At 36.4% G+C, this 72,089-nt stretch overlaps 1 protein-coding gene across 1 annotated transcript; it reads right to left on the bottom strand.

Moving 5' to 3' along the window:
• Positions 1 to 25,202: 25,202 nt before the first annotated feature.
• On the bottom strand, positions 25,203 to 55,680 carry LOC140136456 (adhesion G-protein coupled receptor G6-like). Its single transcript, XM_072158179.1, has 15 exons — positions 55,668 to 55,680; positions 47,033 to 47,284; positions 46,623 to 46,877; positions 43,028 to 43,279; positions 42,489 to 42,737; positions 39,416 to 39,673; positions 36,971 to 37,035; positions 35,999 to 36,145; positions 34,437 to 34,791; positions 34,105 to 34,277; positions 33,165 to 33,323; positions 30,480 to 30,589; positions 29,812 to 30,089; positions 28,809 to 28,893; positions 25,203 to 25,851 (listed from the first exon to the last, which is right to left on the bottom strand). The coding sequence occupies exons 1-15, from the start codon at positions 55,678 to 55,680 to the stop codon at positions 25,386 to 25,388; spliced, it is 3,117 nt and encodes a 1,038-aa protein (XP_072014280.1). The 3' UTR covers positions 25,203 to 25,385.
• Positions 55,681 to 72,089: the final 16,409 nt, after the last annotated feature.

The following is a 72,089-nucleotide window of genomic DNA, read 5'->3' as shown; positions in this document are numbered from 1 at the left end:
AGATAACAGCTAATTGTGAATGCAGGAATGATAACGCAGGAGTGATATGTAGTATGAACTAAGAAAACGTATACATAGGCTTAAGGCTACATGCTCTTTTTGGTTGAAATTTTTGGCGGGAAATAATCCCGCACAAACATTAAAGTAATCTTTTCCAACAACTAAATATCATAGCCAGGAAATGAATGATGCATCTGGTAGCTTAGATCATAACTTTCATATACTTTAGTTGCAATTATCCCAGAAAATTCTTGATTTGTTTTTACAGAGTCTTGAATTGACGAGGTTTATGATCAAAAAACGTCACTCGGTGTATTTTGAAATTCGAGGCCATAACTCTTCTCAAATTAGCCCCAAATCATAATTTATTATATACACGTGTAGCAAACATCAATGGGAATAATTGGATGTTGTTTGCGGAGCCTAAATTTGATTTGATTTTATTTCACAATATTTCTGATTTTGACCTGTCAATCTCTTTTCGGATTTCGCATCCGAATTCATTAAAATGTGATATTTTGAATTAATAATGAGTACGCTTACCTTTCTGCAACACTTCCCGGTACCATTGCGCATCTGGTGACAGCCAATATTTTGGCTGAAAACAGTCCTTCCTATCATTTTTGAACAAAATATGCCTCGAAATTACGTACATGACACGTATATCTTGGCACAGCGAGGAAATGAAGAGAGCCATTTACGGTGGGGTAGGCTATTGGAAGCTATTATGGTACCAGGCATGTCAAGCAGATGCATACATAAGTGCGGTATATTCAAATGCTATTGTCTGGATCATTGAGTATCGATCGCGCAAGTAGGCTTATACACGTAGAGGTGTGTTGTCGCTCCCCTGGTTTTGACATAAATTACAAGGACGTCTTGAATGACCCAGCGTTTTTATTATATTTATTAGAAAATTAATCGTCGTTTATTACGAGTCCTAAGAGTCATACCAGTTCAATTCATCAAGATTAATTGTATTAAATGAAAACAAACAGACAAGTAGAGTCCAATGTCTTCCTATGACTGTATTACTACCAAAATCTGCTTTTCAATACACTAGAAACGTGTTGATATGTATATCTTTGAAAATCGTCAGACATTAACCACAGGTACCGCCGTGGCACAGTGACATCGTTCACTGTTCAGCATAGTGTATCGGCAGTGGTTCGAACCCTGGTGTATATTTTAGTATTTTTTATTCTTTTTACTAATACGCTGTGCCGTTTTTCAAACACGCCTCTGAATGAAATTCATGGGCAAGTACCCTTAAAGCATCAACATCGATGCATCATCCTAGCCATCCCAAAAAGAAAGTACACAGTTTAATTTTGGTCCATAAGTCAAAGAAGGGTGTTAAATCAAGACTTAAAAAAAGTATGTTACAGATCAATTTGTTCCACACAGTTTGATACCCATTTGTTCAAATGGATGTAAAATTAATAACACAATAACCCGCACTGCACAGAGCTTAATTAGTATTTCTGATCAAGCTTGAAACGTTTGTGCGTACAACATGCGACACAGTGTCGACAACCTGTAAATAAATATTTTTTCCCTGAAATGAATCACGTCTATACTCCGTTGGTGAGCGACGGGCGATTGGTATTTCACCGAACGCAAGAAAAGGAGCCCTATCTGATTGGCTAGAAACCGATCGCTCAGTGATGAAGTACAAACTCAGGTGTAGAGATGTATTCAATTCCATTTAAATCAATATTCTATTATTGACGCAGATAAAGAAAGTTGTATAGTGTTTCATTGTGCTTTACAACGCCGTGGTCTGAGCTGAATAGGATATGCTTGTTCTTTTATAATTATTAGATTCTCAAACAGTTGAATATATCACTTAATTATCGTACGATTTAAAAACATTTCGGTGAAAATGCAGTTAAATATGTTGAAAGAACACGTTAATTGTATCTTAGTTAATTGAAATTCCAGTGAGTTAATTGAAAACAAAACCTGGGTTTTGTTTTACCTGACTACAAATCGAATTTTCTTGTAATGGCAACATCATATGGGGTACTGAGCATACGCAGATCGTAAAAACAAATCGTTTAAGTGATATGCTTAGCCTGAGTCGGTGGCCCTATCTCGAACAAAATTGCTATGCGTAGCTGTTGAAACGAGTGGATTCGACGTACTATCACGGCAATTTTTGACACGAAGATACAGGATGATGACGCTATGTGCGGTCCTACTTACATACAAAGAAAAGGCAATGAAACACTTTCTTGCACGTAATTTATTCTTCCCTCGATGAGACCAAAGAAGTACAAATTTCACCCTAGATTTGAACCTGAGACCCCTGGATAGCTAGACTTGCGATCTTGGAAACTGAGCTATCAAGGAAGCTAATGGCATCTCTCAGTCTGGCGACACTAATAGAAATAATTTTGCATAAATTCTAGCGAATTCAGCCAATTTACAATACGATGCATACTGCAGTTACTGTCCGTTTTCCTATACACAATACACAGTGCTCTCACCATTGACGCGTGACCTCTACAAATGATGTATGTTGTAAGAATGGGCACTTGCCTAGTTAACATCACTGTGTGAAAAATAACCAGCCAATATTTAACTTATTCTCCAAACTTCTAGCAAATATATTTCTCTAACATGACCTAAAATTACAGCTAGGTTAGATGTTCAGAAATAGTCGCACTTTTGTAAAATATGAGTGAGGGCAAGGCATAGCTAGCCAACTCCCGTGTTAATTGAATGGAGATTTGACCGAAAATATTGGTATCGGACCGCTCACTTCTGAAGGATGCCACAAAAAAACGGTACAAGCTACATTTAAACTATTCTCTGGCAATCATCATGATGAGTTTCTTATATAGTATGCCGAAATTGGGTACTGTAGGTGATTGACAAAGGGTCGCACTTTTGTGTTTTAGGAAGGATATGTAAACGACAAAAAAAAAAAAAAATATGAAGAAATTATTTCCAAACCGTGTTAAGTCAACACTCATTATGTTGCTCATTTTCAAGAATGCTGGTTAACAAAAAGCAGGCCATTGTCTCATTTCGTGAACAAAGCTCTACATACCATTGTTTCCTTGCGTTTCCTTTATAATCGGTTACCCAACTGAAGCTGTATTATAGCAGCTCATTGCTATATCGCACATATAAAACAGACACTTGTGCACAGCCAGAGAAGATCAGATTTAATCAGTTGAGCTGTTTCAATGAGTGTTATTTTGGTTTAATAGCTTTTAATGGGGTTTAAGTCCTGCAAAGGTCGAGGTGAATTCTACTGTAGACATGACTGCATCATGGCGCTTCCAGTGGTAGCTGGGGAAAGGCCAAAATACGCAGTGTATCATGGGAAAATCTCGACATCCAAAGCCCACGTAATACCAGAACATATATGTGTTTTAAATGCCAATTTTATGTTACAGCGAATATACACTAAACAGCCGTTTACAATGATTGTAGCCGGGGATTGTAGTAGATCCATTTTCGATCTGTTGATCACACGGAATCCTTCGTGGAGCTGTTTTCAGCCTTATTATTATTACACTCACGTAAAAATCCAATAGTGGCTAGGAAGGCGATACCGACCCTGGAGGTCAAAAATTGTACTGGGAAGAGCAACCGTTGGCGGCGCATTGTATTGCTAATCACAAGCAGACGATGGTGGACTACATTATTCACTGTGGCAACAGCCAATATCGTAAACAAAACAGACAATATGACGGCAACACTGCCTGGACATTGGATGCCCCGTGCTGAGTTGTGTTTTTAGCTCTATTGGCCCCGTTACAGAAAAAAAATGCACAAAATATATTTCTCAGTGAATGTATTTTCACATAAAAATAAATATTTTTGGATTCAAAATAAATGTGAAGAAAAAAAAAAATTATAGCCGGGAGTGAGCGAGACTCGATCTCGGGACCCTATGCACCGCAGGCGAGACCCGTTACCATTAGACCAAGCGAACCGTGATACACAATGGAGGAAATTTTAGGTATATATCATAAACATACCGTGCGTTATTCATACAAAACATTCAAAAACAGTACTTACAATGAGGTTCACTGGCGAACCTCAACGGATTTAGACTGATAAAATAGTGCTTAATAACATACGTACAGTTTTGGAATAATTTGAGACATTTTTGTGTTTACGTGTAAAACCAATGACAACGTCAAAATTCAGCCAATCTTGGCCGGCCCCCCCTGATCACAAGAAATAATTACAAAGAAAATGGCGACTTAGAGTAATGGTATTCACATAACTTATTCTGTCCCCCGGAGACGCCTTAATACTTTCCAAATTTAAATTTGTACCCGATTGTAATATACTTTAATAAATGAACATACCCGGCAAAAATCAAGGCTTTAGGGTGCTGTATTTGTGACAAATATAAAAGAGAGATTTTTAATTTTATAACATGTCCCGTCGTTTTATGCACACGATCGAACTATAATAGGTCGAACACGTTTGCGATGTTCATAACACTGTACGTACATTGGGGTACGGTCGTACACATCAAAGGATCGACCTCGGTCACGATCAACGGAATGACATTGGTGACATAGACGCTGGAATTAAGCAGCATTTTTTTGCCTCATTTGTTCGGCTCAAAATTAAAGGGAATATATAGTTAGGGAAAAAAGTTCACTTTGGTGACCACTCTCTGGCTAGTAAGGTTTGACGATTGATTCGTCTTCTATGGACCATTTAGAAAAAAATTAGCCACCATGTCCCTCGCGAAAATCCCGGCATTTTTTGCTAGAGGCCAAAATCCAAAATGGCCGCCGCCACCATTTTGAAAATTTAAGTTTTGAACCAGAGCACCTATAATCATGCACAAAGACACTTTTCGGATATGTCGAGTACAAGATTCCGATTCTGACATTAGTTTGCCATTACGGCATCATTTTCCCCCAGATATCCAAGATGGTGGCCGGCATCATCTTGAAAATTTAGTTTTGAACAAGAGGACCTAAAATCGTGTACAAAGACACTTTTTTGGACAAGTCGACCACAAGGATTTCAAATTTGACATTACTTTGACATTACGAACTCATATTTACCCAGAAATCCAAGATGGTGGCCGCCGGCGCTATCTTGAAAAAAATAAGTTTTGAACACAGATTACCTAAAATCGTGTACAAAGACATTTTTTCCGGTAATTCGACCCCAAGAAATCCGAATCTGACATTAATTTGACGTTACAACATAATTTTGGCCCAGAAATCCAAGATGGCCCCCATTTGGTAGAGCGTAAATGTGATTTTTGAATGAGAGCAGAAGCACAAGTGTGTCATTTCCTCCTTATCTGGGGTTCATGTCTCTTATATGGGGTTTAAACTGCCTTATCTTGGGTTTACATCCCTTATCTCTAGATAAGGCGCCTTATCTGTGGTTTAGACGGCCTTATCCTGGGTTTACGTTTATACCTGTGGCTAAGATGCCTTAACCTTAGCATATCGCAGTCGGCCAGGATAAGGCCGTCTAGCGAATAAATGCCGCATTTTCGCGAGGGATGTAAATGATGGCATTTTTTTCTAAATGGTCCATAGAAGACGAATCAATCGTCAAACCTTACTAGCCAGAGAGTGGTCACCAAAGTGAACTTTTTCCCCTAACTAATAATTATCTTATAGTGAACACTAACATCTTGTGGAAAAGAAATGAAATTGCTTAATAATGCTTGTCGCTAGAGAAGCGGGAAAGATAGTACGCTATCACACTTCGATGTCACCGACTACTTTGATAGCTCACAGTTGGTAGAGCACCGGTTTCGATACCCAGGGGTCACAGGCTCAAATCCTGGTCAAAGATGAACTTTTGTCTTCCTTGACATCCTGGAAGGAAAATTATGTGCACAACATTAACCTGAATACTAAGTAACTGTTAACACGCTTTCTTGTCAACATGGGGGACGCGCGCAATACCTGCGTAAGCTCGTATAATCTACCATTTTTAATTCGCCAGCGAAGTGTTACGTGTAATCCGATTATCACCATATCAACTGGATCACGCTTTTGAGTTCTACAACGTGATCGAAATGATCGCAACACAAAGTCTATGGCATGTGCTATCAATTTTAAAAGGTGCATGATCCAGTTACCAGGGAGTTACGTAAGCACTTCGCTGGCGAATACCGTCGCTGTCTTCCTCCTCCTCCGTAATCACTTTCACGTTTAAACTAATTTCAGACGCAAATACCGTACCAGTAACAGCATGGAATGCACGTCTCGTACCAGTGGACGAATTCACCACAAATCTATTTACGATTGATGTCCGTCCACCAAACATCACTGAATGGTACAGGTTATGTTCCAAAGATCTCATCAATCGCGCCATTGTACTCGGTTTTCATCAAATTAATTGTGAGCCAACGAGAAACTATACTTTTCAATATTCATCGAATTCGACTCAAGTTGCAATTTTATTGGTTGATGAGGATCAATATTGGAACCCGAAAATCGGTTTTGTAAGCGGCAGCTGCGCCACTTATGGATTGTTTCATAGCCTCATTTCAAATATATAGTTTTAGTTTTGGTTTTGGTCACGTGGTTTCCTATTGTCCTGCCTAACCACTTGAATCACAAGATATCGAACTCATTGTTTCTACCTTTTGTTTAAAACTAAACATTTGTGGCAGGTAGTTTCGGTTTTGGTTTCAGTTTCTTATAAGTGGTGTGACAAATAAAATTACAGGATTTTCGAGTTACCTGATCTAAGTATACAAAAGAAATGTTTAAATTTCGCAGTGCAATATTCACGAGCAGAGAAGTCGAACAAAGCAGTCTACATTTGAAAGCATTGATTTAGTTTGAAAGCATTGACAAGAGACTACGAAATAAGCCTAAGCTGATTTCACTGTGAAAATATATAGACCATCGAAATATTTCCACAGACATGACAATAGACACTTGACAGATTATGACTTCAGTGATATAAACACTATTATACATAACTCTATTTATGTGCATGTCGCATGACGGAAGATCAATATCATAGAAAGCTGGTTTAAACTGACTTTTATTCAATTAATTTATTGGAGAAGGGAGAGAGAGAGAGAAAAGATATAGCCAGGGAAAGAGTTTGTGTGTGTGTGTGTGTGTGGGGGGGGTAAGGGTAAGGAGAAAGAGAAACAGAGGGGGGAGAGCATTGGAAGTGGGAGGGGAGAGGGAGCTCAAGAGTGGAGTGGAATAATAGGGAAGAGTCGATATCGAGTGTGGGGAGGGGGGAGGGTTATATATAGGTGGCGGAGTGAACATAGGTAAGAGGTATGGGTTGTGCTTTCCGGGGAATAATCTAATTCATAATCAAATCATCTACATCATCATGCATCGTTTATATTTCAGACAAATAAACAAAACACCCCCCCTCCCCCACCCCTCAATATATGCACATGATTTCTACATGTAGGCCAAGGAATCGTATATATCCATCCTTTATGCACTTCAACACACGTGCTCAGTTAGACAAAAGAAGTATCTAAACTTTACGACTCAAAATTCGCGCGGCTTTGCACGGATATACATCCCCCAAAGACATAAAATATTCAGGTCTTTTTTTGGGGGGGGGGGGGGAATGTATAATATCTTCAATACGAAAGGTCAAAATTTTCAAATGATGGACGGCTTTTCCTCCCAGCTACATACACTTTAAGTACATATCATTATGTTTATCAAATTTACTTCGAGGACTGTTAAGTGTTGTCAAAAATGTCAATATTTAACATTTTGCCATCAAATTTGTATTATATCGCGAATTTCACCAAAATTGCTAAAAAAGTTTCTAAACAATAGACTCCCAAAAACTGAAAAAACCCCTTCGTAAATTCTGAGGTAAATTTATATTAACAAGCTGTAATACCGTAAAGATTCGCCTGATGGCGCACTTTGGCTCCTGTGCCTTGAGGTAAATTTCATGTGCAAATAGAGAGCGCCCTCTTCTGAAATCCAATCAAGAATTAAGGTTCCGTGTTCTTAGGGACCGATCGTTATTTACGGCAGGGGGGGGGAATGGGTGTTTTGGCAAAAATATCGACAAAAAATTTCACGTTCCCCCCTCGCGTCCGCTCAAAATTTTCGCGTTCCCCCTTGTTTTCCCAATTTTCTCCATTCAAAATTTAACAATCCCCCTCCTGGTTCAGCTAAAAATGTCAGGTTCCCCCCTCAAGATCACAAAAAATTTCGTGTTCCCCTAAATTTACCCATCCCCCCCCTGCCATAAATAACGATCGCTCCCTTATTTGCTAGTGGGAATTTTTATGGGAGGGCACCTTTAGGTTGTGCCTAAAATTCAACTTATGATTTACTATGATTTATTTTTCAGCCTTACAACTTGCAGGCTTAGAGATGACCACATCTATTTTCCACGAGGAGACTTGTGAAGGGCGATGCAATCATAACGATCATACCACGTGTCGATGTGACGTAGAATGCCTACAGTTCGGAGACTGTTGCATAGATTACAAATCTTATTGTGACTTTACGATAACTGACAATATTACATGGCGGTATTGGGTAGATCCAAAGTCACATGCGTGTCATACGATGCGGGAATTTGTGCAAGTCCATCTGGTAGCTTCATGTCCATATTCATGGAAAGAAAACTTGATCAAATCGGAATGCGGTTTAAACAATGGAATGCCTGTTTTTGACGATTTTGGCTACAACTTTCGTAATATATTCTGCGCCATTTGCCATTATCGTGAGCTTAGGAGAGTTCACCCTTGGAATACATTACCTCTAAGCTCTGCTGAGTGCATCAAATCAGCTCTCGATACCGGAGGGACTTTATTTAGGAGTACACGAGTGTATACGTACTCACAGAATGAGTTCAAAGTCGGAAAACGCATTCGTGTGTGTTTCAACGATGACTGTCCAACATTTTCAAATTTATCACTGTCCGCAGTATGTAAATCATATGTACTCAAACGATGTGATCCGAGCACACTGTTGCTGTTTAAAAATCCGCATTGTGCAATATGCAATGGTTATGAACCTCACATGCCTCTTGTGTCAAACATTGTTATTATAAATCCGCGTCCGTGTATCGAAATATGTGGAAGTTCTCCAGAGCAGATGCAACTGCACCAACCATGCCAACTGAAGTTCAATGCTCATCTGGAGAAATTCTTGATCCAGTTACAAAATTATGCCGTGCGATTACGTGTAGACCTGGATATTCCGTTTCATTGTCTGGCCATTGTGTTATAAGTAACCATTCACATTTACATATTATTAACAATTGGAATTGTACTCAGCAAAAAAGCATGTTTTTCTTTGAAAGTAGGTCGTCGCAGCTTGAAACAATTCAATGTTTGAAAGAAAAACTAGGCACACCTTGGAACAGAAAAGTAGATAAAAATGATTACAGTCATATGATGATGATGAACGATAATCAAAAGGGGTGGACAGCTTTTGAATTTGGTCCGGATTACGGGTTTGAACTATTTCAGATGATCGAACATAAAACACAGTTGGACAGACATAATCAGTATCTCTGTGGTGTAACAAACGTGGACGCCTTCATGTCATGCGAACAAAGATCACGTGACGAATCATTGAATACCGCGTGCAAGGAAACCTGGTACTCTGGCAGCCCATTCGATTTTTTGTATGTTCCGACTCACCTCCAGGAAAATATGGTATTATACGTAACCGATAATATCTATATAAACACGAAATATATGATATACTATGAAAAGCGCATTTATGTTCTTCACGATGTATCCATTCAACGTGTAGTACTAGTGTGTGGTCATGAAGTTGATAACCCGATTCTTGAATGCGCATTCGTAACTTTAAACGCCAACGAGTATACTACCAATGAAAATGGTACGATCCTAATCTACAAACATCAGGAAATTAAGGACAATGACTTCGTACTTTTATTTGACGGCAAGGCGCAGGTTTGCATTAATTCCTTATTCGGGAAAAACATACAAGAAAGATTGAACTCTGGTTTCCTCAACCCAAGTGATATTGTCAGTATTATAACGTCCTCTTTCTCCCTTATTGGATCGCTTGGAACACTTACTACGTACATAAAATTTAAAAAGCTTCGTAATATCTATGGCAATGGAATCATATCACTTTCAATTTCGCTCTTTTCCGCTCAACTATTTACAATTTTGTCCAACATGGCACCACTTTCAGATACATCATGTATCATATTTGCCATTATATCTCATTATTGTTGGCTGGTTATGTTCTCGTGGACAGCTATATTGGCGGGAATTCTCCTCTACAGATTTGCATTGCATGAGATGGTGCCATTTAATGATGGTTTTAAGACTCACTCGTTGCTACAACTTACGGGTTGGGGTTTACCATTGCCTATTGTTCTCACAACGGTGTCCCTGCATTTATGCGATTGTCTTCATTCAAGTGTGTATGATACCTCGTCATGTTGGCTTCGCTCTGGACCTGCGACTCTGCTTGCCTTTGGGATACCCGTAGCGATTTCTCTTGTTATCAACATCATCCTTGTCACTGTGACGCTTATTAAGCTACGAAAGGCAAGGCATCGATCAAACACACTGCAGCAAAAATCACGCAATGAAAATGGATGGAAAGAATGTATTCTTTTTGCCAAGGTAAGTAAGCTAACGTCTGCCATGCAAAGGGAGAGGGAGATTCACCACGTGTTTCTAAAGACTTTTTTGACAATTTTATTTTAGGGAAATGGGGCTAGGCGAATGTATGGCGCAGGGAGGAGTGGGTTGTTGCTGTTCTTGTCTTTCTTTGTGTCTTGCTAATTGATTGAAAAATGAATCCACTTTTGTGTAAATGGAATCATAAGTTTTACGCTCATTTGATTTGAGCATAGAAGTACTTGTCTTATGTGGTGGTGACGATTGTGATGTGCCCTGAGTAATTTAATTTAATTATTTAACGTTGTTTACAATCTGAAGGAATGTCATGAGAAATATGAGACAAGAGAAACACCTTGAAAGTATTCATGCAAGAGTTTGTGTGTTATTGCATGTTTTAGGGGAATTCCCTTTCATTCATCAAGTGATCAAAACAAAATTGAATCATATCTAATTTTATATTGTTTGGATAAACCCCTTTTCTTCTCTAGAAGATTTTCTGTATTAATAATCTTGGGAAAGTCCCTAGGATTGTGAAATGGATTGGATATGTAATGACATAATGTTGGAAATCCCCCAGGAAGTGAATGACAGAATGGTCTATTTATAGATGATGTATAAAAGTGGAAGTTTTAACCTGCTCTTTGCACAATAGCACGAGAGATTGTAAACTCTACATGTTTGTGTTGGTTGTCATTGTGCTTCAAAAGGAGGTACATTTTAACCAATTTACATAGCCAATAATGAGTTATTTTAATACAGCAACGAAGGAGATTTTGAGAGACTTGTTGGAGGTTTATAAAACAACACATCTGTCAATAAAGTGAAACAGTGCAGAAAAAAACCTGTTTCCTGAAGGAGTATTTGAAGTTTGGAGAACTGCGCAAGGAGTAAAAAGTTTGGAGAACTGCGCAAGGAGTTAAATAAATATTGGGGAACGGCGCAAGGAGTTAAGTAATTGGAGAACGGTGCAAGGAGTTTAATATTTGGAAAAAGCAGCACCATTTCTGTGTGAGGATTTTATACGCAAGGATTAAATACATTTGTACAATGAACAGGACAAGTGAATATTTATTTATTTATTTATTTCACAATATTTCAACAGGGTAACCTTAACGTATAAAACACAGTTTTACATGTTAAAAGAAAATTAATATTTACATAAACTTATAATCCATCCATAAAACCATGATTAAGAGACACGTTGACGTAAAAGACATTAAAGATATGTATATACATTATTGAATATTTGATAAAAACATTAGAAACTTCATAAGAATTACATAAGAATATAAATATTGACATAAACATAATTCGTTATGAATTCGGCAGACGGCCGAATCCGGATTCGGCTTTTGGTAAATTCATTTTACGCATTCATATCTGTTCATTAATTTGAGAATAAGGGATCAATGCTATACATAATAGAGGGCAGCATATCATTTTTTTAACGGAGATCAGATGATAACAGCATAGTTAGTATTCAAAAGAGGGCGGCATACAGGGTTAGCTAACGGTGACTCACAGTACGGTCAAAGACGATAACCGTTAAAAATTCGATATGCTGCCCTCTATAGGTAAGGCATTGATCCCTTGTTCTCTAATTCAAAAGTAATGCATGCCAAAAATGAATTTACCAAAAGCCGAATCCGGATTCGGCCGTCTGCCGAATTCATAACGATATAATGGAACCAATAAGGATATATACATCAGCCATCCAGAACATTGCAATAACTCTATGATCACCTAGATGGGTAAGTACTGAGCAGTTAAAATTGTGATTAAGTGTGATTATTTTGTATGTGCATTTGTTGTCATATATTGAACCAATCATATTTTACTTTCAATTAAAGACTTAGATTTTGTTAACTAAATCAAACAGTGTATTTGTGTTGTGCATTCATGTGAATTTGGGTAAAAGATGATTTTGGCCTTGAGTCAGTACGACTCGTAACATGATCAAGAACTGGTACTGATAATGCCCGACCAATCGGGTGACAGGAAGCATCTATACCATGTCCACGAAATCCTCCACGGGATGGATCATGAAGCCTTGAATTCCTCGAAATGTGCTATATACAAAAACTTTATGAATACCATTTTGCCAAATAAACATGATAACCATATTTTTACTAATCATCATTTACATTATTGCCTTAGGTTTCCTCTGTTCTGGGTCTGAGTTGGATTACAATGTTTGTAGCCAGCGCTGCCAATGTGGAGGTAATCTGGTGGGTGGCTATCGTGATTTCGTCTCTTCAAGGTGTCCATGTATTTTTCTCGTTTGGATTTAATAGCAAGGCTCGTCAGATGTGGAAAGAGTCGTAGATGAAGGGTATCGAAAACGTTGGACAATTTCTAGTACTGCTTAACACTTAAGTTTCTAGAATATATTGTGTAAATCTTCTTCAACAAAATTAAGATTGTTCTCACTTAAGAATACGTTTATAAAAACTTGCAGTTCAAAGGTTGTTACGTTGAACTTTAGATATGTTTTGAATTTAATTTATATCTTTTAAAATACGCGCGAGCATGCCTTATACCCGTTGGCTTCATACTGTGATTACTCATTATTTGGCCCTGCGCCCTCAATTTCACGAGTATGTCACATGACTCTCATTTCTATTCATAATTCCCGCTACATTTTATTGCGCAGTTTAATTCAATTGATCACTTTCACTTGCGACTTAACATCTTACGATATCAACGTGAAAAACACCAGCGCCGCTTTTACATGGTTTTATGGGAAGCTTGTGTATTACAAGCATAAAACCGATAATTTATAAGATGGGGTAAGCCTATGAAAAATAATAGGCCCATCAACGTTTAAAAGAAAAGTGGTGTCAAAATGTGTTTTTAATCGTACCATCTGAGACGATATTTGTGTCACAATTTTATGTGATGTGTGATTGTGGGGCCGATGGAAGAAGTCCGACATCATCTGTTGAAACCTAAGATCTTAAGCCGAAAGACTTGATTAGAAAACGTAAGTTCTATAATTTTTCTTTGTGCAATAATAACTTTTGGAAATATTCAGAAATGTGAAATTATTCATTTGACAAAGCCAATATTTACTAAATGAATAACATGTAAATAATACCCGTGTTTGGGTTAGGCCATAATTTCATTTTTTCTAATGTATGTGATATCAGGCGGGGACCTTGATCTCCTCAAATTGTTGGGAAAAAGACAATCCCCGAGATATCGTGTCTTGTAAATTTATTGTTATCCAAATCTTTAGTTTATTGTGAAAATTTGGGATTGTCAAAATTTTTGTGGTTGTCAAATATTTTAACGTTTATTATCAAATATAATTTTCACGTAAATTATTTTCATATTTTCTTTTATGAGAAATAGTCCGGCATGGTAAAACAGTAGGTTTTCCATATTATTGTAATTAACGCCGGAAATATATAAATGTAATTTTTGATGTATTTATATTTTATAATGTGAATTATGTGAAACAAATTCCAATGGCGTTAAAATTAACAATGACCTATTGTGAAGTGATATAATACTAGCATCGTGCTTATGCAAATTAATAACTTTGTTTTGGTCTTAGCCATTCGAATATGTTTTATGTTTAATATAAAAGTAATGATTGGTTCTTTTAATTAAAAATCATGCAGTAGTTATTTAAAATATTTTGTTGGACATGTTTAATATTATCAGATATAAAACCCTAAAAGTATTATTTATTATTTGCAAGTTTGTTATCAATTTTATTTATTGCAGCGTGTCTGGGCTGACTATAACTCGAATGAATGTGAATAACTGTAAACTGCTGCAAATGGATACTTATGTAACATCGTCATAATGAAGGAGAATTAACCAGTATACAACGTCATCAACTACGCATCATTATACTAATTGGATAAAATTACAGGACTTGACTTCAAGGTTGTTAAATTTTTAAATATAATCATCATCACCTTGCTTGAAATTAAATGGAGAAATTGAGTCATCGATTGGAATATATGGACTGAACTTTATGTTAAATCATCAATCTACAATCAATCATCAATCTATCAATATGTATATGTGGCTTTATCAATATTAAAATTACTATAATTATATATATTATTTTGTCTTGATATTGTTGTTGAGTATAGTACTTATTGTTTCAGGTATTAATATAATTCTTTTTGTTTGAACTTGGTCTCTAACTTGGAAGTTCAAGTTAGCAATTTGGTGCCGAAACCCGGGATACATTTAAAGTTACCTGAAAATTCTGTGGTTCTAAATAAGTACGTACGATTCAACAACAATATTGATATTGTTCATTAATTGTTTATATAAATATCTCACATTGTATTTTAACATTATAATTCTCAGGTATTCAACTGATGTACTGGACCCTCTCGTCGGCCAAGCAACACACATCCGTCGATTATTTTGCAGTCATGTGTATCTTTTACAGTCAGCTCAGATACGGTTAGTTGGTGTTTTACAAAAATTAAAACACTAGTAGTGTAAGATTTACCTTTTTGACACCATTATTTTGTTTATCGCGGTTGTATGTTATAAATAATTGTCGCCAAATTATTTTCGCGATCAACGCATTTTGCTGTATATATTTACCTGGTTTATAATTATCGTATTTCGTATAGCGCGTATAAATTTGATCGTGCATCATCAATATTTATTAATGTTTGTTTGAATAATTTTCGTATAATAGTTTTGTTATTTGCTCTGCGTAATTTAATATTTTGTTGTTATATCTGTTCTTATCATGCTCAAAATGTCTGCCGAATATTATAAAGAATATGAGCACTTCATGACTTTAGGAAAGGAATTGGGTTTGGAAAGAGTTGATTTACGAGATTTTGTGATTCAAGAGAGAAAGAACTTAAAAGAACAGCGCGATCAAGAAAGAGAAATTAGAGCAGCTGAACGCGCGCATGAAAAAGAACAACGCGATCAAGAAAGACAAATTAAAGCAGCTGAACGCGCACATGAAAATGAACAGGCAAGCATGGCGCATGAAAGAGAACAGACCGCAGCACGCATGGCATATGAAAAAGAACAAGATGAAGCACGAAGGGAACATGAAAAGGAAATGTTTGAAAAACGCTCTAAACATGAAATAGAAATGAGAGATACCCAAATTGAAGAATCAAAACGCGCTGATGCATCTAGACTCACTGAACTTGAACAGGAAAAAAAAACTTATGCTGTACAAGCACACATTGCAGATGCTACTTTAAAAGCAACCGAAATTGAAAGTGCTGCTAAACAAGAAGAACTAAACACCAAAAGTTCAAAATTAAAGAAGTACAAACCTTTAAAACTTCCTAAGTATGACGAGACAAAAGATGACATGGATGCTTATATCAATAGATTTGAAAGGTATGCTAAAGCACAAACATGGGATGAAGCAGATTGGGCCCTGAATTTGGGAACATTGTTATCTGGAAAAGGGTTGCAAGTTTATGATTCACTTACTCCAAAAGATGCCGATGATTATGAAACTTTGAAGAAAGCACTTTTGCGGCGTTATAATCACACTGAAGAAGGGTTCCGTGATAAATTTAAAAACTCCAAACCAGAAACAAGTGAAAGTGCGGAACAATATGTCACTCGCATTTGTAGATACCTTCAAAGATGGATTGAATTAGCAGGTACAGTTAATTCTATCAATGATATGATTGATTTATTTGTCAGGGATCAATTTTTACATAGTTGTCCAAAAAGAATGGCTAGTCATATCATTGAATGTGAACCAAAAACTACAGAAAAATTAGCCAAGATTGCTGATCAATATATTAGAGCACATGGAGGCTGGTTTGAAATCAAAGGGTTTGAGAACAAAGGAAAAGGTAATAATAAGGAACAACAGACAACATCAGATCAAAATACAGGTTTGATTAAAATTGCTGGTCAATCTCAACGTGTGAGTAAATTTTCTGGTCAAACCAACAGGCCAAACTTTGGTAACAATAGCAGAACAGGTACAACTCCGATCACGTGTTTCATATGTGGCAGAAAAGGTCATAAGGCAAATGATTGCTATAAAAAGGGCACGCTTGCTTTTGTTTTAGATAGTGTGGAAGCGCAGCAAAACTACATTGAGCACACTCAAAATACAGGTGACCATAGAAACGTTGGTGGTCAAAGTCAGCCAAATTCTTATCAATCCAATAGTCAACCGTCATTTGCAGCTGCGATGTACAGTAATCAACAGCAATTGAATGATACTAGTCAGGGTTACCATAGTCTGAGTTCAAACAATGGCATTGACAGATCTACTCAGTTTAATGGAAACAACAGCAGACCTAGAAGTACATGGCAACATAATAACACAGAACATGTACCAAAGCATATAACGCTAGGACTATTATGTTCAGAACCTGATGGACATGGAGAAAGAGAACTCATGCCGTTGAAGGAAGGTAAAGCAAATGGTAAGACAGTCCAAGTGTACCGTGATACAGGATGCGATGGTATAGTGATACGCAAAAGTTTAGTCAAGCCACATCAATACATAGGTCAAACAGATACATGTTATCTCATAGATGGAACTCAACGAAATTATCCAGTCGCCAAGATAGAGATTTCCTCACCTTACCTTGATGGAGAAGTTTATGCATTCGTCATGGAAACGCCAGTTTACGATTTAATAATAGGACAATACCCAGGTGCACGACATCCTGATGTCAATATTTCATCAACCAAGACTGTTGGAGTACAAGTCGATTGGTGCACTGAAGAACTGGAAATGGAAGAACATATCACCATTGCAGAAGAAACAAATTCACAGAAGGTAGATTGTTCAAAACCATTTAAGCAGTTGTTAGAAGTCACATCAGAGAAGGAGGAAATTACGCCAGAAGTTATACACCAACACCATACCCAACAAGAAGATTGTACACATGAGAAAATAAGAACAGAGACATCTCATCAAGAAGCTGAAACCATGGACACGCAGATTGTCGACAAATACATGATTGACTTGCAAGACTACACACAAGAAATAGGGCAACCAACAAGTCAAGAACTAAGTAAAGTCTGTGTCAAGCAACGCATCCACTACAAACGGAAGTCTCGAAATAGAACTTTCCAGCAGAGTAAGATATTAAAAAAGTGTCACTACAGACCAGAAGTTAATAATGCTCTGAGAAAGGACATAGACGATGAGACTAGATTTGAAGCAAATGAGTCTACAAAAGATGGTCATCAAAGGTACACAGAATGTTGGAGCAGATTTCATGAGCAGCATAGTAGCCGGTTAAAGTATGGAAGCAGAAGTAAAGTAAGATTCATGGAACCAGATGTAAAGTAAGATTCATGGAACCAGATGTAATGTAAGATCCATGGAAGCAGATACTTAGATAAATATATTATATATATTTACCTTAAGTGGGGGGATAATTGTTACGTTGAACTTTAGATATGTTTTGAATTTAATTTATATCTTTTAAAATACGCGCGAGCATGCCTTATACCCGTTGGCTTCATACTGTGATTACTCATTATTTGGCCCTGCGCCCTCAATTTCACGAGTATGTCACATGACTCTCATTTCTATTCATAATTCCCGCTACATTTTATTGCGCAGTTTAATTCAATTGATCACTTTCACTTGCGACTTAACATCTTACGATATCAACGTGAAAACCACCGGCGCCGCTTTTACATGGTTTTATGGGAAGCTTGTGTATTACAAGCATAAAACCGATAATTTATAAGATGGGGTAAGCCTATGAAAAATAATAGGCCCATCAACGTTTAAAAGAAAAGTGGTGTCAAAATGTGTTTTTAATCGTACCATCTGAGACGATATTTGTGTCACAATTTTATGTGATGTGTGATTGTGGGGCCGATGGAAGAAGTCCGACATCATCTGTTGAAACCTAAGATCTTAAGCCGAAAGACTTGATTAGAAAACGTAAGTTCTATAATTTTTCTTTGTGCAATAATAACTTTTGGAAATATTCAGAAATGTGAAATTATTCATTTGACAAAGCCAATATTTACTAAATGAATAACATGTAAATAATACCCGTGTTTGGGTTAGGCCATAATTTCATTTTTTCTAATGTATGTGATATCAGGCGGGGACCTTGATCTCCTCAAATTGTCGGGAAAAAGACAATCCCCGAGATATCGTGTCTTGTAAATTTATTGTTATCCAAATCTTTAGTTTATTGTGAAAATTTGGGATTGTCAAAATTTTTGTGGTTGTCAAATATTTTAACGTTTATTATCAAATATAATTTTCACGTAAATTATTTTCATATTTTCTTTTATGAGAAATAGTCCGGCATGGTAAAACAGTAGGTTTTCCATATTATTGTAATTAACGCCGGAAATATATAAATGTAATTTTTGATGTATTTATATTTTATAATGTGAATTATGTGAAACAAATTCCAATGGCGTTAAAATTAACAATGACCTATTGTGAAGTGATATAATACTAGCATCGTGCTTATGCAAATTAATAACTTTGTTTTGGTCTTAGCCATTCGAATATGTTTTATGTTTAATATAATAAGTAATGATTGGTTCTTTTAATTAAAAATCATGCAGTAGTTATTTAAAATATTTTGTTGGACATGTTTAATATTATCAGATATAAAACCCTAAAAGTATTATTTATTATTTGCAAGTTTGTTATCAATTTTATTTATTGCAGCGTGTCTGGGCTGACTATAACTCGAATGAATGTGAATAACTGTAAACTGCTGCAAATGGATACTTATGTAACATCGTCATAATGAAGGAGAATTAACCAGTATACAACGTCATCAACTACGCATCATTATACTAATTGGATAAAATTACAGGACTTGACTTCAAGGTTGTTAATTTTTAAATATAATCATCATCACCTTGCTTGAAATTAAATGGAGAAATTGAGTCATCGATTGGAATATATGGACTGAACTTTATGTTAAATCATCAATCTACAATCAATCATCAATCTATCAATATGTATATGTGGCTTTATCAATATTAAAATTACTATAATTATATATATTATTTTGTCTTGATATTGTTGTTGAGTATAGTACTTATTGTTTCAGGTATTAATATAATTCTTTTTGTTTGAACTTGGTCTCTAACTTGGAAGTTCAAGTTAGCAAAGGTTATGCGCACTAAATCTGTCAGAGCCTGATAGGGCGGCAGAACACAAGAAACGCAAGTTCTTACACTTGAAGTTTTTGAACAATAGCCTGATTAACAAAAAGTTTGCACATTTTTTCATTTTTTGAACAAAATATAATCGTTTGTAACTGCAAATTAGAAGCAAATTTTACCATGCTGATTCGTGCATGATATTTACAATATTTAACGAAACAAATGCTTTTGGGAAAATCATAATACAAAATGAAAAATTAGAATAATTAACAAATATTTATAAAAATTACCCCATATTTGCTTTGATATAAAGAAACTACCTGAAGTTTGAACTATATATATGTAAATCAACTTTATTCACAGATCATCCTTATCATCTCTAGAAAGAAACAGAATAAACCTATACCTTTCTAGCTTCACACAATGCAACTTGCAAGCACATTACCAGAAAGTTTGTTCAGTTTCATTCTGCATCTTCTGTGCAACTTCTATAAGCTTATACTTCTGTAAGCTTACTTCCCTTGAATCCCTTCTCATGCATTCCACTCCAAAAACACTGACTGTCATCTTTTTTCTACTTCAATTTCGAAAACAGAAATGATTTTTGAGTTAGAAATACACTTTCTGTGGAATTTTCCCCCTGCTGCAGCATGCAGTTCATTCAGCCAACCAACTCGGTGTTCAGTTTGGTTGATGCCATGCCAGTGTTGCTAGTTCTTATGGTGCCCAATTGGGTGGTTTAATGTAGGTTGCTGTTAGTACTGCTATGGCAATATTTGACTTACAGTGAGTATTGCACCCAATTTGGAGACAAATCAATGAATCCAGTCCAAGTGTTGATTATATTGAACTCTTTATCTCTGTACAAAGTATTGGACCGAGAGATAGCAAGACTTTCTTTGACAAAGATGACCAGGTGTCTTGTTATGATAGTTGGATAGAACATGCCGTGGGACATCTGAAAAGTGATGTCTTGAGTGTCGTGAGCGGTGGAGAGTGACGTCAGAGGTCAAGGACCTCAAATTTGACCCCGATTTCCTGTGTTATTCATTTTATGCATGCCATTTATTAACAAAAACCTCGATTTTCAATTTTGTGGTGTCTAATGAAAGATATTAAAATATCTATCCAACGAAACCAAAGCGAACGAGATTTAATAACATTTTGTCCCTAACTTTGGGCCAAAACCTCAAATTTCAGCATTTGTAGCCGTGTTTTGCAAATTGGCCTGATATAAAAGTAAAACTTTTTCACTTAATACATACTAGTCTTGCTCAATTGACCCATTATGATCACAAACAGATGTTTAAAAAATAGGTAGGTGTGTAGTTTAAGACATTTTCGAACAAGGGCGTTTAAAGTGCAATTACCTCTGTAAGAGGTTTCCTGCAGGTATTACTTGCCCAAACTCTAATTTTCTGTGTTTGGTGTTCAATGAAAGACATCAAAATCTATCTATATTGATGATATTTCTAAATGTCGGACCATAATCGTGGGCCAAAACCCTGAAATATATTTTTAGCATTTACTTTTACCACAAATAAATATTTCAATGGTATATTCATAGACATGTATAGTCATTGATCATTGCTCACACATAAGTGTTATTAACTCTCTTCACGCTGGTGTCGACTGCAGTTTTTTTTTTTTTCAGAAATATAAATTTTCATGACCATATTTGGAATCAGCATGAAAATTGCATTAAAATGAGTACAAACAAGCCTAGTATTGGTTCAGTAGCTCTTAAGATAGCTCTTGATATTTTGAGAAAATATTTCAAAACTTGAACTTTTTCCGTTGACGAAGCGCATGGCTAGCATGCAGAGCATTCGTTTCTGTATCTTGACTCCTCACTCAGTATTGAAAACCCCCTCCTCCTCATCTACATCACTCTCATCTAATTTATATATTACCGAAGTATCTGGACAGCTTGATCCAATGAACCATTTGATAGATAATTGATTACCACCATGCACCATGCACCATTCAACTTCTACCCATGATTTTGGGGCTAATAATATCAATAGGAGTTACTATTATCATTTTTCTTCAGATCATTGCAATGTAATTGACTCTTCAATCCTTAAAAACAGCTTTGCATGGTGGCAAGCAAGATGCATCTGATAAGTTGATGCTTATCATGGTGTTATTAAAGCCTCTTGTTGTGTACAACTTGATAAAAATGGCATATCGTGCATCATCTTGGTTTGGCTTGTTCATACATAGCACACACAAATTAATTAATTTCATAATTGAAATTTGTTAATGTGATATTAACAAAAGCACGTATACATGGTATAAGTCTATAATTGTACGAGAATTGGAACATTTTAATGTTAATATCACTAGAAGAAGTTTTGGATGAGAAATCGGACATTTCGATGAGAAACGGCCAAAATGGTGAGAATTTAAATTTTCTCATTCTTTTGGATGAGAAAATAATAATGTTTACTTTGAGCTAAGCGGGGATTAGCAATTCTCACCAGTTTTAATAAGACAATAATGATTGACACACACACCAGGAAGTTTCTCATCCAAAAGAATGAGAAAATTTAAATTCTCACCATTTTGGCCGTTTCTCATCAAAATGTCCGTTTTCTCATCCAAAACTTCCTCTAGTGATACTACGGCATAGCTATATGCCAATTTTGTTCTGATTCTGAGGTCTTGAGTTCGACTCGCAGTGTCGAAGATTTTTGTTCCTTTTAAATTCGGCACTTTCCGCCTTTTTTAATACTTATACATTTCATATGACACCTACGATAGTGGAAAATAGGGATTTATATATTTTTGTCGCAGTCAAGAGCAACATATGTATAATTGGTGATCAGTAAAATACGTATATTCTAGGGTTTATGACAGTTAAAATATATTGATATTCAAAATAAATAATAAATTTGCTAATTAAACAATTCATAGTACCATTTCTTAACATCGCTGAAAAAATCATGGAAATCGAACAACGCGTTCAAGAGTTATGGCGATTTTATTGATTTTAATAGATTATTTTTTTGCTTCTCTCAGACAATCCCGCGCGAAAAGCTTGGGACAGTTTGTTTATTTTACGCATCCCCGCTCCCCTTATTCAGATTTCCTACAATAATCAAACTATCAAAGCTCAAACAGCGATCGCGGTAAATGGACTATACATGAAAGGAAGTACCATTTTCATGCGTCAATAGATAAGCGGATTAAAACTTGGCCGATCGAAGTCGTTGTGGTTCCTTATCTCTTTCTTCCATGATATAAGTCCTTCCCTTTTTTTTAATGAAAAGATTTTTTTTAATTCAAGAAGACTGTCCTTCAGGTATTCTTTATCACCAACTTTTATTATGTGTAACCACCGAGCATTGATAAATAAAAGCTTTTAAAGAGATTACGATGAGAAAATCCGATATAATCCGAGTAATTGCTTTCAAAATGCAAATGAAAAGCTTTATAAAAAACTTCATGAAAGAAATTAGGCTGATTGTTAAATTAACACAACATAGCTATCAGATATAATGCTATCTACTGAAGATGGCAATATATTCACAAATTTAACACAACATAGCTAACAGATATTGCTATCCACTGAAGATGGCAATATATTCACAAATTTAACCCAACATGGCTATCAGATATAATGCTATCTACTGAAGATAGCAATATATTCACAAATTTAACACAACATAGCTATCAGACATAATGCTATCTACTGAAGATGGAAATATATTCACAAATATAACACGACATGGCTATCAGACATATTGCTATCTACTGAAAATAACAATCACAAATTAAACACATCATGTATATTAGACATACTATCTACTGAAGATAGCAATATTTTCACAAATTTAACACAACATGGCTATCAGATATAATGCTATCTACTGAAGATGGCAATATATTCACAAATTTAACACAGCATGGCTATCAGACATACTGCTATCTACTGATTATAGCAATATATTCACAAATATAACACGACATGGCTATCAGACATAATGCCATCTACTGAAGATAGCAATATATTCACAAATTTAACACAACATAGCTATCAGACATAGTGCTATCTACTGAAGATAGAATATATTCACAAATTTAACATAACATAGCTATCAGACATAATGCTATCTGCTGAAGATGGCGACATATTCACAAATTTAACACAGCATGGCTATCAGACACAATGCTATCTACTGATGATAGCAATATATTCACAAATTTAACATAACATAGCTATCAGACATAATGCTATCTGCTGAAGATGGCAACATATTCACAAATTTAAATACAACATGAATATTAGACAAATAATATCTACTTTAGACATGTTAGATAGCAATATATTTATAAATATAACACGAAATAGCTATCAGACGTAATCAGACTGAAGATGGCAATATCCCAATAAATACAAAACGATTGCAACATTATTTGCAAGCAAAAAGTTTTAAAAGAAAAGGTTAAAAGAAAACGTTTAAATAACGGTTATATAAAGGGTATAAAACGTTTTCAAACATTTAAAACTTTTTCAAAAATAACTAGCCATGCTTGTTGCAAAATATCCTAACATTATCTTATTTTTAAATGAGTTAAAACTCTGTGTTTTGGCAAGAAATGTTTGCAAAAAAGAAAACATTTTACAATAACATTTTGACAACATTTTTCAAATGTTGTTGTAGTGTGTTTTCATACAAAACTTTGATAAAATGTTTTCATGGTCTTTATATAACCCGACATTTAATGTTAAAACATTTTGACCTAAACCAAAACCCAAAATATAAACCGTTTAAGACGTGTATAAATATTATGGATACTCAATCATCCAATAATCTATGCACTGAGAATTATTTGTAAAGGGACTTCCGCAACGTTTGAAATCCGACCCTTTACCATTAAAATGCTTGTAACTTTTTTAACAAGATTATTTATTTGCTCAATACTCTTTTTATTTTTAAATCAAGGCGTCTTTTTCAAGTGTAACGATACTATTTTCGAGCAATGTATTAAGGGATTTGGAATGAGCGTTTTGACGCACATCAGGCATATCGAATTGCATTCTGAATACGAAGAATGTCTTTCTGATATCAAATAATTTTCATTTTTTGAAATTTACGATATAATACAAATTTTATGACAAATTATTAAAATTTTGATATTTTTCACATTTTGATATATAACAGTCCTCGAAGTAAATTTTATCAATCTAATGATATATTCTTAAAGTGTATGTAGCTGGGCTGGGAGGAAAAGCCGACGATCAATTGAAAATTTTGACCTTTCATATTGAAGATATGGATTTTTTTCCCAAAAAGACCTAATTGTTTTTGGTGTTTTGGGGAAAAAAATCCATATCTTCAATACGAAAGGTCAAAATTTTCAATTGATCGTCGGCTTTTCATCCCACCTACATACACTTGAAGTATAAATCATCAGATTTATAAAGTTTACTTCGAGTACTGTTAAATATCAAAAATATCAATTTTAATCATTTGCCATAAAATGTGTATTACATTGCGAATTTCAAAAATCAAAATTATTTGATATCAGAAGGACATTCTTCGTATTCAGAATACAATTCGATATGTCTGATGTGCTCTTATGCCCCACAATAAATAATGTCCAAACGTTCATACCCCATCCCTTAAATAGATCTATTTAGGGGCTAGTTCAGTTTCAAACTGCATTTTGTAATGCATAATATTTTCAACGACCAATAGGTCAATATGCCCTTTGTTTATTCACGACTTTGCGATACCTCACTCATCTCCATAGAAACCGATCTATTCTGAGGAGGAGTGGTTGAAGAAGTGATTGTACTTCGTTTGTTCTTAGAGGGGCAACACACCCTGGCCCAAAGAGCACGGGCTGGCTTATTGAGCAAAATGAAAAACACAAATATCATCAACCCAAGCAGAGAATTCAATATACAGAAAATATACTGAAATATCTCTGTAGCTTCCTTCACTGCCAAAAATCCAGACACCCAGGTAACACCTAAAAGCAGACCTATACCGAGCAGCATTCGCAAGTGTTCCATTGCGTTTTCAAACTGAGATTGGTTTTGTGTACGAGTACTTTTGACTGGTCTATCATGAAGATGAAATACAATCAGCGGGAACGTGGCAAGATTGAAGACAAGTATTAGTCCAATCGGAACCAACACGGCACTTATAAGTATCTTCTGTGAGTTGTAAAAGCAGCTGTAAGATCAAAATATGAAAAATGTAAAAGTTATTTAAACAATTAATCTGTTTATACGCTACACTCGCACATACCTCAACCCGTTGGCTCAAAGAGGCCATCTGGATTAGAAGCAGAGGTAACACCACCATGAACAAGGACGAGGGGGCGTACAGATTTGATCGAAATCTACGATCAGATCATCAATCGGCAAGCAACCCATGTGACGTCATCAAGATCAGTCACAAAGATTGCCGATAACAACTTCCTGATAGGAATCGAAATATTTATAGTGAGTACCTAATTTTACTTATTTGGATCTGTACTGAGAACATTTGCTTACCAGTCTTGACACATGTGGGAAAGAGAAGGTCAAGTGGCGGATGAGAAAGCTTGGCGTGAACTGATCCAACACCTAACGGGCGCCAGAAGGAGATCAGTAAGCTGAGAAGGAATTAAGAAAGCATCGATGTAATAAAGCTGGACCAGAAGAAAAACCAGGACTGGAACAACTTCAAGAGCAAGCAAGAACCAAGCTCATGTCACTCTGACGTGCAGACCAAGAAAGAAGAAAAAGAAAAAAGAGAGCAGTCTAGGAGATCCTTCTTTGCGAATCTTCACCATTTCACAAAGAGGCTATTTGAGCAAAGTAAGAGTGGAGACCTCAGTGTCCCACAGACGAATTAGAAGATCATTTGACATGTTTGAAGGAATTTTCTTCGGACCAACAACGTCAGGTAGCAATGCCTAACATCACAGGTTTAGTGACGCCAACTCTACCAGGCGTGAAGTTTGACCTCTTGTAACAAAAACTTGCTGAAGTTGAGAAGTTCATCACCAAAGCTAGATCAGCTTCTGCACCAAGCCCAAATGGAGTTCCATATAAAATCTGCAAGATGACTTATGAAATTCCTTCGAAGGTTGTTGAGAATGGTATGCTCTAGTACATTGAACCAGTTCTGTCCCTGCTGAATGTAGAAGGAGATATTATGTCTGGAATCTTAGCAGAGAGAAATCATGGATGACCGTTGAAGTAATTCTATGTACTTGTACTAAGACGCGGAAAACAGACTGACTTTCATTTCACACGGCCTTTGTGGAGAGGAGATCACAACTATTTAGGAACAACCAGTGAAGTGCCTTGGACGCTGGTACACAAAAGAAGGACACAGAGTCAAAAAAGAGTAAAAGAGACAGCACAGCAAGTCAATAAAGGTCTTGAATATAGTAAACTATTCTTTGTTTAAAATATTCTTCCAAGCGGAACAATTTGAGACTACTTTGGTCAAAATCGGCGCATTTTTATTTACTCCTGTGGAAAATGGTGGAGGCCAAAATTGAACATTTGACCTTTAAAAAGGCATATAACTCAAAAACTGTACATCGGAGATAGGCCAAACTACAATATACCATATTCGCCCTCCGGTCCTGGCAAAAATGTTATATGCAGTAAAACAATTCACTTGGTTTCTTTACTATAGTTCGGGCTCAAACGCTATGCCCAATTGCCTAAATCGTCCACAAAATGAATCGGACCACTTGTGACATTTTAGCTCATATCAAGCTTGCATCGCGTAAAATTTACTTTCATGATTATGCTATTTCATTTTTGGTTTTCAAAAGCAAAAGGGGGTTATATCGTAAATGTGATATGTTGCAGAATCAATACTATCTTGACGCACAAAAAAACTTTACTTGGTTTTTTACTAGTTCAGGTTCAAACGCTATTAGTCCAGTCAATCTAAACAAATAAGTGGTGTCAGTCACCACTAATTGCAACAGAATTTTTTCACTTTTATACATTTTAGGGATGTCCCCTGAACATCATACCAAAAATATACTTGGTGGAAAGGTAGTTTTTTTTTTTTTTTTGCCATACAGGGTCAAATTTCAAAATTGCTTTAATCTTTTTAAAAACTATACCAAAGCATTCCTCTAGTCTTAAGGATTCAGAAAAAGTATAGTTTGTCATATCTGTGATATACCATTCTCAAGTTATAAGCAAAAAGGTCAAAGGTCAAATTTTGGGCTCCACGTGGGTCAACTTCGAAAAAATGCTCCGAAAAAAAAAAAATGGTCTCAATGTGTTCGTCCTTTAAAAACACTCCAAAATAAGAATAGTTTGCCATATCTTGGATGTTTTGTTACCTAGGTAGCAGGGTAAAAGAGGTCATTGACCATTGAACTCTATTGACCCCGACCTAGTTTCCGATGTTACGCATGTAATAAACAACCTAAACAGTGCAAATATTCTTTAAATGAATTATGTTTGCAAGCCGAACAATTTGAGACCATTTTGGTTAAAATCAGACAATTTTAGTTTTTTGACCTCTGTTGAACCCAACATTTGACCTTTGACCTTTTCGGTTATAACTCAAGAACCGTACATCACAGATATGGCAAACTATATTTTTCTGAATCCTTATGACTAGAGGAATAATTTGGTATAGTTTTTAAAATGATTGGAGCGATTTTGAAATTTGACCCCTGTATGACCTTTTCCCGCCAAAAACTACCTTTCCACCAAGTATATTTTAGTATACTTTTTGTATGCTGTTCAGGGACATCTCTGACATTCATAGCAGTGAAAAAAATTCTGTTGCAATTAGTGGTGAGTCAAAACCCACTTTGACTGGAGTATATGCCCGATTTACTTAATCACTCGAGTTGGACCACCTTTTTGCCATGTCCACACATATCAAGTTTGTACCAAGTAAAAAAACTGTCATGTTTATCGTCCAAGATCGTCAATGTTTTTCTTTTACTTCATTGACATTGTACTACCATTGAGCTATTAAATGCTCGATGGTAATACTTTTAGTAGCTTATGAAGTAGTAAAAATTACCTTGACGACAAAGTAAAAATCAATCAAGGGACATGTTTGCCTAATACTATTTTCGAAATTGTATATTTTTAGTGTTACAACCTGTATACTTCAAGAAATTGCAAAATACAAGGAACTTATTCATGACTTACAACGGTGCTTTATGTTCCAAAGACGTCCCTCCATCCAACACGTGTATGAATACTTGTGTGATACCAATGATGATTAGTGGAAGACCTGTAATTAAAGAAAAATAATGATCCACAATAATTCAATTCAATTCAATTCAATTCAAAGTAGTTTATTCACATATGCTTTTCCATCTTACATAGCAACAACAATAATAGAAAATGAATAATAAATAATACAGTATAATAAATTAAAACACGATACACTTTGTAAGAATGCATTTACACAATGTTGACAAAGTAATTCGTGGATCAAGAAAATAAATGTCTGAATTAAAAATGCAGACGAAACTTTAGATCCAGAAAAAAAGCCGATGGGTGTGGTCTCCTTTTCTTGCTATCGCACGCCTGGGATTCCACCGTGAAACAAAGTTCTTTCTTGCCGACTACCATCGCTTGCAGCGGCGCCAAGGCAGGGGGGGTCCCTCGGTCAGAACTCTTTCCCCAGTAAAACCCAAAATTACAACAAAAAAATCCACTTTTTGCGGCAACTTTACGCAACATTTGTTGATTCCTCCCCCTGAAATTCACTTTGCCCCTTCAATGCCCACCCCCCCCCCAAAAAAATCATGGCGCCGCCACTGATCACGTGACCAAACCGTAAATGAAGTATCTGTGCATGATGATGATGATGATTGCTGTACGTTATTACTGATAATCGTCAGTACGTCCAAAATTTTGATTCACTTTGTCAATTCAATTTCATGATACATGTAAAGAAGGCTCATGACAAAACTTCCACGCGATTCAGAACTTATTTCTGTGCTATACTATATTATAGTATATATATACAGTATTGAACGTTTTAATAACGCCACTCTTTAAATTTATAATGTCAAATATGTTGATTCGGTCATGTCTCAAACTCAAAACGCGGAGATGCATTTGTATACTATTTCATCAATTCATAATATTATATATTAATAATAGAAGAGATGATAATTTCATAAATTATGCTTAAACATACCCCAGCAAATGATACATGCTTTCAAAATGAAATGTGGTATATCGCATGGTAGAGTTGGCATAGGACGCTTTAATACGAAGTGATATATCATAAGTATCCCTTCAGCTGCCGTCCAGAAAATGGAAGTCAATAGTAGATAGTGCAAAATCGCGGTGATAATGATGCAACCCAGAGTGTACTGCGTTTGTTCGATTCCCAAGTAAAAGGTGAGATAGAGTGCCAATAAAGATAAACAGAGGTTTAGCCCAACTTTGTAAACAGGTGATCTACGCAGTTCCCTGTGGTAAAAGAAACAAAATATACGTGTATGTAAGAGAATTTCATACAAGTACAATATTACGGAAAAAGTGACGAATGATAGGCGGCGAAAACGGGGGTGACACATCCTAATTCTTTCAAAGAAAGATGTCCCATTAAAATCTTTAGGCCTATAGAAGTAAAGAAAAAGCAATAATTGTTCTGTGCATCCTACATTTTAACCAAAAATACTTGGGGCTAAAATAGAGCAAAATTGCCATATTCGTAATTGCGCTAAAATGTCCATCTACAACGGGCACATAATATGCTAGCTCGTCCCCCTAAATGCTCCCGTCGCCACTTGCCACTGAAATCACTTTTTATGCAATTTAGTTTAAAACAACAACAAACAGTTTTACACCAATACTTACGCTACATACACGATTGTGAATACACTAATAAGGAGTGCTGCGATTGAGACGAAGCATCCTATTTTACTGATATAATCTAGCACAAAGGATGTCACAAGTCCATCAATCCTCTGAGTATTTGAATTGTGATGGGATGAAAAGTAAAAGTTAACATAAGTGAGTTGTTATTTAAATAATTATCAAAACAAGTGAACAAAATCATCTACATTATATAGGAAATTACACGGATAGAGAGTAGGGCCTATACTATTATTTACTCTTTTAAAATTGTTTCAACGACATGTAATAGTGGGTGCGCGCTGGTTCAAATCCGAACGGTTCTGATTTTTTCTCTCCTTTATTATAATGCCAGTTTGTCTGAGCTTCATTTCTTTAATTATTATTATATTTCTCAGGCATGTATCCTCTGGATCCTCGCATTGTCTCATATTGACTGATGTCCTGCTAGGGCACATCAGATAGGCCGCCCTCTCTATTTATAAAAAAATTACATTTTCGAGAGAATAAAATCATTACATGTTCAATTCGCCTGCAGATCCGCCATGAGCTGTTGTGGCGTGTGGTGGTATACTCGACGACATTTTATTTGTGGGTGCGCGCCGGTTCGAATCCGAACGGTTCTGATTTTTTCTCTCCTTTATAATAATGCCAGTTTGTCTATGCTTCATTTCTTTAACTTTTAAAATTGTGATGACCATTACAACAAGTTGCCATAGACCGAGTGGCAAGCGCTAATGAGCTGTGACACCATCACCTTATTTACATCTCGCCGTCCACAGTCAATACAATAGAGGTTACTATACCTTTTTAGGAATTTCCAAAAAAGAACCTGCATGTGCAACCATGACTGTTTCAAAATAGCCCGCCAAAGTCATGCAGGTAGCTCTGAGGTCGTGCATTGAATTGCTCTGAATGAAGAATACTACGGGAACCAGGCCTTTTGTTAGAAGTCACACATGAGTAAATGGATAACCTCTATTGGAGCACCATTGGCCTGTATGGATGGTGTCCAAATTTGGCTCGAATATACCTTATGGTCGATACTATCGAGTGAGTTTAATATTTTTATGAATGAACTGTAGTATGAATGGTAGCACGCCGCCATCCACATTATTCTGTATATGTCACCGCTATGTGTGGTACATGTATTGTCAATGGCATCATCGGGCCTTGATTCACTACGAAACAGTGAAATGCTTGGTTGAAATTCGTTTGTTTAGCAAGATACGGCTTTTGAAAGGAGTGGATACGTGCAGTTGGTCTATACCCTTGAGTGTGTGATTATTACGTAGTCAATTCACCACACACGGGTGAATGGGATATGTCCTCCAACTTTTTCTAACGGTTGGAATGACGGTCGGATTTGTTTGAGGTTTGCGTCAACGTCAAATCGACGTCCAAATTTGTCTAGGCATTGTTGTCATGGTGCCTTTAGCAAAGCAATTTCCTATTACTTAAACCCAAACTTTTGAGACGGTTTTTATGTTTGAAGGTGAAAACGATGATAGCGCACGCTGTTAGTTCATAATGCCTCATCCGAGGATGATTGAAGTACTTCCCATCATGCATTGTAAAAGTGTTATCACCAGAGTTTCAACTGCCACTTTACCTTTTAAATCCCATTGAACTGTGTACAAAAGATGTTTTTTTAAGGGTGTGCTACACCCCTTGATAAATTTGTGACTATTTTTGCATTTTTCTCAAAAAAGTAATAACACACTGGTAACAAAAGTTGTGTATATTATAGGGGTAAGGAATCCAGTTACTACACAGGAATTTCAGTGACTCAAGGCAAGGGGTACATTATTTATGATAAGAAAAGAGGTACCGCTAGAATGTACCTCATGAACCACTTGTCTTGAATCACTGAAATTTCGGTGAAGTAATTGGATTCCTTGTCCCTATAATATACGTAACTTTTGTTACCAGTGTGTAGTCATTTTTTGAGAAAAGTTCAAATTTAGAAATTAGTCAAAAAATTTATCAGGGGGTGTAATACCACCTTCAAATTGTGTTTGAATTGGTTGATTTCAGAACAAAAGTAATGTGTGTATAAAGGATAACTCACACCTTCTGTAGATAACATAAGCCTCACCCACCGTAGAGGTTCGTTGGTTGTCCTTATCAACATGATCAAGGTTTTAGCATTTCAAATCGACAAATTTGTTAAACTTAATTTAATCTTTTCGATCAACTCTTTCCATTCTTTATCAACACAGGTGGTACTCATTATCGTTATGAATTCGGCAGACGTCAGAATCTGGATTCGGCTTGTGGTAAATTCATTTTAGACATGGATTACTTTTGAATTAGAGAACAAGGGATCAATGCTTTACCTATAGAGGGCAGCATATCGATTTTTTAACAGATATCGTCGTTGGCCGTACTGCGAGTCACCGTTAACTAACCCTCTATACCGCCCTCTTTTGAATATTTACTATGCTGTTTTCATCTGATCTCCGTTAAAAAATTGATATGCTGCCCTCTATTTTGTACAGCATTGATCCCTTATTCTCAAATTCAAAAGTAATGCATGCGTAAAATTAATTTACCAAAAGCCGAATCCGGATTCGGCCGTCTGCCGAATTCATAACTATATAGTCATTTATGATTTGTGATTTACCTAAATTCAAAAACTATTCATGCTATATAAAATCTAATTTCAAAGTTAGCTTAATTGCTTACCACTAAAACGGCAAAATGTGTTAGATGATCACATGAGCACGTAATAAGGTTATTCTGCATTATGTCCGTCTGACAACCTTCTGTTGACCATTCGCCGACTCCATTATTTAAATCAAAATTCCAGTAGACACATTCAGCAAGATCAGTATCACCTAGTGTCTAAAAGGGAAAGAACACTACTAAATTAGATATTCAATTCAAGATCCCTCTTTTTGACAACATTAATGACATTAAAAAACACACACTACATTAAAAAACACATACCATATATTTACATTTTGAACTGTCATATCTTTCACACGGATTGGCCGAAAGATGATACATTATCCTTGCCTATTATGACATACAATACCAATCAAAAATACACCTGAAATACAAAATATCAATACTGGAAAGAAAAAATGGGTTTCTCGTTGAGAATTAGGAAATTGAAGTTTAGTAAGCTTCGCTCTTTACCTTCTTTACTTGTGACGAAAAACGATATCTTCGCACCCCCTCCAAAAAAATGCCAAAAGCCATTTGCGAGCGTAGCGAGCGAAAAAATAGAGATTTTATGCCTTTTTGGTCCAAAAATTTCAAAATCCGCCCTCCCCAGTCCTCAAAGGTCCAAATTTTAAAAAAAAGTGCACTTTTTCAAAATCAGCACCCCCAAAATAAATCCTGGCTACGGGCCTGGGTATCTTATACTGTTATGGTTGATAATGATATAATGAAATCATCACTTTATAGAATTTCTTAGAATCTATACAAAGGGTATTGAATTTATGTAGGCCTACTTAAAAATTATGTAGGATCCATTTCGAATTTCTCGTGCTGGAAGACCTGTATGTCGCTCTAAAGAAAATGTCCCCGTAATATGGTGTGAACAAATAATCACGACTAAACTTTATTTTATTTTGACAGGGAAAACACCATGCCTTGCATTGTTTTTAATTCTTACCTGAATTTGGTGAAAATACACCTGCACTGGGGTAGATAACTGTGTAATTTTTAAAGCATCGGCAATAGTAGCACTCATAATACGACTATTCACATACGTGTCTTCTTGCATGGTTTCAGAACTTTGAAATAGGTTGTCATTCAAGAATACAGTAAATACAGCTGGAGATGAGTCTGTCAGAAAGGAAGCACGTCATGTATTTCACTCGTTTTTGAAGAGTACATCTTTAAGTGCGCTGCCAAACCCAAGGCCGCACCGCTACACATAATTATATTGTTATGTTCACATTTTCTCATCATATTTTCCTCTGTTTTTTTAAATAATTTTCTTACCTCCTGAAGAATAATTATTGACCTCGTCTGGCAACCAAATCGCAACCTCCGCTTCATCAACCAGGATGGAGGATAACTCGAAGTGAACCTGTTGTTCATTGTTTGAGAGGTTCTCATCAATCATGTGATTTGAAGGAACAGATGAATATCCCAGACCAGTGTTAACGAGTGTTTCATTCGGATATACCACCGTCACCTGTAGTTGCTCCTCGCTCTGGTTGAAATTTTGTCCGACTTTATTTAGATGGTCTTCTAGTGATTGAAGAATTGATGTCGTCTTAAGCCCGTTTACGCCACCGGATGTTGGTATCGATTTTGCTGAGTTGCTGGTGATGATGATGAAGGATGAAGTGATCTAATTGTAAGATATTGTGAACTGATCAGTTAATATTATTGCTCTGAAGATCTGTTGTTGCTACTGATGTTTTTGAGATACCACCGATTTCCCGCGAAAGGTTCTGAAAGCCATCATTTATATCAGAACCAATAAATCAAGACTGAACAGAGACAAAGGGTTATATAACTTAAACCAGTTTGGGACAACCTCTTGACGTCCATGGAACCAGCGGTGGAACCTGTTCCTCTATTATTTGGCGTAATCAACCCCCGTGACATCATCAGAAGGAACGTAAATTCATAGGAACAACAGAGCAATAACATCTCCTGAAGACGTCGGTTGAGCCGGTGAAAACGTTCTGCTCAGGAGAGGCACCAATTACGAGATTTATAAAACAGATTATATTAATTAATTGTAAACGCAAAATTTTCCAACAAAAGAAAGGTATGACTTAAGTCACATAGCGGTCAACCTGTTCATGGAATAGTTCGAGAATGAAGCCATATCCACAGCTCCTGCCAACTGCAAACCCAGAATCTGAAAGAGACATATCGACGACGTCCTAGAGGTTATCAAGAAAGGAGAAGCGAAGAATCTGACTACACATTTCAACGAAGTCGACCCTACAAACAGTATCAAATTTACTTATGAGGAAGAATCTGACAGTAGTATCCCTTGCCTGGACACCTTAATCAGCACGAAAGATGATTGGGCTCTCAAATTGTGCATCAATAGAAAACCAACACACACGGACCAGTACTTGCAATTTCAATCGCATCATCTGTTGCACCATAAGTTAGGTGTTGTGAGGACCCTCATATCGACAGGAAAGACTCCATTGTTTCTGAAGAAGCGGATCGCCGGAAGGAAAAGACCCATATAGAGCAAGTAATAATAACGTAATTGGGTGAGAGGAGGCCAAAGTCATCGATCAAGAGGCACACAAAACAACTCGCTGGCTTAAAGAAGTTATCTGGATAAGGAGAGACCGACTCATGTGACGTCATCAAGATCAGTCACAAAGAATGCCGATAACATCTAGAAACACTACCACTCACCAAACCAGAGTGAACAAGATTCCTGATAGGAATCGAAATATTTCTAGTGAGTACCTAATTTACTTATTTTGGATTTGTTTTGAGAACATTTGCTTACCAGAGTGGTTTTTAATTGGTCATCCTCTATTAAATGCGGAAGAACGACATTTCGCAGTTACGTTACTTACATTAATAGATGATGAATTTGTTAACGCCACGTTGTGGAGTATTTCAGCAGCAGCTCCTATTCCCAGTTCAGAAAGACACAAATAACTAGATGTTATTTCTGCAAGATCTGCTATTATTTCTGCTTCATTGCTCTCATCTATTAGTATCTGTGCGTAAAAACAGCGAACTCCATTAACCATAAACCCAAGGCTTATTTTATTTCAAACTTCTTAATGAAGTGACAGTAGAGTGCCCCGTAATAAGGTTAAATACCACAAAGTTTCAATGGTACACTGATATTTTCATATGCAGAACTAGATAATGTCCACCGATACCATAAGAAATTATTTAGATTCCAAATGACCAAACATGGCAAAGTCTAGTTGACTATCAAAGAGGCGGATCCGGAGCTATCCGGGGTGGTGGCGATGATTTTGTAATAGTGGTTAATGACGTCATATTTGGCGTCATATAATTATAGGCGAGAGAAGTGAGCCAAATTTTTTTTCAGGAGTGGTCCCCTTTCAAAAACCTGGATCCGCCCCTGAGTTTAACCGGATCATGGGATAAAGTTAAAGTAAGTGCATAATATAATATTCAGGTATCGTCCATTACTGAATGTAGTGTATAATAATCTATACAGATTTGAGAATGTTTGGGTTGCCATAACATAGTTATTTACAATTCCATCCTGCCCTTATATTAAATTCAAACCCTTCACTTTTAGTCCGATTGGCACCCTTGTACCAATATCAGTTTCAAGGTCAAACAACTTATTTTCAAAACGTATTATTTTGGGGTAAAACGTTTGATGACATTAAACATAAAGTTAGGTAAAAGTCATGAAAAAGCCAAAATGTTGACCTTTGACCTTTTTGCATATAACTCCAGACTAATAAGTCGTAGGTTGGTCAAACTATAATATGTGTAAGCTTTGACCCTGAATTTCTCAAGCATGCCCAAAGATGTGGAAGATTAACGTATGATCTTACCATACTCAAGTTGATTAGTTCGTTGTTCGGGTCAACATCTTCCATCAAACACTGGCTCGTTGGGGCTAAATAAAGCAATAGGAAATATAAAGGTTAGCTGAATTTGATGACTTCTGTATGTTTTCATATCACTACATACTTTAGGCTCTCTCCCAGAACAATAATGCGTGCCTTAAAATATTAAAATAAGGTCGCGGCTCGTTCATCATCTTGTGTCACTTTGGAAATAAGCGAACTGGGCTAAAGATTTGTCTAATGCTGCTTTTCAATCCTGGAATAGGTCTACGCCGGCTTCTTACCATCATCAGGAATGCTCCAAACATGAACAGCTTCATTCAAAATCCACCTCAAATCTCAAAACAGTTATTAGTAACTTTTGGTTCTAATTGTTTATAATACTTTTTATATTTCACATGATATATTATTGTTACCATTGTATATAAACCCCTCATAAGGAAAGTCCGCACTTATGTAATCCGTCCTACTCTAAAACCTGATCTTGTTATGACAATTTGATTGATAAGGTCGTGTGCAGAATCTTGTTATCTCCAATTCTTAATTTCCAAATTTTCTACCTAAGACTCTAAATTGACATTGATACCAGTATGTGAAAGTTGGTGCATTTTCAAAAGTTGCAAATCAAAACGATGCACGCGGTCGACTATCCCAAGTGCCGGTACAATGCGCGGTTTACAATTATTGTTAATTTGAAGCGCATGGATAAACACTAGGATCCACAACATGCTCATCTATCAGGGGAACTGTTCTTAAACCCCAATACATTTGTACATTCATTAAATGACCTTTGAAGATTTGGGTACAAAAACTCATACTCCGCAACTTGAGGTCAAATTTTGCACTATGATTATGTAATTGAGGTTATTGAACAATGCCATTGGGACGAGGCTCTTGTGGTCCATAGTGAAATGATGAGTGGCGTATGGTGGTGTCTTTGGCCATTGATATTCATACGTTAGATCTTTGAATGCCTACATCTAGATCTGGGTAGAAAACTATGAATATATCCCGTGATTTTTGGCTTCTATAAAAACCTATCGTAAGGTTTGCACTTGAATATGTGTGTGAAAAGAATACGGTATGCTTCAGTCGGATTTTCTTAGATCTGTTTACGTGAAAGATGCGTAATTTTATACGAAGAACATAAAAAATGAGTCCTTCAAGCTAAAGAGTAGTGTGTGGCGCATCATATTTTTACCACGAGGCCTGAGTCCCTCGGCCCCTCTCTCAAAACTATTAAACATGGCGAAATAAAATGGCCATGTGTGGCTGTTGAAGAACTAGTGGATTCGGCCTACTATCATGGAGATTTTTGCCATGAAGATATCGCCGCATTTCAGCGCTCTAATCGGACACAATAGAATCATTGTAGATGAATAGCCGCTGCAGTCTGTTGGTAGTAGTAGTAACAGCAGCAGCTTGATCATGAAGATCATGCATGAATATCACAATAGAGGCAGGGTATGCAATACGACGTCACTCAAGATAGAGTCATCATTTAAATAACATTCTGTCCTCCTTAAGATTTCACGGTGTCTGTACCTCTGTCATTTTTGGCCATCTTAGAACTGTCCTCCAACATGGTTGCCATTTCATTATTGTTATACCGTTCCGGTTGGTTTATTACATACACTATATATCATTCTTGGCTGGAAACCAACGAAACCACCTTGAGGAACAGCGAAGTTGATAAAACTCATGTTTATTGTAGAATTGTAGAAACAAAGGAGTGGCTATCGGAAACTTAACTATAAACAACATTACTTTGAATAAACCCTACATTTGTCAAACACAAGGTCCTGCATAATACGTAAGCTATTAAATAGGTGAAAGTTGAGTAGTATTTGTAATTTTGGCTAAATGACTTCATGCGAGTATAAGCATGATAAGTGTGATAAAGTCTGCACAAAAAGAAACTCAGCTGTTATAAACACGACTATAGCTTCAGAACTAATAATTGTTTTCACAATATGATGAATTATTTACACGCATTTTGATACCACATTTGTCTAATGTTGTTCAATATTAACAACACAGTAGTGCTTTTACAGAAATATACCCGAATTTAAAAGTTGCAGTTTACAGCGATCAATGGTTATTATACCAGCACGGTAGCACGTAAATCCCGCCATTATCTTCACGCATACTTCAAAATCAATACAAATAGCTGCAACTTTTAAATTCGGTTATTTTTCTTCCAAAACACCGCTGTATTGTTAATATTGAACAAAATTGGACAAATTGGGTATCAAAATGCGCGTAAGTAAACCATCCTTCTTTATATGTTGAAATAATGTGAAAACAATTATTAGTTCTGAAGCTATAGGGCTGTTTATAACAGCTGAGTTTCTTTTTGTGCAGACTTTATGTCAGATGTTCACTACTGTCCAAATGACAACCTTTAACGGTTTATTATGTTTTCATTACCTTCAATAATATTAATTTCAAAGCAACAGTCAGCAACGTTTCCAGTTTCATCTGCAAAGGTGTAGCAAACTATTGTAAGGCCAACTAGGAAGAATGCACCAGGGACATGACTTCTGGCTCGAAGGTTCACTGTCCCAGAGTTATTCGTTGCCTGTGGTTCTGGGAAAGTAACTGTTCTGCCGAATTGTCCTAGATCAACGGTTTTAGTGATATCGTTGGTTGGACTGCAAACGGGTGGTTGCTGTGGTTGGTCACCAACTGCGAAAAATGTGTTCAATAATTTAAAGTGTAATTCAAACTTTTGTAATGCAAGGAATTGCTCAAAATGACCAAAATCACTCAAAACTTGCATTTTCCTACATAAGAATTTCAAGAGGTCATTGGTCAAAAACCATAGGTACCAATGCCGTTATGCGTTTAATTAAAACACCCAGTCAGATGTATTTCGCACCTGCCAAACACAAGTCACCCAATTTCGAAAACTGGACGTTGAATGTACGCTCTCATGAATATTGATTGGCAACATTTTCCAATATGTCAGCGCTCTAATCGGAAACAATAGAACAATAAACCATGCAGAACGTTGGAACACATCGTATGGATACGTATCATAATCTACACGGTGAACACCGTGGCTGGATAAATCATGTACGACTCGTCCAGAGTACCGTACATATTTGGATGGATAATTTATGGTACTTTAGTACAGTGATAGCGCCCTCTGTATTTTTATAAGTTACATTTCAAGGTCGTTACATGAAGGTTACTCAAGGTTTTAACATTAAGGTTAATTCTTTAGAGACAGCCCGTCACCCTTAAGGTTACTTTGAAACTGAAACTGAAACTTTTGCTTCCTTGCCCTGCAGAACCCTTATATTGAAAGATATATATTGTTTAGTCTACTTCTTCTTTCCTGGATTGTCATTTAAATTGCTTTTAATGTTTTTTCATGTTTGTAATTTATGGCAATTGAAATACCGGTAAATATTATTATTATTATTATTATTATTATTATTATTATTATTATTATTATTATTATATTGGGGTCCCACTTAGAGTGTTTAGTCGTCATATAGGAGTCACCGGCCTTGATGTTTTTGTTGATACTAAAAACATCAAGGCCGGCAAACCGAGGCCGCAATTCTCATACGCTGACTAAACATTCCCAGTGGGACCCCATCCTAAAACCCGCAGGCAAGCAAACAAGTAACCTTAAGGGTGACGGGCTGTCGCTACTTTTTTACCCAATAATTTCACTATATCGGCTAATTTACAGTTTAAGCTTATTTGCTATTGTTTTTGGACCAACATTGTTTATTTGTAAGCCTGCGGCGCAACCTTGAACAATATTGTCTTTGAGCTAACGCCCCGTAGCAACCCCCAGCCAACCCCACACACCGACACCGCCTGGCTAATAATTATGTGGTGTAGAAGGGACACTAAAATGAATACACGGGATCGATACACGTGAATTGCTATGCACGATTTTGATATCAGACGAAAATCTTCGGATACCGGGTTAGAAAATGATGAATATCTCCCGTTATGATTTTTTCTCAAGAAACAAATACTCTACAACGCTATTCAAGAAATCAGTCCTAATTCATCTTGGAGCTCCATATACCACCGTACTAATTTTTGGTATTCTTCAAACTATAACGGAGTCTCAGAACTTTACTTATCAGTGCATCATGATTTTCAACTCTTCGAACCGTACACTATAACATCAACTTCATATTTTCATGCTTTTAACTTGAAGGATCGCATATTTCTACCGCTCTAAATATTCTTAGTCAAATGTATCTCTTTAGCGTCTCTGAATGGAGGGAACATATCCATCCCTATTATATATTGTGCGCTTTGAAGTCAAAATTTGACCCAAACTCTCAATTTTATATTGCGTTGGTCCTGTATCATGGTATGGACTACAGCGCGATAGCGGCACTCACTCAAGTGGAGAGAGTATAACCATTGACCGCAATGTCGTATACAAGCTTGCTCACAGAGCGATAAATCAATTACCCCGTCTATTGTGGTAGCCTTAGTCAGGTCACTTCGCTAATAATATGCATCTCATAAGGTCCGAATAAAATGGTCATGGGTGGCTGTGGATTCAACCTACCATGGCGATTTCTACTATGAAGATATCGGGGCGATGTCACTGTGCCCCATACCTCATTTCAATTTTTAACATACCAATATCCTGCGAGTGTTATGTTAACAATGGCACAGGAAGCCAATTCGCCGTAGAAGTAGTGATGTAACAGGATTAATTACCATAGCAATGGGTTTACACTATTTTTGAATGTATTGTCGTGCACTAGACGTCACGTCGTCCCACTGCATTGCACATAGATTATCACAGAACATGGATAAAGACCTGGATCGTAATTCTATAGAATGTTCACACCATGATCACTCGCACCTGTAAGATTAGTGTCTTTGAAAAGAGCGGTATTGTATTCAATCTCTGATTGCAGACATACGCAGGTGATGAGTGCATCCTTCATATAGTGTAGGGCAATACATTAAAAAATAGTGTAAACCCATTGCTATGGTAATTAATCACTACCTCAACGGTGAATAGGTGGTCAATTAGTCCGCAGTGAGCCTTCTGTGGTCTGGAAACTAATTGACTTAATATGGCCCCTTAATGGCTCCGACAGAGGCAAACTTAAAGTACAGGTAACTGGAGAGGTAAAGCGACGAGTTAAAAAAAAAAACTACCAATGCACAGCAAAATTGCTGTTTTGTCCTTTTCACATACTGACGTATTTGCGCGACGTATTTGTCATTTGAACGGCGAAATTGACATTAGTCCTTTTTACATAGTGACGTATTTTATTTACTATTGATTTTTTGCAGAATAAGTTATGCTCTGATAGTGATAAGTGAATTATATTGAAAATAAGATATATTTGCATTACTGTTAAACTGGTTTTAATCGACAATAATATTTTAATCAAGACTATGCAGCAAATGAAAATCGCTAGATTTTCAAGTTCGATTTTCTCGAAATGCGTACTTTGCAAATACGTCGGTATGTGATACGGCCGACGAATTAACTACCAACCTTCGATCACAGTGACACTTAATCCACAAGTGACGCGGTAGTCTACGGAATCAGCAAATACATATTCGACTAGGGTTTGTCCAGTTGAGAAACGCTGACCTGGAGAATGTGATCTTGATACCAGTCTAACTGTTCCAGAGTTATCCGTTGCTGTGCACTCAGTAAATACGACATTGGCACCACCAACACCAAGCGGAATTGTCCTGGTAATATCATCACCACATTCACATACAGGTAGAGCTCGATCAACTTCATAAAACAGAAGGCAAGCAAAAAGTTACATCATGCAAATGAACGATACTTTAAAACAAGGCCTAATTCAAAGTGATATAACAAACTGATAATGCAGTTAGTGAATGTAAGGTAGATTTGCCAAAAGCCCCATTCCCTACTACATCAATCTGCCACACGAAAAACGTGTATCATAATAGCCCATAGAACAGTAAGGGTGGTATACCACCCCGGGACACTACCTTGTGAGATTAGGTTACTTCTTTGTCATCAAAACAAAATGCTACAAAACATGCAATATGGCTTACCTTCAATAACCGTCACATCAAAACCACAAACTACTGTGTTACTAGAGTCATCTCTGAATGTGTACGACACTCGTGTAGTGCCAGTGAAAAACTGATCACCAGGGGCATGTGATCGTGTCACCAATCTAGCTGCACCGCAGGTGTCAGTGGCTCTTGGTTCAGTCCAAGAGACAGTTGTAAAACCATTGCCTCCTAGGCTAATAGTTCTGGTGATGTCGTCAGGTGGGGTACAAACAGGTGGTATGCTATCAACTGGAAGTCATACAAAAGGTCTCATTCAACTATTGTATTCACTAAAGTTTAATTATCATGCAGCACAATATAAATACCTGGATCAGATATACAGGTTAGTTATTCAATTTAGAAAATAGCATTAGTCAAATATGTCATTTATTGATTGTATTGTGTTTTACTTTGCCGTCAAGGTAATTTCTCAAGCTACAACACAACCTTTGTTTCTGTAAAAATCGGTGGCCCACAAGCGACATGATGCAGTCATGTCTACAGTAGAATTCACCACGAACTTTGCAGGACTGAAACCCCATTAAAACCTATTAAACCAAGATAACACTCATTGAAAACAGCTCAACTGATCAAATCAGATCTTCTCTGGTTGTGCACATGTGTCTGTTTTATATGTGCGGTATCGCAATGAGCTGGTATTATAGCTTCAGTTGGGTAGCCGATTATAAAGGAAACGCAAGGAAACAATGGTATGTGGACCTTTGTTCACGAAATGAGACAATGGTCTGCTTTTTGTTAACCAGCATTCTTGAAAATGAGCAACATAATGATTGTTGACTTAACACGGTTTGGAAATAATTTCTTCATATTTTTTGGTGTTATCTGTCGTTTACATATCCTTCCTGAAACACCAAAGTACGCATATTTCCAAACATCTAAATTAGCTAAAAATTTAGGACATGTTACAAAACTATATTTTCTAGAATTTTAGAAGAATACTTTTAATATTGGCCGGTTATTTTTCACACAGCGACGCTAACTACGCAATGTACTATTACCTATAACATACACTAAAACACCAAAGTACGAATATTTCAAAACATCTAAATTAGCTAAAAATTTAGGACATGTTACAAAACTTTATTTTCTAGAATTTTAGAAGAATACTTTTAATATTGGCCGGTTATTTTTCACACAGCGACGTTAAGTAGGCAAATCCCCATACTTCTAACGTACGCTATTTGTAGAGGTCCCGCGTTAATGGTAAGAGCACTGTGTATTGTGTATAGGAAAACGGACAGTAACTGCAGTATGACGATATGGTCAATTGTGTAAGGTTGTCCTAAAACACCTTGGGTCACTTTCTTGTCTTTGTGTAACAAAAGCGACTGAATTGAGTTGAATCATGAACCATCTGGTCGGTGCTTTTAAGATGTAATTTCAAACAATAGGGCATTTGAAGTGGTATTGTAATTTATAAATTTGAAATAAATAGCATATAACTTATTTACTAATGTCAATTAAGAGAACTGGAATGAGTGTTTTGAGCGTTTCGACAGTATTTTTTGTGGACATGAGAGCACATCAGACCTATCAAATTGCATTCTGAATACGAAGAATGTCTTTCTGATATCAAATGATTTTCGTTTTATGAAATTCCTGATATAATACAAATTTTATGACAAATTATTAAAATTTGATATTTTTCACATTTTTGAGATATGTCCTCGAAGTAAATTTTATCAATTTAATGATATAGTCTTAAAGTGTATGTAGGTGGGATGAAAAGCCGACGATCAATTGAAAATTTTGACCTTTTATATTGAAGATATGAATTTTTTTCCCCAAACACCAAAAACATATTAGGTCTTTGGGAACAAATCAATATCTTCAATATGAAAGGTCAAAATTTTCAACTGATCGTCGGCTTTTCATCCCACCTACATACGCTTCAAATATAAATCATCAGATTTAGAAAGTTTACTTCGAGTACTGTTAAATATCAAAAATATCTATTTTTAATGATTTGCCATAAAATGTGTTTTACATTGCGAATTTCAAAAAATCAAAATTATTTGATATCAGGAGAACATTCTTCGTATTCAGAATGCAATTCTATATGTCTGATGTGCTCTAATGTCCCACAATAAATACTGTCATAAACGTTCATATCCCTTCCCTTAAGTGGAAGAAAAACTCTTAGTTGATTAAAAATGATTTCATTTGTATTACTTTTTCGGCTTCTCGGCATGCCCTAAGACGGAGTATGGTATATGCTAATCTCTTTTTATATCAGAAGCAACAAAATGTACCAATGAGAAATATCAGGTTTTATTATTTAATATTAATGTGTTCGTGTGTCACCAAATTGGTTTGCTCAAACTAGACACCCGTTTCTTTTAAAAATCCAAACCAAACAGTCATTTTCAGCTTGTTAAAAGACATCGTTTAAAATATAATTATGCGTTTTTGTGTGTATGTGTGCGCGTGATTTTTGTTTTACAATTGGATGACATAAAGACTATAAACTGGTTTAAGAGAGGGGATTACATTCATGTTTAAAATGATATTCATTAACATGTATACATGTCCAGGATAATTGTGAACCACACAAATTCGATTATTTACCAAAATATTTTATATATTTCGTCGGTCGCATCACATACTGGTCTATCTTGAAAAACACGCATTTCGAGAAAATCGCAATTGAAAATCTTCGTATGAATTTAACCTTTCTATAATTTTATTAGACTATGGATTTTCATGAAAGTGGTTTTAAATTAAAGCATATACTTAACAGATTTATTTAAGTGGAATCTTTAATTATATTTACGTATGCAATATTGCTTAAAACTACACTAAAGTTGTAGTTCTGTATGTGAAATAGTTAATTTCCCGATATCGTATTTAAAGTGCGTTTCATACTGGTCTATCTGGGGGCTATCTCGATTTCGCGAACAATCATGACAAAGACGTGACTTTAGACGCATCACATACTGGTCTATCTCGAGATAGACCAGTATGTAATGCACTTTCAATACGATATCGGGAAATTAACGATTTCACATACAGAACTACAACTTAAACTGTAGTTTTAAGCAATATTACATACGCAAATATAATTAAAGATTCCACTTAAATAAATCTGTTAAGTATATGCTTTAATTTAAAACCACTTTCATGAAAATCCATAGTCTAATTAAATTATAGAAAGGTAAACTTGCGATTTTCTAGATATGCGTGTTTTTTCGAGATAGATCAGTATGTGAAAATACGTATTTTGAAAATATCATAGATAGTTTAAATTTAACATTTGTAACTAATTATCTAGGAAAAATTGAGGTATGTAATTTGTTGTATTGGAAGAGCTCCGTAAAAAAGAACTATATACCAATTTTCTCAAAAAAGTCAAAAATTCAAGATAGACCAGTATGTGATGCACCCGACGATTTAATTATTCATTATTTTACGTAATTAACATTAGAAGGAATCAGTTCAACAATAAAATATAAATTAACCCTATATCCTGTGACTTGGACATGGCTTTAATTCTAGTATAATTCACTGGACTGAATTGATATGAATTGATATGCATAATCAGGCAATCCGTCTTAACAAACTTAAATTTTACCTTCGGTGACGGTTACAAAAAAAGAACCACTTGCTCTGTTATTAGATGGATCTCTGAAAGTGTAAGTCACTTCTGTTCTTCCTACCACAAAGAATGATTGCCCAGGTTGGTGAGTTTGGCTGACCAAGGTGGCTGTCCCAGAATTATCCGTTGCTCTACATGCATCCCATGTTACCTCGGTGGTACCACCAGTGTTACAAGCAGTGGTTGTCGAAATGTCATTTGGACAGATCACATTAAGTGGGACTTCATCGACTGGATTGAATAGCAGGAGTTGTATTGATCGAAAAAAAGAAATCATAATTATTTGATTAAAAACATGCTCAAAATCAATCAAATCGTGGAGAAGTATTGAATTATGGTTCCGGAAGAAATATAATAACACCAGAATAGGATAATGCTCATAATACCTTCAATTACTGAAATCGTGAAAGAACATATTGCGCTGTTTCCAGATGGATCTCGGTATTCGAAGGTCACTTCTGTTGTACCTACAATGAAAAATTGGCCTGGTGTATGGCTTCTTGACACTAAAATTGTCGTTCCGGAATTATCAGTAGCAGTTGCTTCATCGAAAGGTACGGTAGTTCCACCGGTGCTGCCGAGTGGAATTTGGCGAAAAATGTCTTGTGGGCATGTAACCTGTGGTGGTATTCTATCCACTAATGGAAAAGAAGAAGATACAAAGCAGATAAATAAATTGTGGAAAATTGTATATAATATCAATGTAAATATATGATTTAAAATCTACGTCAATCATCTTTGAATGGAGTTCAAGAGATATGCGGTCATTTTACCAGCCAAATAGATTTCAAACCTAGCTTTCACCTTTTCACACCAATGGTCTCACAATGGTGAACACCTGACCTTCATATTCTACCAATGCCAATATCGATAAGTTAGTCCTTCGTTTTGAGTGTCAAAATCAAAATGACTGCATATGCCTAATTAGTCGTTTAAACTTGCTATGGTGTCTTCGAAGGTCTCTGGATGTTGCCAAATAACTTTTGCTGGCACTTTCTGGAATGTTGATAAATTTAAAGCTTCCTTTTGTTCTTACCTTGAAAAACAAGAATGGTGAAGCTGCCCAGTTATTTGAAGGATCCTGAAAGGTGTGGTTTACACCCCTTATCTAGGGATAAGGCGCCTCATCTGTGGTTTAGACGGCCTTATCCTGGGTTAACGTTCCTTACCTGTGGCTAAGATGCCTTAACCTTAGCATATCGCAGTCTAAACCCAGATAAGGCATATAAACCCCAGATAATGCGCCGTAACCCCAGATAAGCGACGTAGACCCCAGATAAAGCAGTCTAAACCCCAAATAAGGCGCCTTAACCCTAAATAAGGAACATAAACCCCAGAAAAGGCATCTAAACCCCACATGATATTTCTATGATATTTTTCGCTGGGTACAAAGTATATCTAAAACCATGCTAAATCTTATTTACTGTCCAAAGTGTCATATTTTAATAACTCTTTATTAAAAAAGTTACACCAATCTTACAGTCAATCCGATTGTTTGATAATAAACAAACATTCTTGCTTTATTTCACGCGGTATTTCATAGCCAAAATTAGTGGCAAATCATAGCTAATCATACTGATATCCACAATCTTTCGACACTGCTACAGCCATACATGGCTGTCACTGTCGCACTAATTTTTCAGATTCACTTTCAAATATACCCAGGCATTTTCCTGGATACCCTACATACAAATTCTGGACCCCATTCGCCAAATAATCAAGTCTTTCACATTTCTTTTATTCTTTCCGGACCACAGCATATATTCATATTAATAAATACTCCACTTTCACACATCGTAATAACGGGACGTCCCCGTGGCGAAGTGGTTAATCCGTTTATGAATTTTTGCTCAAGTTCGAAACTTCCCACCCCTTTTTTAAGTTTTATTAACCAATTTATTGTCGTAAATCAAGAATAACACCATTTCGAACATTCATTGCTATTGTGATATATTTTTTTTTTCATCAAACAAACATGTTTGATTTTTTATTCACATTTAGGCCTAGGCCTAGGGCCTACTTTCACCATCCAGATGCTATCACCATGCCTGACTATCATGACATCTTCGTCATTTAAAACACATTTATCAGTGGCTCTGTTCACAGCTCATATAAATATAATAAATTAAAATCACAAACCACGAAAGATCGCCAACAACTGCCGCTGAATATTGATATCCAACTAGATTTCCCCACAGGGCTATAAAGAACCACAAACCTTGAAATTTGGATATCCAACTACATTGCCTCGCAGGGCTACAAAGAATCACACCCCACGAAATATGAATATCCAAGAAGCTTAAACTATAAATTAAGCTCCCGATACAGGACTTGATAAGGGGAATTAAAATCACAAACCGTGAAAGATCGCCGACAACCGCCGCTTAATATGGGTATCCAACTAGATTGCCCCACAGGGCTACAAAGAACTACAAACCGCGAAATTTGGATATCCAACCAGATTGCCCGCAGGCCTATCGATTATAAAGAACCACAAACCGCGAAATATGGATATCCAACAAATTAAGACCACAAACCGCGAAAGATTGCCAACAACTGCCGCTCAATACTGATATCCAAGTAGATTGCCCCGCAGGGCTATAAAGAACCAAAAACCGTGAAATTTGGATATGGAACTATTGCCCCACAGAGATTCAAAGAACCACAAACTACGAAATATGGATATCCAACATGCTTAAACTATAAATTAGCTCCCGATAGAGAGCAGGGCTTGATGAGGGAAATTAAAACCACAAACCACGAAAGATTACAAAGAACCACAAACCGCGAAATATGGATATCCAACAAATTAAGACCACAAACCGCGAAAGATCGCCAACAACTGCCGCTCAATATTGATATCCAAGTAGATTGCCCCGCAGGGCTATAAAGAACCACAAACCGCTAAAATTGGATATGGAACTATTGCCCCACAGGGCTTCAAAGAACCACAAACCACGAAATATGGATATCCAACAAGCTTAAACTATAAATTAGCTCCCGATAGAGAGCAGGACTTGATGAGGGAAATTAAAACCACAAACCACGAAACCACAAAGAACCACAAACTGTGAAAGACTAGATTGCCCGCAGGCCTATTATAAAGAATCACAAACCACGAAATACGGATATCCAACAAGCTTAGACTATAAATTAGCTCCCGATAGAAGGCAGGGCTTGATGAGGGAAATTAAAACCGTAAACCACGATATTCAACTATATTGCCCCGCGGGGCTACAAAGAGCCACAAACCGCGAAATTTGGATATCCAATTAGATTGCCCGCATGCCTATCGATTATAAAGAACCACAAACCGCGAAAGATCAACAACAACTGCCGCTCAATATTGATACCAACTAGATTGCCCCGCAGGGCTATAAAGAACCACAAACCGCGAAGAACTAGATTGCCAGACAGAGACCCTACAAAGAACCACAAACCACGAAATATGGATATTCAACAAGCTTAAACTATAAATTAGCTCCCGATAGAGGGCAGGGCTATAAAGAACCACAAACATTAAAACACGATTATCTGGGGCATTTAGACGCTTCCGTAGTATAGGCTTAAATATATGCGCATTTACCAGTTCCGACATGAAGTAGGCCTAAATCGGATTTACTCTCTGTGTGTCTCTCTGGCATTGTCAACATTGGGTGTGTGTTGTTCATATTTACATTTTCTTTACATATTTACGTAGCCTTGAATAATTAAAAGTATATTAAAATGTTTATTGATCATTGTGTACGCCTCTGAACATTATAGTCAGGCGTGACGAGCAAGTTTTAAAAATTAACGACTGATAAAGTTTTGTTTAATTATTTATTGTCATGAATCAAGAATAGCAACTTCAAACATCCATTTTTCGTTTTATTCGTTTTATTGTGCACTTCGTAACCTGATGACTTTCCAAGCTTCGAGCTGCTTGGCTACATTCATAAAAAGAAAAGAAATCTACCAAAAAACGTTGACAACGTAAAGAAATCAGCAAGTTTAAAAAACCCACCTCGGCTCACTTTTTGAAACTTGGTCCCATTTTGAACACCAACAGCAAATCAGTGTTTTTATTTTATTTCAACAGAATACATCGTTTCCAACAAGATTACAAGCCTACTTGTTATTCGTTTAATTCAATCATTGATCATGATATTATAAAACAAAACACAAAAAGATATTGGCTTATCATGCAAGAACAAGATAATAACCTTTCAGGTCGTTCCAGAAAGCTTACAAATTAATATCGCATCTGCACATTAAAGATACATAACACTTCTGGAAATGAAGTTAAAAAAGTGCAATAGAGAAAAGAATCCATTTTTATTAAAGAACCGAGTTGAATCTTTTAGGTTTTAAAACATGTTATAAATAACATATCCATTAGTGATCTTGTGTGAAAATATCAAGGAATTAGCATTTACCGTTTTGTTTTTATGACACATTTTATAGCGATACCCAATTTTAATGTTTGTCCAAGAGACACCTAAAATTTGAATGTCAGCCCACTCTGTGTAAGGTAGATTTGGAACAACTGCCACTTTCTTAAGGGCTGGGGTATGAACGTTTGGACAGTATTTATTTTGGGACATTAGAGCACATCAGACATATCGAATTGCATTCTGAATACGAAGAATGTCATTCTGATATCAAATAATTTTGATTTTTTGAAATTCACAATTTAATACACATTTTATGGCAAATCATTAAAATTGATATTTTGATATTTAACAGTACTTGAAGTAAACTTTATAAATCTGATGATTTATACTTAAAGTGTATGTAGGTGGGATGAAAAGCCGACGATCAATTGGAAATTTTGACCTTTCGTATTGAAGATATGGATTTTTTTCCCAAAACACCAAAAAAATTAGGTCTTTTGGGGAAAAAATCCATATCTTCAATATGAAAGGTCAAAATTTTCAATTGACCGTCACTTTTTCCTCCCTGCTACATACACTTTAAGAATATTTCATTAGATTTATATAATTTACTTCGAGGACTATTATATATCAAAAATTTGAAAAATATCAAATTTTTATAATTTGTCATAAAATTTGTATATATATTGTGATTTTCAAAAATGAAAATTATTTGATATCAGAAAGACATGTTTCGTATTCAGAATGCAATTCGATAGGTCTGAGGTGTTCTCATGTCCCACAAAAAATACTGTCGAAACGCAATAAACGCTCATTTTAGATCCCTTAACCTCATTGGCATTGAAATAAAATGGATCCCCCAAAGTGTTATTGCCCTTGGTCTTGTTTAAGGAGAAGAAACATTATTTGTTGTTATTTTCATTTTCCCTTTATTTTAAAGATGTTTATTCTCTATCAAAACCATATAAACTATATAGGCGGGTTTTTCAAATGTCGAAATAAAATGCGCGCAAATTGGAGTGCAGTGAATTACAAAACATCCAGTAAGTTTGACATATTGGAGTCGAGTGAGGTATGAAGGACATAACGTAATGTTAGAAAGTTTGTTTGAACAGAAAAAAAGAAATACAAATCACGCAAAAATCAACGTTATTTAAGTTAAAGTCAGTTTCAGAGCTGGTGCATTTATGGTGCATTGTGTGCTCCCATTCAAAATACACGGTACCTCGTGGACAACTAATGAAATTGGGTATCGCAGCAAAAGTACTCATAAAAATTAAATGGTAGAAGCGAGTCACTTCATTTTTTCACAGAAGGTGACTATTGAACGTGGCATTTATAGACACTTTCAATAATGAGAAAGTTCAACTTGGTTCTTATATAAATATCGATTCGTTGCTCTATTGCACTTTTTTTGACTCACCCTGTATAAATATGATAAAGTTTAAATCAGTACCTTTTACAAATGGGACCAAGTTTCAAAAAGTGAGCCGAGGTGGGTTTTTTTAAACTTGCTGATTTCTTTACGTTGTCAGCGTTTTTTTGGTAGATACCCTTTTTTTAGAGAATCATATTAGTTTGAAACGCTAAAAATGAATTCCGCAAAAAACTCGCGTGCGAAATTAAAGCCTATACAAATCAAAAATCTTATTTATAAGACACAATTTCATGCCTAATTTTAAACACCAGGATTTTTTGTATCAGTTCCTGAAGAACTGACACCTTCTCCTACAGGTTTGACGATCACGTGACAAATCGAATCTGTGACGTCAATATTAATATCGATATCAATTTAAGGCTATTCTAGTTAAATTACATACTCATTGGCATTTTGGCTGTTCCATTTGATTTACATACTCCCTCTGAAATAATGGCCCCAAAATAGCTGTTCCATTTAATTTACATACTTCCTCTGAAAAAATGGCTGTTCCATCCGCTGACAAACCAATATTTCCCTCTGCCTGTGCACTTAGTCCATGAATTGATCCTGATTTGCATTGTCGTATAGAGTTATTTTTTGTACACAACAGGGATAAACAGGGATGTTACTATTGTTTAACTAAATGAAGCATACTTTTGCTTTTATCTTTCTTTGTAATTTATTAATTATAGATTAGGTGATTTATTTAATATAATTCTTTGTTTCAGCGACCCTGGGGTAAACAAACAAAAACATGGGTCAAAATCCTTCAATTTCTGTGAAAATTGAACAAAAAGCACCCAAATCCCTACATTTTATATCTCCCTGTGTTATAGACAAATTTTATACGTCACATTTAAAATCATTTAAAACGACTTATAAATTGCCTTATGCTATAATGGGGTCTTATACATTTGTATTGTGTGAACTTTGTTTTTAAATGCCTTTGGCTTCCAGGTTAGTTTCTCGGAGCTGGTGTATTGGGGTGTAACTTGGTAGGGTGGTGGTAAGTGGCTGCCCTAAGACTTGATGCAATTTTGGCGCAAAATATTGCATATTTAACTTTAAAATTGTTTTTGGGTGGTTTTTTTTTTTTGCCATTTCGAAGAACCGGTGAGGCGTATAGGGATGTAACTTGATGAGGTGGTGGTAAGCGGCAGTCGTAAGATCCGATGCGATTTTTGTTTTTAGTCACCACATTTGTCTATTTTTTTTATTTATCGAAATCATTACGTTTGGGTTTTGGAAAGAACCTTCTGTTAAATCATGCATGACTCAATTACAAATCTCTGCATCCCTGAATAGTGTTTATCTTTCCCTAATAGATTATGATACTAAAGTCGTGTTCACACAGTGGGACTTAAATCACTTATTACCGGTCTTAAATTACGTCGGTAATAGTATCGGATATAAGTGGCAGTGTGAATTAGCGTCGGATATAACTATATCCGACGTAATGTGCTTTAAATCCGACAATTTGTTCACACAGTCGGACTTAAATTACGTCGGTAATAGAATCCTCTTGACCATCAACCAATCAGATAGACATATTTCTGAAATATATTCGTAGAGTTGAAACGTGTTCAACTCTGGAAATATATATTTCAAGTAATCTCGTTTCACATTTAGCAGCACTTTTGTTTGCAATAAAGCCACAAACGGGCGGTAATGCTAATATACGATTTCAGTCAAATATTGGTTCAAATATACGACTTCGGTCAACTATTTGGCTATTCTTTGCCCAAAATTATGAAATGTATATCAGTAACAACTCTTAGGAGGGTTTTCGAGTAATTTTAACGAAACAATTTTGGACTTGACGCTTAACTGTGGTGTTCTAGGGGAATTAAAATATCACAATTAACATGTTTAATTCAAAATCGTTGTCCTACAAGCACCGGTTAAATGACTCGATTCATATTAGGTATAAGTTGGGACATTATCAGATTGTGTGAACATTACAAATACAAACAATAAGATTGAAAAACAAAAAGCCATTTAAAAATTAATTTAAAAGGTCGTCTATTTGTAGCTTTATCACACTGAATAGACCAAATATCTGCCTCTGACGAAAAAAGTGTTTTCCATGCTGATTTGTTTTTGTAACGAGTATGTCATTTCAAAAAGAAAGAAAAACAGGCGGATATTACTTTTTAAAAACTCAACGCATTACTATTAATAGGCCTATAATTATAATTATAATGTTATACTTGATTAGATAACAATTAGCCATGTGTTTGATAATTACAGAAAATAAAATATGCAAAATTGCTTCTCAAAGCAAATTAAATTACCTGGAATATGATTGTATGGTGTTAAAGTATGCAGTTTGAAGTGAATTGTAAACAAAATGTGAAAAAAGAAATGGACCTCTTGCATTATATGACCACTGGGGGTCACTTATATTCAATTTGCTCCTCCTGATCATCCTCCACCCCGCAAAATATGCTAATTATATACCAATTATTCAAATGTTAATACTTTTTTACAACATTTATTATGCTTACTGTATTAGTCTCATCACAAGCTTTAGTTTGACACCAAATTTAACTACATAGGCTGTAGGCCTCCCCGGGGTAGGCCTATATTACGAACCCCAAAATGTTACATCTCCACTTAAAACGCATGGCTACTTATTGACTTATTTATTGACTTATTTATTTCTTTATTAACTTTCGTTTTTATTTTACAGACATTAAATCATGACAGTAGTTCAATATTGAGTTTACCTATTATTTTATTGACTATCGTTAAAGAAATTCTCCAAATTTTGCTTACCTAGGTCAACGGGCAATACTTGTTAACAGTCGGGCAACGCTGTGAATTGTAGAAATATATCTTTCTCCGGTTCATAGTTTTATATTCGAAACCGCATATATTTTGACGACCAAAAAGTATTCGAAGCCGAATATTCGCCTTCGAATATACACTTTGAACCAGCCTTTAGTTGACATAGTGATAATCGGATTACACGTTACACTTCGCTGGCGAATAAGTAAAACACAATAATAAGCACAAGTAAATTATGAAGTAAAGGTTTAATCCTGTAAGTCATGAGTGTATTTTAGAACACATCCAAAGTCTGAGTGAAAACAAAGCCACAAGTTGGTGTTGCTATAATTGATCCCATCACCCACGTCATCAATCTATCCTTACAGATAGGTGTATTTCCTGATTGCTTGAAAAGAGCTAGATTGAATCCAATTTATAAAACTGGGATCATACCGATCCAAGGCATATTGCCATTTTCTCGGTCATATCCAAAATTTGCGAAAAGATGGTTTTCTCCCAGTTGTATGATTTTCAGAATGAAAAGCTCTGTAGTTATCAATCAGGCTTAAGGCCCTTACATAGCACTTCAACTGCATTGCTGAATATAACGGACGATTGGTATAATGATATGGATAATGGTAAAGTAGTAGGTCTTGTGATGTAGGATCTGAAGAAAACATTCGACACATATTTTGGTTGAGAAGCTTCAAAATATATTTTGAATGCATGACATATATATTAAATGGTTTCATAACTATTTAACAAACAGAACCCATTGTACTAACATCAATGGTGTTACTTCTGATGAAACAAATTGTTGTTGCGGTATTCCTCGTAGCTTTATCTTGGGCCGCTTTTATTCATAATCTACATAAATGATTTACCAAATTGTGTCTCTAAAGCAACCAATATACGCATGTATGCGGATGATACCGCAATGTACACTATTTGTACAGATGTAAATGAACTTAATCGTGTTCTTAATAATAATCTTTCTAATGTAAACAGCTGGAACGTAATAGCTTATCATACATGGCTCGAAACAGAGATTGGCCAGAATAAACCATGATGATATTCATGTGTATATTAACGGTGGATCCAATAAACACCTTGGTATATTAATAGACGAGAATCTCTCATGGAATCAACATGTTGATCATATTGTTAAAATATCTCGTTCAAGTCTTTATATGCTCAATAAGGCAAAACCTTTTGTTCAGCCGAAATCACTTAATATGTTGTATAATGCTATTCTGGCACCACATTTTTAATATTGCGATGTTATCTGGGACACGTTCCGAACGAGCAATATATCTTTAAGTAAAAAAGCAGCAAAACAGGGCTGCTAAGATCATTACAGGTAGTAAGAGGTTTGATTCAAGTACTGAATCTTTGAATGCACTTGACTGGAAAGAAGGTTAAAGAGAGGGTTCGTTACCATCTTGCCACAACAATGTTCAAAACCATTAATGATCAAGCGCCTAATTACATTTTCAATAGGTTTAATATTAAAGATTCTGGTTATAGAAATGCGGGGACACAAGAAACTGACTATCCCCAAACCCAGAACAGATTTCAAAAAGAGGTCCATCTCGTATTGTGGTGCCACTGTATGGAACTCCCTGCCTGACAAAATAAAAACACTGTGCAATGTATCTCAATTCAAGATGAAATATAATGAATGCAATTCATTTTCTCCCAATGCATAGATGAACGAAGGTGAACATTGAGTAGTACTTGTAATTTTGGCTAAATAACTTCATGCGAGTGTAAGTGTGATATATCAGATGTTCGATACTATCCAAATGACAACCTTATGTTAAGATTACCTTCAATAATAGTAATTTGAAAGCAACAGTCCACTGTATTTCCAGCTTGATCTGCAAAGGTGTAGCAAACGTCTGTTGGACCAACTTGGAAGAATGCACCAGGGGTATGAGTTCTGGTTCGAAGGTTCACTGTGCCAGAGTTATCTGTTGCCCGTGGTTCCGGGAAAGTAACTGTTCTGCCGAATTGTCCTAGATCAATGGTTTCAGTGACATCGTTGGTGGGAATGCAAATGGGTGGTTCGTCATCAACTGCGAAATATATGACAAAGGAGGTTTAATGGTAACAATCATACAATACGTCGTCCAAACAAGTGATCGTTTAAAATCTTTATGGTCGGTTTAACAACTATTGTCAATAACAGAAGGCTTAATAAGCCCATGCTTGCGGCAACCTGCTAACCCTACCCAGCAAACACAAAAACGTTTTAAAAACGTTTTAAATAAGTTATATTTTGGCGTTTGGTTCAGGTAAAAACGTTTTAATAACATTAAAATGTCGGGTTATATAAAGGTCATGATAACGTTTTGTATGAAAAAGCCGCCGCTCGGCTGGACTAAAGAAAGAAAGAAAGAAGAAGAAGAAACCGCTGAAAAACAGGAGTGCAGCCGCCGCTCGGCTGGACTAAAAGCAGGAGTCCAGCCGCCAATCGGCTGGACTAAAAAGAATAAGGGATCAATGCTATACATAATAACCTACATCATGAATCTTAGTCTCTCCACCGGTGTCGTACCTTCCGCATGGAAGAAAAGCAGAGTTTCTCCAATATTTAAAGAGGGTGACCACATGGACACCAGCAATTACAGGCCAATATCAGTCATCCCGGCCTGTATGAAGGTGTTTGAAAAGTTGGTCCATGGCAAGCTTTACAGTAGGGATAACCATCAAATTTTCATGTTGCCCCTATTGCTACAAAAGATTGTTTTCTGGATAGAACGCATCAATAGATGGTGGTTAAATGGTCAAAATCGGTCAAAAACTTTTCGAATTATGAATTTTCAAAGTTTCCCATTCTGACCGGTCATTGGAACGAAATAAAATGACAAGGTCCAAAAATAGCAATTGGGAGCAAAATTGGCATAAGCATATATTTACCTTTATATATTTCTTTATTTTAACATATATGCAAACATGAAACGGGCATATTGTGAAAGTATCAAAGGGGTTTCTTATGAAATGGCACTTTACTAGTCAATGGCATCAATTATTTTTTCAAACCGAGGCATTGAAATCATGCATTTAGAGAATATTTGCCCAAAATCATCCAAGATAGCCGATATGGCACAAAATCAAAATTGCATTAAGTCCAGGTGAACAATTTTTTTCACAACCAAAAATTGCAATGTTATTGGGTTTAAGATGACCAATTAGTAGGTGTATGCAAACAAAATCTTAATTGTCATTGAAGGTCATTGACTCATTCACAACAATAGAGGTTATCCACTTCACTCATCATGCTCATGTGTGACTTCTAACAAAAGGTGCTGGTTCCTGTAGTATTGCTCATTCAAAACAATTCAATACCTGTATGACTTTCGCGGGCTATTTTGAAACAGTTATGGTTGCACATTCAGGTACTTCTTTTGAAAGTTCTAAACAAGGTATAGCCAGCAGCAAGTTGTAGATGGTATAGGCCTAAATATAAGAAAACGTTTAGGGTTGAAATCAGGTGAACAATACATCGAATGAGCACGAAACTTCACATTTATGTTCAGAAAGGTGTCGTCTTAGCATGATTCGAAAGGAATATGGAAATTCCAAAGGGAAGCTGGTGATTTAATTTGTAACTCGAGATCTACTTGTTCAATTTCTTAACCTTTTTACAGAGGGTATGATAGAGGTATTACTGGCAACTCTGCCAAATTACAGCTCAGTAGGCCACGTAGGAAAATGAAATAAGTTATGTTGCTGTAATTTGCAAGATAGTTACAAAATATAATTGGCATTAACTTCCCCAATTTTTCAGAAAAATATTGAAAAATAAAAGAATGAGATTAATTTAGAAATGTCTATGCAAGCAGCGCACAGTTGAGCTCCCTGCATGTCTATGGGAGTGTTCTAATCAAGTTGATGGTTCATTGGTCATCCCTATTTACAGCTACATCACAGATTGCAATCTTTTGTCTCCTAACCAGTCGGGCTTCAGGGCCATGCACTCTACTCAAACATGCCTTCTCGGTGTTACCGACTACCTTCTCGACAATTTTAACTCTGGTTTCTTCACTGGTGCTATCTTTTTAGACCTAAAGAAGGCGTTTGACACGGTGCACCACAACGTCCTGATTAACAAACTTCATAGCATAGGTGTGCATGGCACTGAACTTGACTGGTTTGGATCCTACCTTAGAGATCGCCAACAAGTCACTAAAATTGGTGATGTGGTTTCCAGTCCTGCTCCAGTAAACTTTGGTGTCCCGCAGGGATCTATACTGGGGCCCCTCCTCTTTACCATGTACATCAATAATTTATCAAGTGTTATTACCCATCCTGACTCCAAAGTAGCATTATATGCTGATGACACTGCTATATTTGTCAGAGCTAAAACTATCAAGGCCATTAATGACATTCTGAACTATGAACTCACCCATGTTGCTGAGTGGCTAAACCACAACTTCCTCACACTCAATGTTAAAAAAACCCAAAAGGATGATTTTAGGTACTGCCCAAAAACTTGCTCGTAAAGACATGGAGCTTGAGGTTTACATCAATGAGTCTGTCATCGAGAATGTTGAGAAGTTCAAATACTTAGGTGTTTGGCTGGACCCATCCCTCACTTGGTCTTCTCACATTGAGAAGATTTCAAACTCCGTTTCTAAACGTAATGGTTTGTTTTAACAAGGCTGAGAAACATCTTGCCCAAGGAAACTCTCATTCTTTTGTATAAAACGCTCATCATTCCGCAACTTGATTATTGCGATACTGTGTGGGGCAACGCTGCTAAGACATCCCTCAGTAGACTTGATAAACTTCAAAACATGATGCAGTCATGTCTACAGTAGAATTCAATTCGACCTTTGCAGGACTTACACCCCATTAAAAGCTATTAAACCAAGATAACACTCATTGAAAACAGCTCAACTGATTAAATCATATCTTCTCTGGTTAAATACACACAACATATGTGTCTGCTTTAAACGTACAATGGAGCAATGAGCTGGGATTATACTTTCAGTTGGGTGAACGATTATAAAGCGAGCGCTAGAGAACAATTGTGTGTGGTCTTTGTTTACGAAATGAGACAATACGTGCTTATTGTTAACCAGCGTTCTTGAAAATGAGAAACATGGTGGTTTGCAGACTTAACACGGGTTGGAAATAATTTCTTCATATTTTTTGGTGTTATCTGTCGTTTACATATCCTTCCTAAAACACCAAAGTACGAGTATTTCCAAACATCTAAATTAGCTAAAAATTTAGGACATGTTACAAAACTATATTGTCTAGAATTTTAGAAGAGTACTTTTAATATTGGCCGGTTATTTTTCACACAGCGACGTTAACTAGGCATATCCCCATACTTTTAACGTAGGCTATGTAGAGGTCACGCGTCAATGGGAAAGAGCACTGTGTATTTTGTATAGGAAAACGGACAGTAACTGCAGTATGATGCAGCTGGTAAGATCATTCTTGGGCTCCCACGCAGATATCCCACCGAAGTACTTCTCAACAACCTGAAATAGGATAAACTGGATTGCCGCCGTAATTTCCATCTTAATATAATGGTGTACAAAAGCCTTTGTAACCTACTCCCATCACCCCTGTGCAATATATTCCACACAGTTGCTTCGAGTCACAACCACCTGACTATAGCAGGGTCACAAGGTAATCTGCTCATCCCACATAGTAAGAGCGAGTCGGCTAAGCGTAAATTTACATTCAGAGGCGTGGTCTCTTTTAATTCATTGCCAACCCAGGTTAAAGTACCATTACCTCATATACTAGGCCATTTCAAAGCGATGTGTAATTAAATTATTTAATTATTCAGGTTGTTGCATGATGGTCGGCTGCAGTGCGGACTCTGTCTGCGGGCTGTCTTAGAAGCCTGCCGACATTGCTGCACTGCAGCCGACCAGCACAGATGTGCTTCCTTGGTGTGTTCATATATGATGTTATTTGTTAAATCCATGGTATGTAATTCTTTTGTATGTATTTCATTTGTATTTTTGATGTATTTTGTTTGACCCCTGGGCCAGACTGGAAATCAGTGTGGACCACTGAGTTTGTTCCCCAGGCAAAATAAGATCTAATAAAATAAAATAAAATAAAATAGAGGGCAGCATATCAATTTTTTTAACGGAGATCAGAAGATAACAGCCAATAAGTATTCAAAAGAGGGCGGCATACAGGGTTAGCTAACGGTGACTCACTGTACGGTCAAAGACGATAACCGTTAAAAATCGATATGCTGCCCTCTATAGGTAAGACATTGATCCCTTGTTCTCTAATTCAAAAGTAATGCATGCCAAAAATGAATTTACCAAAAGCCGAATCCGGATTCGGCCGTCTGCCGAATTCATAACGATATATATAGCACGACAGCTGGAATATAAATGTACTGATGCGGTGTAAATTGAAGATCAACAATTTTGTTAACACATGCTTTGCTAACTGTAAAATAACTTTTAATATATGCTGAAAACTAAAATGTCATTCTTCAAGTCGTGTTTGTATGTGGTTGAATTGATTCAAAACCCTTTTAGACCAAGAGCAAAGCATTAAAAAAATCCATAGTCCTACGAAAGGGGGTGTACCAGCCCCCGAGGGTATTTCATCCAGCATTTTAGTAATACAATATTTACCCCAGTGGTGGGATCGAACAACAAAAATTACCATGAAGGTGAGGCCCACCATAGGTTATACAGTAAAATCAGTGATTTGCATTTTGCTATTATAATACAAGAGATATTGACCTTTTTACTCGGACGTTAGCTTGAAATAGTCATTTCCTTTCATATTTAGGGGGGGGGGGTTGATTTTTAACCTAAAATCAATTTTGCCTATGCTTTTGTACATAGCCTAAATTTACCAATTTTGAGAGGTACGCTCACATTATAACATCAAAGCAAAATTATGTGGGAAATGTGTGTACTTGTTTTGATATCACTGACTAGAGGAGACCTATTGCTATTCATTCTTACCAAATACAACCCCCTCCGCATTTCATGTTACAAAATATGGCTATAATTGAAGAACGAGAGACTAGTTTGCGTATGACATTCTGTCAACCAGACCAAAAATATCATACTGCGCAGGTCCGCGACCAATCACGTCGCGCCTTTGCACTGACGTCAGGGGCAATCTAGTCTTTTTAATTCGGTCTTCAATTCTAAGTAGAAGGAGGGTTAAACATATATCATACAATATGACTTACTTTCAGTGATAACCACATCAAAACCACAAACTACTGTGTTACTAGAGTCATCTCTGAATGTGTACGACACTCTTGTAGTGCCAGCGAAAAACCGATCACCAGGAGCATGAGATCGTGTCACCAATGTAGCTGCACCGCAGTTGTCAGTGGCTCTTGGTTCAGTCCAAGAGACAGTTGTGAAACCATCGCCTAGGCTAATAGTTCTGGTGATGTCGTTGGGTGGTACACAAACAGGTGGCGTGGTATCAACTGTACAGATGAAGATACAGACATTGGTAAAATTATAATTGCCAAATATCAACGTATTTTGAATCACAAACAATACAACATATTGTTTTTCTTTCAAAAAGTCTACGGAAAATCGTAATGATGAACGGGTTTGTTCGTTCTTTTACATGTTTAAAAATCTGGAATTCTAATCATTCATGGCTTTACAGCATGTAGTGTATATACTCTCAATTGTAGCATCCATTAAAATATGAAATAAAGTTGATTCCAATTCAACAACCGGTATACATATTCCACCGAGTCACATTAACACTGTGCACTTTCAGAAATGCATTAAGTAAAGTGCTGTATATTATTTTATAAAGGAAATTAGTCAAAGAATCTAAATATAAACACAGAGTTGGTGTGAAAGTACTATTCTGAAGATCACAAAAAAATCCACACTAGAAAAGGGAACGATCCGAAATTTTTGTCATTTTTGGATATTGGCCTTATTTTCTAACTATTGGCCAAATAACGCCAAAAATGTGGTCCTATTTGTCAATAATTAAAAAATAAGGCCAAAATAAAAAAAATGGAAAAAAAAAACATACTTGGAATACAGTGATTACAAAAAATACACAAATCCAAATTCTGGCTTTCTATAGTGTATTTTCAAAAATTGTAGGCAAAAGATGTGTTTTTTCTTACTTTCTCCTAAATGTGTGTTTTTACACCACAAATGTATACTTTCATATATTTTATTTGGATAATGAAGAAGTTTACAACACTTTTATTTAAAGCATTTCTGGGAGTGCGTAGTTACGTACGTTAAAGGATGCCATATTACTCATTTTCCAGTGAAGTAAATCGGCAAGTATAAAATTTAATAACTACCAGGCAATCCGTCTTAACAAACAAACACAAACGCAATTCTTACCTTCGGTGACGGTTACAAAAAAGGAACCACTTGCTCTGTTATTAGATGGATCAGTGTAAGTGTACGTCACTTCTGTTCTTCCTACCACAAAGAATGATCGCCCAGGTTGTTGAGTTTGGCTCAACAAGGTGGCTGTCCCAGAATTATCCGTTGCTGTACATGCATCCCATGTTACCTCGGTGGTACCACCAGTGTTACAAGCAGTGGTTGTTGAAATGTCACTTGGACAGAACACAATAGGTGGGGTTGAATCGACTGATTGAAAAGGACAAAGCTTTAATTAATGCTTGGTAACAAATGAATAATTTATAAGAGATTATCAACAATTAAATGTAATTTATAAATAATGGTAATTTGTGTTCACGTGTCTTCAAACGCGCACATAGAGCATAAAACAAAGAAGGTGAGGCCATACATCACGTACATGTACATTTACAAAAGGTACATAACATACTCTACAACCTAGCTCAATTCTATAGAAGTTAAAATGTCATACTAAATTGAGTTTCAGAAGGGTTTGTTTTACATGCTTTGTATTACAGTCACTAAATTCACAAGTATTTCATTCAAAATTCATGCTGAAATATTACTTTTAATTTGATTCATTATTTTTTCTGAATTTTAACAATTGGCTATAAAGGAGCATATGAATCATATTCGCATGAACTGAAATCAATCTTAAGAGAGGGATTTGGGTTTCACTGTTCACTGAAATGCGAAGATTTGCGTTTTTCGTCTATTATGACATTAGGACATAGATAGAAAATATCGTAAATTCTTTTTCAATAAAAACACAATGCCGTATTTTCTGACATCGGGAATTGTGTCTATCCTCTCAGAGACTCCATAGTGAAGATTTTAAACAAGTTATAAACAGACCGTTTAAAGCGAGGAAGCTATATTAACAAGGAGAAACAATAGATTACGTTACGTCAAGCTGAATTTATACTCGATCGCTTTTGCAAAAAAAGCGATTCTCACGCATGCTCAGTGTTTAATTACATTTCCAGAGCGTCGAACCGATCAATCATTACAAATCTCTAAGACAAAAACGAAGTCGCTTTTGCGAGTTGAAGAAATCTCAACTTCCCAGCGATGTCGCTTGACACGTGACACTGACGTGAATGCATCAACCATGCAATAGTTAATGACAGCAATGGATGTTCTAAAAATGTATTTGGTAGCATTTAGAATATTTTAATTGTCGTCTGCAATCGCTATCGCCGTGATAAATATAAAATGCAAAAGCAGCGAGCGATGCATCGCTAAATTCGGCGATTGCAAATCGCTTTCCAAAAGCGGTGCATCGCAATCGCTCGGCGATTGAGTATAAATTCAGCTTTAGATGCCTGATAACGAGGAAAATATTAGTCCTTACTTTCGGTAACTAAAATGCTGAATGAGCAGCCGCCTTCTTTGTCTGCGCCATCTCTCCAGGTATAAGTCACAGTTGTACGTCGGCCAGCAGTAAAGAATTGTCCTGGTGAGTGTGATCTACTAACTAATATGGGAGGAACACCAGAATCATCAAATGCTTGGGGCTCGGTCCATGTAACTGTAATACCTCCAGCGCCCAAAGGTACAGTCTCTGTTATGTCAGCTGGACAGGTTGCTTGTGGTGGTACCACATCTGTTAAATACAAAGGAACGAATAGAGATCAAAAAGAATATAACGGCACGAGGTTATACCAAAGTATTAAAACTATACACGTGTTCCCAGCCTTCAATAATAAGGATAGTCTCCACAGCAGCCAGTTTGGTTCCGCTCCCTCCACACAAACAGTCTGCCAACGACAACGAACGAGTTCGTTTTGATTGGCTAGCACTTTTCCCATGACGTCATCCAGCACGTGCTGCTCGCGTATCTGATTAGTCAACCTCAACCAGGGGTTCAACCCACTGGCAATCAAGTTCCCGGATGCATCGCTTCTGATCAGGTTCTCATAGACTTTGCATTGTCTCCCTCTTAGCTAATCAGAAACGGTGTATCCGTGGTCATTGGCAGACTGTTGTGTGGAGGGAGCGTAAACTGGCTGCGGAGGAGACTATAATGATGATGGTCGAATTACGTCACATGCTATTAACACCCTGGTTGAATGACCTTGAACCCCACTCCCCACCACAGAAGTGTCGGTTACACGCGGTATTTCAATCCCTTGTGATATGAGCATCCCTGATATGAGAGCCGAAAATCTGCATTATCTGAAGGCCACCCGGGGAAAGCCATGTAGAACAATGTGCGAATTATAAGTGGGTTAGTCTGTTTTATTATTTTCAATATCAACATCAATTGGCCCGTCTTTTCGCAAATTTGACGCTTTTTCAAACTTAAATTTTACACAATGTGATGTGCCCTCAGTAATTTAATTTGATGATTTATCTTTGTTTACAAAGATACATGGGTGATGACATTTTGGGGGAATTCTCCTCTCAAATTGAGCAAAACAAGTTGAATCATATCTAATTTGGAATATTTGGAAACTCCCCTGAGGTTGTAAAGTGATGTAATGGGATTTCCCCTCAGGAAGTGATGTAATGGGATTTCCCCTCAGGAAGTGATGTAATGGGATTTCCCCTCAGGAAGTGATGTAATGAGAAAGGTTAATGTTATAATTAAGGCCTGGGAATTCCCACAGTCAGTCACATTTGGCTATTAATATTTGGGGATTTCCAACAGCTTGGTATATAAGAAAAGGTAAACATATTTCTTCACAGTTTATAGTGTTGATCGGGGCTAGCTAGCTAATATGCTTACAGTCCAATTCCTTCAAAGAAAGGAAATTGCAAACCAGAAATATTGTATGTAGTCAAAGTACTAGTATTTGCCAGCGTTGTCGGAGAAAATCTAGAATACGTCAAAGAACGTACCTCTTCCAAGAAAGGAAAATATATTCTTCTGCCGATTTGCTGAAGTCTGGTTAAAGGAGCAACACAACTGTCAAAATAAGTGGGGACAACTGCATCGCAGTCCTGCTTCCTGAAGATATTGTGTGAAAGGTGGAAATAGCACCAAGTTTGGAGAAAGCAGCGCAAGGAGTTGAATTTGGAGAACTGCACAAGGAGTTAAGTGTTGGAGAACGGCGCAAGGAGTTTAGTATAGGAGAACTGCGCAAGGAGTTATAATCGTGTTTGGAGAACACCATTTTCGTATAAGGATTTTATACGCAAGGATTTATAAATGCAAGTGCACAATGGACGTCGCTGATTTTCGCAGGACAAGTGAATAAGGATATATTACATCAGTCGTCCAGAACATTGCAGGAACTTTATGATCGTCAAGAAGAAGAATGCTGGCTAAGTACAAAATAGATAAAGAGTGATTATATTTGATTAGTGTATATGTGCATTTGTTGTCATTATATTGTACCAAACAAAACTTGCTTTCAATTAAAGACTTGGATTTTGTTAGCTTAAACAAACAGTGTATTTGTGTTGTGCATTCGTGTGAGTTTGGGTAAAAGGTGATTTTGGTCTTGAGTCAAGTACGACTCGTAACAACAATGATAGTGACAAACTGGTCCACCAAATGGCTTCAATTGGGTCTTCATTTTCCATATTGTATTTCACAACAAAAACCATAATTTGCGATCCCGGTCTACAAATTCCTGGATACGCACCTGGTGTTAGCCAACATGAGGTGCCATGCCGGAATTCAATGCAGGGAAGTAGCGTAGATTTCTTTTTGACATTGGGGGAGGGGGATGGGGATTGGAAAAAAAATATAATATAGTGAATCCAGTACTATTTGGCGACAGAATAAGTTTATGGTACAATAAACAATTTTGCCATATTGAAGCTAAACTGATAAAATATGGTGCAAAAGTGGAATTAATACGCGCGAAGCTCACAAGGACAACTTGATCTGAGTGTCTCAATAATCGACACCCACTGTACACCGTCATCAGCTACCTTCGACTATATATATATAAATACGTGACCAATGGGCACGACATACCAAGACCAGCAAGCGTGGCCAAATCCTCATGCCATTGACATGGATAGGAACTCTTTAGATAAGGGGTCATGTCACTAAATGCACGTTAATCATTGTGCAATTCATTGGACAATATTGCACAATGCCTGTATGCACTGATTGAAATATCATCGTGCAGTTGGCTTTGTATCAAACACACTGTAGCCTGCAATTATCTGGCCCATTATGGCCCTTTTCCCAAAGGTAATCTGGAGTTGGAAGTAGGAGTTGACCTTGTGCTTAACCTTCCCTATAAAAATATATTCCCAGTGCACATTCTCAGATTTGGCTGCCGAAGTCTAAACAGTTTGCCTATGTTTTACAATATAGGGTCTATGGTTTTACCACAGAATATGATTTAATGTTATTATATTATAATTTTTGTTAGTTTGTTACAAAATATAAACTGTGTTAATTATCTATTTTATGCTTTATATTATCCCACCTAAATAGACTTTTTGAGTTATGCATTCCTTATTATAGGTATCGCACTAAGAAATTTACTGTATCTTTATATTACGAGGGTCAGTCAGTATGTTTTAAGAGTGGACTCGTGATGTCATATGTGGATTGTTTTCATGGCATTTCTCAATGATTACATAAACACTGTACCTTTGTCTTTCAAACAACACATGTAAAAATTATATCATACACATGATTACGTAACAGCATTAGCATAAAATCAATAGACTAGGGACACTGCCAAATCACGCAAAAAGGCGGGCCTTTTAAATGACAGCAAAGACACGTGTGTAAAATGTCCGAGAACAGCAAAAGTACAAGGTGCATATGGCTAGTTTTGGGCAGGAATAAACACTAGGTCCTCAGTTTGCATCTGGTAAAATATGAGACTTGCCATTAAACTTTGGTGGAAATGGGACATCTGGAAACTTCAACAACTTTAGGGCTTGAATGGAAGCAAAATTATTCTGCAAAAATGGCGAAAATGAAAAAGCAGTTATTACAAATGACATTAATTATCTCCAAAATGAAACAGATTAAAATATAATGACTGGTCACGTGTGAGAGCTGGTACTCAGTGCGATGATAACTGGTCCAAATTAAACAACAATCTGCGCATGCGTAGGTAGGATGACCGATACAACATGCTGGAAATGCACGAAAATTGCAAAATTCCATGTATATGGGGCCTAAAATATTACAAAATGCTATGAAAATTTTAAGTTAAATTTTCATATGAATTTTTATGGATGATCTCAACCTGAAATGAACAGAAAAGTTTTAAAAATAAATTTTTTATTCAAACGATGGCCTCTCTCTGTACCACTACTTTTTGTATAAATGTAACAATGGTAGAATAATAGTTATATTTTAATCACGGATTCAAATATTTTCTGGGGAGACTCCCGTTTTAATGTTTGGAGATTAGTCAACAGAACTGGCAAAAAAACTTAAATTTCCACGTTTGCTATTTTTGGCAATATCAAGATTTTGATAGAAAGAAAAGCCTTGTTTTTGTCAAAAATAAGACATATTTGACCACGCATTTTAAATAAACTAAAACCTTTACAGCCCACCAAACTTGGTTTACTGAACTGGTAGTTTGTGTTCTATTACTGTTCCAAAAGGCAGCATTCTCCATACTTTAATTCCGGAGAAAATATAAAAAATACAACAATACCTCATTTCAGCCTCTTATTTCCCTTAACAAAAACGACTCAATTTCACCAGGTGACTCTAGACCATTGATTTTATGCTAATGCAGTTACGTAATCATGTGTGTGATATAAGTTTTATATGTGTTGTTTGAAAGACAAAGGTACAGTGTTTATGTAATCATTGAGAAATGCCATGAAAACAATCCACATATGACGTCACGTTTCAACTCTTAAAACATACTGACTGCCCCTCGTATAATAGCAATGCATTCATTAACATGAATTTGGGAATGATGAAAATTGTCTTTTAATACAACCACTCTTCGAAGGTAAGACGATAGTATGTTTAATTATGTTGGGGTCAATTTTAATGTATCAACAAAATAAGTGTTAGTTCTTTAAAGTCAACAGAGACAGCATTTAAAATGTTTAATTTATTAATCAATTTACTGCTTTTATGCCTACATACCAAATGTTTTTACAAACCTTACTTTGCAATATTTGCAATGATATATGTACAGAATCATTTATAAATCTAAATGTGACTCAAAATTTAGACAAAATACAAGTGCTCGCACGTCAACTCCATAAACACGTGTACTTTTTGGTTTGTTCGTTTGTTTTCTTGGTTTGAAACTGGTTCTATATATAGGCCCCCTAACACTTATGGGTCACAAAATGCTCAAATTATTGCTTGATGGTAATCATTCAAGATCAAGATTTAGGGAAATGTAGAACATTTGGAAAGAAAATTATGTTCCTACTATAAAATACAATGTACCTTTGTATCCATGTGTAAAATAAAAATGTATGTTTTAAAGCATTAAGAATGAATGTGTATGTTTTCTGGTTAGTATATGCATAGTCACGCAAAAATATAATAAATTTTGCTTTGCAGAAGAAAATTCTGAGAATGACAACATCATCACACACATGTGTCAAATATCACTGGCTTGTGTTGTACTGACTGTGAACTCCCTGAGGTAATTACTACCCTATTAGGAAGGAGACCAGTTCACAGTCATTTATAGGTCAACCTCCTCCTGCGTGCCAGTGCTATGCAGCAATTTCCAGTACACGATGTTATTACCATCGTGCAATTAGCATTGTCCCATTGTAATTGTGCAATCTTGCACTATAATCAGCAAAATTGCACACAGAAACTGCGTGCATTTAGTGACATGATCCCTAAATATCATCAAATTGGGGGCATTCCGAATTTGTAATATGTTATCAAAAACATTTGAAAATATTTATCGATGGAAAGTTAAAGAAAATAGCCTACACATTCTGGTGTTTTTTACCGCCTTATCATTCAAATGTACAGGAAGACCACCCGCTGTGTCGAAATTTACTTCCAGACTTCCTTTCTACAAGCTGTTATGGCAGCGCGGAGGTATTCACGTGCTTATTTATAAACTAGATTTCGCGGTTCTCGGGTTGGGTGGTTCTCATTATAGGCCTATCTCTAATTACCCAACACCCGTTACCCATATACCCGCCCTGACCTTTTAAACTGAGATGCACCTGTAAATTAGTCACATGCACACTGTAATGCTTTGCGATACCCGCACTGCGCCCGTCGGTACTGCCCGTTGATACTCCGCGTACGCGCTCTGTTGCGTGCGGACAGACGGACAAACTCTCTATAATTAGTATTAAGATATATGGCCGACTTAATCCTGACCATCACTTGGCTCGTCGGATTCGTCTATAGTCGAAGTATTCTGGTCATGCAGCATGTCACTGAGCGACGTGACGCAGGCGCATTGCTGACAAACGGACACAACCAATGGCTTGTCAATGGCTGATACGTTCTGTCGCTTGCCGCAGCACCAAGCGGACTGAAAGTCTGACAGGAGCATAGGAGCAAATCATTCACATGACACTCACCTGAAATCGTCCAATACAGACGCCAGCCAGGCATCATAATATTCTTGTTAGTAAGAAAATACATCCAAACGGTGTCCGACGGGATACAGAAGTCAGATGGGGTTCTACCATTCGTTATATTGCTATTTTCAAAGAAAAATATGTCATTGGGAGTGCCCATTCTGCGTTGTAAATGTGCGAAATCAAATTGTAGCCCGGGTCCCACATATAACTCATCTTTATCGTCTTCTTCAATACCGAAAGCAGTCTGATCGAATTCAAAACATATCTCAGTGACGCCTGGTAGATATAACAGATATAAAGCTCGAAGTCTGTCTTCATATAGGGCTGGAAAATCTACTGTCTCGAAATAGTTGTATTGGTCTCCTAATCTATTAAGTCGACGTTTGCAATCGGATCCATAGCATGATGAGAGAAATCGGTTATCTACAGGTAAAAAGTAAAAATATATATAAAAGTAAAAAGAACATGAACGTGATGAAGACCCCGGTGGAAGAAGTCTCTTTTCAAGGTTTTTAAAAGTTTTTTACAACCTGTTCGCTACTTTATCCTACTACAAATCGGGGATTTCATTAAAATTCATATCACATCGCATGTTTTATACAAGGGCTCAAGAGTTAGAGTCAATGTCAAACAAAGGTCATCCAATGAGGTCAAATTTTCAACAACATCCGATTTAAATGAAAAATCAATTTGTTCCATTCGATATGATCGGCATTCCAATTACGTATACTGTTAACTTATATTGACATTCAGGTGGGTCTAATTACGTATACTGTTAACTTATATTGACATTCAGGTGCAGTAGCGTAGCCAGCGGGGGGGCAGGTGGGGCAGAGGGCCCCACCCCCCGGACAAAAAAATGAGAGAAAAAGGGCCCCCCGGACAAAAAATGAAAGAGAAAATCAGGAGGGCAAAGGAAAAGAAAAAGGGCAAGGAGCCCCTTTTTAACAAAATTCAGGGGCCAAAATAGTGTAAAATACAAAATTTTTCGCGCTACGCGCGCACATTGTAACAATGAAGCCCTTTTTAGCCGGATAATGGG

This window comes from Amphiura filiformis, chromosome 16 (genome assembly GCF_039555335.1).
Source record: "Amphiura filiformis chromosome 16, Afil_fr2py, whole genome shotgun sequence".
Lineage (NCBI taxonomy): Eukaryota > Metazoa > Echinodermata > Ophiuroidea > Amphilepidida > Amphiuridae > Amphiura > Amphiura filiformis.
Note: the sequence above shows the minus strand (reverse complement) of the source record. Positions and strands in the feature narration are given on the sequence as shown.

Excerpts from the sequence above, each read along its gene's own strand:
- LOC140136456 (XM_072158179.1), bottom strand. Across the intron at positions 43,280-46,622 it reads TTTTGTAACCGTCACCGAAG|TTGATAGCATACCACCTGTT; the intron begins GTAAAATTTAAG and ends TATGACTTCCAG. Across the intron at positions 42,738-43,027 it reads TGATGTGACGGTTATTGAAG|TTGATCGAGCTCTACCTGTA; the intron begins GTAAGCCATATT and ends TGTTTTATGAAG.